This window comes from Loxodonta africana, chromosome X (genome assembly GCF_030014295.1).
Source record: "Loxodonta africana isolate mLoxAfr1 chromosome X, mLoxAfr1.hap2, whole genome shotgun sequence".
Taxonomy (NCBI): domain Eukaryota; kingdom Metazoa; phylum Chordata; class Mammalia; order Proboscidea; family Elephantidae; genus Loxodonta; species Loxodonta africana.
The window spans coordinates 33,309,864-33,381,952 of record NC_087369.1 but is presented as its reverse complement, the minus strand read 5'-3'; the positions used below and the strand labels follow the sequence as shown (position 1 = coordinate 33,381,952).

General features: G+C 45.9%; 1 protein-coding gene and 2 pseudogenes across 1 annotated transcript; all 3 read right to left on the bottom strand.

Moving 5' to 3' along the window:
- Positions 1–13,516: 13,516 nt before the first annotated feature.
- LOC100663500 (melanoma-associated antigen B2-like) lies at positions 13,517–14,549 on the bottom strand (annotated as a pseudogene).
- A 26,101-nt stretch (positions 14,550–40,650) lies between these two features.
- Positions 40,651–41,694, bottom strand: LOC111752220 (melanoma-associated antigen B17-like). The gene has a single exon (XM_023555127.2). The coding sequence runs from the start codon at positions 41,692–41,694 to the stop codon at positions 40,651–40,653; it is 1,044 nt and encodes a 347-aa protein (XP_023410895.1).
- A 9,044-nt stretch (positions 41,695–50,738) lies between these two features.
- LOC100670736 (melanoma-associated antigen B3-like) lies at positions 50,739–52,371 on the bottom strand (annotated as a pseudogene).
- Between the last annotated feature and the right edge of the window lie 19,718 nt (positions 52,372–72,089).

The window sequence follows — 72,089 nt, the reverse complement described above, 5'->3', positions numbered from 1 at the left end:
AGTGATTGTATTGTCACTGAATATTATGTTTTCCTTTTCCTTATTCATACGTCTCACCTATTTTAGTTTTCACATAGCTCTGGCTATACAGTCCAACTCAATGCTCTGGGCACAGCGTTATTCATTTTCTTACCTGAGAAACATTGTAGCAGAGAGAAGAACAGTGAAATAAGAGACACAGGGTGAGCCTCTGGCTGGGAGGAGTGGTGGAACAGTGTGGGCTCCAGACGGATTCAAACCAGGGGTCTAGTCTAGCATGTACTAGACTTACAAACTCAAACACATTACCAAACACTCTGAGCTCTAGGTTCTTCTTCTGGGAAGGGGGGTTGATAAGCCCTGTCTTCTAGGGAGGGTGCATTGTGCGCAAGGCATGAGAGAAGCACCTGGCAAAGTGACTGTGCATATTGGGTCATTAAGGAATGGCACTGATTACTAGGATTACTTTGACACCACAAAATACCACCCACCCACCTGAGAATTTCTGTTTTATTTTCTCCAGAGTTTGTAAGATTATGCAGCACTCTATCACAAAGAAAACCAAATGAGAAGAAATACTACTTAGAAAGAAGAACTAAGTAATATTTTTCAATAACTTCTTGCCGTCAAGTCAATTCCAACCAAATGCAACCCCATGTACAACTGCCCTATAGGGTTTCCTTGGCTATCAATTTTAAGGAAACAGATTGCCAGGTCTTTCTTCTGCAGTGCCACTGGGTGGGTTTGCACTGCCAATATTTATGTTACTAGTCAAGGTCAAAGGGTTTTATCACTCATTAAGGAGTGTCATAGTTCTCTAGTGCTGTTATAACAGATATACCACAAGGGGAAGGATTTAACAAATAGAAATTTTCTCACAGTTTAGGAGTCTAGAAATCTGAATTCAGGTATTGGCTCTAGAAGAAAGCTTTAACTCTTTGTTTGCTATGGGGTAAGTTCCTGGTCTTTCTTCAGCTTCTGTTTCTTCTTTCCTTGGAGGTCTCATGTGGCATGTTGTTAGGTGCTGTCGAGTCAGTTCTGACTCAGAGCGACCCTATGCACAACACAATGAAACACTGCTCGGTCCTGAGCCATCCTCACAATCATTGTTATGCTTGAGCTCGTTGTTGCAGCCACTATGTCAATCCACCTCGTTGAGGGTCTTCCTCTTTTCTGCTGACCCTGTACTCTGCCAAGCATGATGTCCTTCTCCAGGGACTGATCCCTCCTGACAACATGTCCAAAGTATGTAAGACGCAGTCTCGCCATCCTTGCCTCTAAGGAGCATTCTGGGAGCACTTCTTCCAAGACAAATTTGTTCGTTCTTTTGGTGGTCCATGGTATATTCAATATTCTTCGCCAACACCACAATTCAAAGGCTTCCACTCTCCTTTGGTCTTCCTTATTCATTGTACGCCTTTCACTTGCATATGATGTGACTGAAAATACCATGGCTTGGGTCAGGAGCACCTTAGTCTTCAGGGTGACATCTTTGCTCTTCAACACTTTGAAGAGATCCTTTGCAGCAGATGTGCCCAATGCAATGCGTCTTTTGATTTCTTGACTGCTGCTTCCATGGCTGTTGATTGTGGATCCAAGTAAAATGAAATCCTTGACAACTTCAATCTTTTCTCCATTTATCATGATGTTGCTTATTGGACCAGTTGTGAGGATTTTTGTTTTCTTTTGTTGACTTGTAATCCATACTGAAGGCTGTGGTCTTTGATCTTCATTAGTAAGTGCTTCAAGTCCTCTTCACTTTCAGCAAGCAAGGTTGTGTCATCTGCATACTGCAGGTTGTTAATGAGTCTTCCTCCAATCCTGATGCCCCGTTCTTCTTCATATAGCCCAGCTTCTCATATTATTTGTTCAGCATACAGATTAAATAGGTATGGTGAAAGAATACAACCCTGACGCACACCTTTCCTGACTTTCAACCACTCAGTATCCCCTTGTTCTGTCCGAACAACTGCCTCTTGATCCATGTAAAGATTCCTCAGGAGCACAATTAAAAAATATAAAATAAAATAAAAACAATTAAGTGTTCCTGAATTCCCATTCTTCCCAATGTTATCCATAATTTGTTATGATCCACACAGTCGAATGCCTTTGCATAGTCAATAAAACACAGGTAAACGTCCTTCTGGTATTCTCTGCTTTCAGCCAGGATCCATCTGACATCAGCAATGATATCCCTGGTTCCACGTCCTCTTCTGAAACCGGCCTCAATTTCTGGCAGTTCCCTGTCGATATACTGCTGCAGCCGTTTTTGAGTGATCTTCAGCAAAAATTTTGCTTGCGTGTGATATTAATGATATTGTTCTATGATTTCCACATTGGTTGGATCACCTTTCTTGGGAATAGGCATAAATATGGATCCCTTCTAGTCAGTTGGCCAGGAAGCTGTCTTCCATATTTCTTGGCATAGACGAGTGAGCAGCTCCAGCGCTGCATCTATTTGTTGAAACACCTCAATTGATATTCCATCAATTCCTGGAGCCTTGTTTTTCGCCAATGCCTTCAGAGCAGCTTGGACTTTTTCCTTCAGTACCATCAGTTCCTGATCATATGCCACCTCTTGAAATAGTTGAATATCGACTAATTCTTTTTGGTATAATGACTTTGTGTATTCCTTCCATCTTCTTTTGATGTTTCCTGCATGGTTTAATATTTTCCCCACGGAATCCTTCACTATTGCAACTTGAGGCTTAAATTTTTTCTTCATGTGGCATGGAAACTACCATTCCCCTCTTGTGATTAACCTGCTTGCTCAATCACCTCCTTTTTATTTCAAAAGTGATTGGATTTAAGACACCCCAGAGGAAAAAAAAAAAAAAAAAACCAAAAAGCACTGCTGTGCAGAAGATTCTGACTCACAGGGATGCAACAGGACACAGTAGAACTGCCCCATAGGGTTTCCAAGGCTCTAAATCTTTACAGAAACTGACTGCCACATCTTTCTCCCGAGGAGGTGTTGGCTTGACTCAATATGCTCCTTACAATCCTTCTCTTTAACATAAGAACTCATATTCCCAAATGGCATTATAACCATGGTTATTCGATCATTATTTACAGCACTTATTTCGGGGTGACATGGCATGTAAATTCAATCCATGTTAGGGGGTATATTTTTAATGTGCATGTGGGTAGACTGTCCCCGTTTAATGCAACACAAAGCTCCTAGAAGTGCTATGAAGGACCAACAATTTCCCCTCCCAACTGCTCGTCAATCTGTGTGACCCTAGTATTCATCACCACGGCCTAAAGTCCAGTCTTCACTTGGTGTTTGCCAAATGACACTCAAGACAACCTCATTCTACTGTCCTTTCAATGGCATGGCTTCTGTCTCCCCCAACCAAAGGCAAAAAGCTACTAACACTGGCTTCCTTACATGGAGTATCTCCCTATTTCTCAGAAACCCTGGAAATAAAGTGCATAACACACACAGTCAGCATTTGCGTTCAAGAGCACTGGACAAGAACACAGGACACCTTCCAGAGTGCTCCAGGGGGGCATTTCTCTCTGGTTTACCCCCAGTTCCAGAGGTAGTGTGAAGAGCTGGTTGCCATTCCAGGTGCAGCCATTCCACGCTGAGACACATGATGGGAGTGTCTGATCCTGCGCACCGATCCCACAGCCTCATCTGGACTTGCCCCGGCCCCCAGCCTCACCCCTACCTGCTCTTCTCACCACCTACCCTTCCCTACCCTATGTTCCTAACTTAAAATTCCCCCAGCGCACACTGAGAGATCAAGGTATCCCAAGGCCCCAAAATGCCCTCCCTCAGGACATTTACACTGGAGGGAATCCTAAAGTGCTCACTCCTTTTCTACTAGTCATGAGGTCTTAGAGAGTATAACCTCCTCCTTATTTCATTGCGGCTGTTAGACTCTAAAATCTATACACCGGCTGCCATACCTTTACTTAAAGGGCCCCAGTACTAGCATGGAGCCTTCCAAAGGGCAGACGCTTAATTACTGTTTGGGGAAAATAAGAGGCAGGGAACAAGAGGTCAAATCATCACAATTTATTTTCCCTCACATGCTTAATAAGCTAAACAAATCCAAGCACATGAATGTTCTACTTTTACCAAATGGAATAAGGGAAACCAAGAATTGACCAACTTTTGTGGTTTTCCACCTCTACCTTGTCATCCCTAACTAACTCTTGTGGATGTCTTTAATATTTCCAAGAACATTCCTATTCTGATACCACGTTAACTAGTTCTGGATTCATAAGAAACGATTCAAGGATTTTCAATTTGTTTTACACAATGCAAAACTCTTACCCTGAAACCTGAAAAACAACAATAAATGCATGAGGTGAATTTAGATTCTGAATCTTAACAAAGATTCAGAACAACACTTGAAAAATACAATAAAAAAAAAACAAAAAAAACAAACGAGCTAAATCTACATGTCACTCAAGTGTAACAGGAATACAAGAAGACATACATCTGCCCCCTCCAGCCCCATGTTGCCTCTACTACTTAGAAGGTTAACCAGCCATTTTCAATAACAATGTGAAGAATCTCCATCAGACTTCACCAGGGATGGGAGGACCAGCTAGACTCTCCCTGACACTAGCCCTGGCCCTGGCATGAGGACAAGCCCCGGCCCATTCTCTGCCTGTAGCTGTCTCTTACTCATCTCCCCAAGTTTCTTTATACAGGGGCTGTAAAGTACTGGAGTTGGTATCCTTGACCTTGGCCAAAAACTCCAGGACTTTTGTCTTGCTGGCTTCAGCTTGGGCTTCGGGACCCCACAGGAATTCGTAGCATGGAAGATCACTGTTGGGCACCTGCTGGTACTCCAGGTACTTTTCCTGCACCAAATCTTTGGTGATGAGCTTCTGGGGCTCCCCAAAGAGGAAGTGCGTCTTGCCATCGTACATCCCCACCATATTCAGGAATTCCCACATCTCCTTCTCGGTGGCATGGTTTCCATTCGTGTTGATCATGGCCAGGAGAGGCATCAGAAGCCCGTTCTTGGGAAACCCCCTGCCACCACTCAGATTCTCTTCCTCGGTGATCTCCAATTTGCTGACAACATTATACAATTGACTTTTGGAAAAGACGTCCTTCATGTTAAGACCAAAGACCAGCTCTATGTGTTCAGAGGCTGCCCTCAGGAACTCGGGGAAGTGCTCCTTGTATCTTTTGTTGATGATCTTCATCATTTTTCCCTTGGTAATGCGCTCTTGCATTTCATACTTGGACAGCAGGAACTGCAACAACATGGTCACCCTCCTGGTTAGAGTGTCTCTACGTGACCTCTCATTGGGTGCTTGTCCAGTAGAGGAACTTGGACGTCCCTCATCTTGATCCTCGGCCCCTCTAGGAGCTCTTCTGCCCGAAGCACCTGCAGCAGGAGTGGTGGTGGATGGGGCTCCCTGAGACCCCTGGGGAGTGCGACCAGCAGAGGAGCTCTGGGGAAATCCCCCAAAAGGAGGAGAGTAAGAGGACGGCGACCCTTCCTCCTCTGCTGCAGTAGCTTGAGCACTGCAGACACTGTGGGTGTCACCTTGGGTTTGGCGACGTTTCTCCCAGGTGCAGAGCTTTCTCTTATGACCACGAGGTATGATGACTCACTTCAAGGATAGCAGGCAGGAGAGCGAAATGAGCGCAGGTGATGCGGACCAACAGGAGGAAGGAGGCTGAGAGGGTGTGCACCCTGTAGCAGAGAGATGCCTCCTTGGCTTTTACAAATGACACCTCTGCAGGATTCTTGAGGACACTGCTATAGGACCTTACACAGCTCCTATTCTCCCGGTCAGGACCCTGTAGAGGAAATTAGAGGAAGGAATAGGTTGTAGATTGCCAGCCCTGCTTGGGGCTTACTGGGGTGACAGCAGGGGCTGACACTAGGGGTTCTCTGTAGTGGGTTATTGGGGATTCTTCTAATTTCACTCCTAGGGCCATCATATCATCCGTTGGCAGGGCCAGGGCACCTCCTCTCTACTACTCTGTCCTTGGAACCTCAACTCCCTCTGGGACCCACAAGTAGAAACTGAAGGAGCAGCTCAGCCACCACTCCTGGCAGGGTACCTCAGTGATGAATAAGGCTCTCTGTTACTCCAAGGACTTCATGTCCCTGAGACCATCTGTCCATAGGAACAAAGCAAGGGGCACCTCAGCCTGACACCTCTGACTGTGGATCCCCTGGGCCAACAGCAGTGGGAGGCTTTGCTGCATCCTCCTTTCTTCTTGGTGGAAGGGAGAAGAGGGCTTAATTCCCCAGTGCCTTCTAAAGGATTTTTACACCTTGACATCCACCAGTTTCTGGGATCCCTCTATCTCCTGAACTGGGGCTTCAACAAAGGCGCTCATCTCCCTCAGACACTCCAGGCGGAAGTCCAGAGTCACCTGAACTCGCCAGATTTCTCCTGGGCTTCCAGGGCTAATGGCGTTAGCAGAGCCCACTGCAGTCCTCCCCATTTTCGGTTGGGTGGTCCCAGGACCTCAGTCATGTCTTCCCTTCACTCTGCACCATTTCTGGGACCCCACCCTCTGCTGTCACGAGGCCACACCTCTCAGACCAAAAACCACACCTTCCTGAGACCTCAGAGCTGAAAGGCAGAGTGAGCCATATCCTTTGCAGGCTGTTTTGGGAATCCTAGGGCCACAGGCTTCTGTTCTTTTGGGGGCTCCCTAACACATCTATCCTAGGCCACATTCCACCAGAGATGCAAACACCTCCTTCAAGTTTGCATTATTTTAGAAGACTCCAAGCCTGGAAAGCATTTTAAAGTACATTGAACATATCAGGCACTAGAGAAGGTACTCTATGAGTAAGCCATCTTGCTGAATCTCCACAAATTCTAGATCATCTCAGTGTGACCCTGAGATCTATCCTAAACCAAACCAAACCTCTTTCTGTCAAGTTGATAACTACTCATGGCAGCCGCATGTGTGTCAGGGTAGAACTAGGCTCCAGAGGCTTTTCAGTGACCGAATTTTCTGGAAATGGATCACCAGGCCTTTCTTCTGAGGCACCTCTGCATTGACTCAAAACGCCAAAATCTTCACCCAATGAATAAACCACTCGTTGGGTTGACATCATGTGGAGATAGCCTTAGATCCAATTACCTTTTCCCAGTGTTCATTTTTAAAAGGATAATTATTCTAAAAAGATCATTATTTTAGTATTATCTTTTAGAATTGTGTTGAATTTCAAAAGATATTACATTCAAAATAGGTTTAAAATTTTGTCGAAAATTTTAATCCATGCACGTTGTACAAAAATTCAAAGAGTAAAAAACTATTTCAATGGAAAGAATATCCTCTTGCCGAACAACTACCGTTAGGAGTTTTGGTATCCTAGTGGTAACTTTGGTGAAGGGTAAGACAGTAGACAGTACTGGGGAAGCCAGCACAACTTACTCAAGGAAAGGTCATGGAAGCTCCATAGACACATCCAAACTCCCTGAGCGACCAGATTACTGGGCTGAGGGCTGAGGGGACCAAACTCTCTGAGGGACCAGATTACTGGGCTGAGGGCTGAGGGGACCACGGTCTCCGGGAGACTCCAGCTTAACTGGGATAAGAGAGTTTATAAAGAAATGTTCTATGTTATACTTTGGTGAATAGGATCTCGGGCCTTAAATGCCTGTGAGCAACCATCTAAGATACTCCACTGACCCCACCCTACCAGGAGCAAAGGAGAATGAAGGAAACCAAAGAGACAAGGGAAAGATTAGTCCAAAGAACTAATAACTACCACAGCCTCCACCAGACTGAGTCCAGTACAACTAGTTGGAGCCATCTACCACCCCTGACTGCTCTGACAGGAATCACAATAGCGGATCTTGGACACAGATGGACAAAGATGTAGAACAACATTCTAGCTCTTAAGAAAAAAAAAGGAAGACCAGACTTACTGTCTGATAAAAAAAAAAGAGTGGAAAATCATGAGAGAATGTTTCTGCACACCATTATACCGCAGTACTGATGTCACTCCTAAGGTTGTAGGCCCATAAAAAAATGAGTCTAAATAGGCACACCAGCCCAGGGGTGAGAATGAGAAGGCAGGAGAGGACAGGAATGCTGGTACAAAGGAACTCAAGTTCAAGAAGTCAAGTGTTTACATGTCCTGGGGTTGGCAACCAATGTCACAAAATAATACGTGTACTAATGTTTTAATAAGAAGCTAGTATGCTCTGTAAACCTTCATCTGAAGTACAATAAAAAAATGAAATAATAAAAATTTAGTTTCCTGATAGAGGAGGACAGATAATAATGGACAAGATATGAAGAAACGTGTAAGTGCCAAGGAACTGGACTCAGGTTAAAGGCTTTATTTTGGATCATAGTCAAAGGTAGCTAGACAGGCCCTTAAAGATCAAGAAAGAAGACTTGCATTCTCTTCACTGATGTAGAAGTTACCTTCAGAGATAAGAATAAATTCCTAGGGTTCTTTATATCTGTTTTTAAGTATAACGGTTCAGAGCACAAGCGCTGAAGAAAGATCTGATTTTCATCACTTACTCTGACTTAAAGCAAATAATGTTCTCTCGACCTCCATTTCTGCATCTGTGAAATGGGGTCAATAATAGGGTTGGCGTATGAACTAACGTATGCTAAAAGATTAACATGGTAGATGGTATCTAGAAAACACGCAATAAATTTTACTTAGCATTATGTTCTTTGTTCTATAAGGATAGTTTCCATGTCTATTACTGCTTATAGCTCTCATGATATTTTCACATATTCACTGCAAAGGGAAAGTTGCTGATGAACAAAGCAAGATAAACTTCTGAAAGGAAAGACTTCAAAGGACCAAGAATTTTCAGGAGCCAGAAGGGTTCCTGGACCTCTCTTCCTCTGAAACTCAAAGGAGAGATGAAGTGAAGGGTATAAGAGGGGGATGTGGCCCTTAACAGAAACTAAGGCAATTCACAACCTCACCAGTTATTGTTGCATTGATGCCAACTCATGGCAACCCCATGTGTGCTAAGAACAACTGTGCTCCATAGGCTTTCCAATGAGTGGTTTTTCAGAACTGGATTGCCAGGCCTTTCTTCTGAGGTGCCTCTGCTTGGACTGGAACATCCACCCTTTGGATTAGCAGCCCAATGTAAAGTGTTCCCTCATTCCTTATTCAGGGTCCTCACCTTGACACTTGACTTGTCATGGAACTCCATGCTCTATTGACCTGAGGCTGCTCCCCTCAGATCAAGCTGCCCGCTGACTTGGGTCCCCTGAGCTACATCCAGACAGGGCTGTTCTGGAGCTGCAAGGACTGATAGCCAGGGTGGAACTCTATGGGACCCCACTGTTCTGGCTGGGTCCTTCCATCATCCTCAGTTAGGACCATCACCTTGATGTCTATCAGAGACTGAGACTCCCGCATCTATGGACTTGAGGTGTCCTTCTCAGGCCAAGGCTCTCAAGTCCCTGAGAACTCTCGAAGATAAGTGATGGGATGCTCAGCCTGACTGTCCTACCTGGGGCTTTCTAGGTCAGAGCACATGATATGAATTGATATATGCCCCTCCTAAATTCTTTGTATCAATTTGGCTGGGCCGTGATTCCCAGTATTGTGTGGTTGCCCTCCATTTTGTGATTGTGATTTTATGTTAAGGAGGATTAGGGTGGGATTGTAACACCCTTACCCAGGTCACAGCCCTGATCCAATGTAGAGGGAGTTTCCCTGGGGTGTGGCCTACACCACCTTTTACCTCTCAAGAGATAAAATGGAAGGGGAAGCAAAAGAGAAGGGAGACCTCATAGCACCAGGAAAGCAGTGCTGGGAGCAGAATGTGTCCTTTGTACCTGGGGTCCCCGCGCCGAGAAGCTCATAGTCTGGGGGAAGATTGATGAGAAGGCTGACAGAGAAGGAAAGCGTTCCCCTGGCCTGAAACCCTGAATATGGACTTTTAGTCTACTTTACTGTGAAGAAATAAATTTCTCTTTGTTGACGCCATCCACTTGTGGTATTTCTGTTATAGCAACACTAGATGACTAAGTTAGAGCAGGTGTCAGTCAGTCTCTGGGTGACTCCTAAACTCTAGTGTGCTGGTTTCCCCAGTCTGCCTACATGGGGGTCTCTATTTTGGCTCCTGAATCTTGGATTAAAAACCTGAGCAGTTTTTAATCAAAGAATGGGTGCCTGTCCCAGGAGTCATGTGAGATGAGGAAGCTGCCGCACAAGGCAGGAGGCCCAGGACAGGTGGTCTATGCTGTCAGAGAAAAAAAAATCTCAGCTATTCCTTCTTTTCATCAGCCACATGTAGGGTGTCATGTAATCTTTGCTCTAATAGATATATTTTCTCCAGGCAGGGGCTCCCCAGGATGGTTTTGTGAGCCTCTCATCTTCTCAGGTCATCTGGCGTTGCATGTATAGATGTCACCAGATATTCTGTTTCTTTTCCTTATTACTGTTGTTCTGTTAGGGGCTGTCCAGTCGGTTTCTACTCACAGTGACCCCTGTGACAGAGAGAACTGCCCCACGGGCTGTAATCTGTATGAGGGCAGATCACCAGGTACTTGTCCTGTGGAGCCGCTGGATGGGTTTGAACCGCCAGCCTTTTGGTTAGCGGCTGAGGGCTTAACCACTGCTCCACCCCGGCTTTCTCCTTATCGTTACCTCTCATTTACTCTTACAACTCTGGCTGTGTAGTCCAACACAGTGCTTTGGGCACAAAGTTATTTGTTTTTCTTCCCTGAGATACATTTTGGAGCAGTGAGAAGAAAAGTGAATTTAGAGACACCAAGTCAGTCTTTGTCTTGGACGAGTGGAACAGTGTGGGCTCCAGACAAATCCGAACCAGCGGTCTAGTCCAGCCTGGTCGTGTACTAGAGGTGTGGACTCGCCCACATTACCAAACTCTCAGCGCCCCAGGTTCTTCGTCTGTGAAGTGGGTTTGATAAGCCCTGTCTCCTAGGGCCGGTGCATTCTGTGAAATGCATGTGAAGCACCTGGCAAATATTGGGTCTTTAAATAATATCAGCTATTACTTTATTCTGACACCACACAGTACCACCCTCCTCTCTGAGAATGTTCTGTTTTGATTTCTCCAGGAGAAGTTGGAGAATATACAGTGTTCTAGGAAAAAAAAAAAAAAAAACCAAGGGAATCAGAAAAAATAATTGCTTAGAAAGGAAAACTAAATTATATTTTATATTAAGTTCTTGCCGTTGAGTTGATTTTGGCTCAGTGCGGCTCCATGTGTTAGAGAGTAGAGCCGCCCCCATAGGGTTCTCTTGGTGGGAGTCTTTACAGAGACATTGCCTGGCCTTTCTTCTGAGGTGCCACTGGGTGGGTTCGCACTTCCAACTTTCAGGTTAGTAATCAAGGGCAAACCTTTTTGTCACCCATTAGGTAGTGTCCAATTTATCCAGTGCTGCTCTAAGAGAAATGGCACTAGTGGGTGGCTTTAACACACAAACTTATTTTCTCACAGTTTAGGAGGCTAGAAATCTGATTCCAGGGCACCTGCTCTAAGGGAAGGCTTGTTCTCTCTGTTGGCTCTGGGGGAAGGTTCTTGTCTTTGTTCAGCTTCTGTTTCTTGGTTCCTTCGAGATCTCAGGTGGTGTGGTACCAATCTTCCCCTATCTGTGCTTCCTTGGTTCACTAGTTGCTCAATCTGCTCTTTTATATCTCCATAGACGTTGCGTTAATAAAACCCCGACAAAAAATAAATAAAATCCCCAGAAAAACCCTAAACCCACTGCCATGGATTTGATTCCCTCCCTATAGGACAAAGCAGAAATGCCCCATAGGATTTCCAAAGCTGTAATCTCTATGGAGGAAGAGGGCCACACCTCTTTGCAGTGGAGCCACTGGTGGGTTGATTTAAGACAGGCCCTATACTAACACTGTAACATTAACATAACAAAGAAATCCAGGGCCCAGATGGGATTATATCCACAGGAATAGGGTTAGGAATCACAATAACTATTTGGGGAGGGTGAATTCAGTCCATCTTAGGCAGTATGATATTTAATGTGCGTGTGGAGCAGGCTGCCTCAGTTTAATGCAACACAAAACTCCTAGAATTATTGTTAAGGTCCAACAACTCACCCTTCCAGCTGCATTTCCAGCTAAGTCACCCCAAATTTTATTCACATTACCACTGCCAAGAGTCTAGTCCTCACCTGGGGTTTGCCAAATGACACTCGAGGTAACCTAATTCTAAAGTCCTTTCAATGGCATGGGCTCTGGCTCCCCCAGCTCAACACAAGACGCTTCTAACAGTGGCTTCCTGACCCGAAGGAGTAGCTCCCTATTTTTCAGGAACTCCGTGGACACACTGTGCGACCCATACCCAGTCAGTGCATGTGTTCAAGTGCACGGGGACAAGAATACAGAGCACCTTCCGGTCCTGACCCAGGAGGGAATTCCTCTCTGCTTTGTCCACAAACCCAGAGTAACTGGGAAGAGCTGGTTTCCATTCCAGGCTCAGCTTCTTCATGCTGGGGCATCATGGGAGTGTCTGGCCCTGCTCACCCCCCACCACAGCCTCATCTGGACTCCCCTCACCTCACCCAACCCACTTTACCCATCCCCTACCCTTGTCTACCCCATGCAGCCTAACGTGAAAATCTACTCCCCACCACTATCCCCCTACCCCCACCATGAGAGATCAAAGTGTCCCAAGGCCCAAAAATGACCTCCCTCAGGGCATTTATACCAGAAGGATCCCTGAAGTGCACACTCCTTTTGTACTAGTCCTTAGGTCTTGGAGAGTAGCCCTACCTCCTCATTTCATAGCTGCTCTTAGACTTTAAAATCTATGCACAGCGCCTGCGATGTCTTTGTCTAAATGTCCCCAGTACTAGCGTGAAGCCTTCCAAAGAGCCAAATTGAAAAACCATCGAGTCGATTTTGACTCACAGGGACCCTATAGGACAGAGTAGAACTGCCCAATAGAGTTTCCATGGAGCGCCTGGCGGATTTGAACTACCAAACCTTTGGTTAGCAGCTGTAGCACTTAACCACTATGCCACCAGGGTTTCCAAAGAGCAGACGCTCAGTTACTCTTTGGGGAAGAAAAGAACCAGTGAACAAGAGGTGGAAATCATCATGATTTATTTTTCCCATATCTTTGAATAACCTAAACGAATCCAGGCACATGTATATTTTACTTTACCAAAAGGAATAAGGGAAACCAAGAGTCGACCAACTTTTACATATGTCTACCTCTACCTTGTGAACTCAACTGCTCTTTGCAGACTCTTTAATATTTCCAAGGTTATCCCTATTCCGATCCCATGTTAACTGGCTCTAGATCACAAAAAAAGATTCAAGAATTTTCAATTTGTTTTAAACAATACAAAACTCTCACTCCTAAATCAAGCAACAAAACAGCAATAAATGCATGAGAATGAATTTAGATTCTGAATCTAAATAAACCTTCAATTAAAAAGAACAACATTTCAAAAATACAAAAAAACGAGCTAAATGTAGAAGTCACTCAAGTATAACAGGAACACAAGAAGACATACATGTGCTCCCTCCAGCCCCCCTTGCCTCTACTAATTAGAAGGTTAACGGCCATTTTCAACAACAAAGTGAAGAATCTCCATCAGACTTCACTAGAGGTGGGAGGACATGCTGGACTTCACCCTGAAAGGGGCCCTTGCCCTAGCATTAGGACTGGCCCCGGCGCATTCTCTGCCTGCGTCTCTCTCTTCTTCAATCTCCAAATTTCTTCATACACGGCTTGGAAGGCACCGGGGTCGGTAGCACTGATCTTGGCCAAAAACTCCAGGACTTTTTTCTTGTTGGCTTCAGTGTGGGCTCTGGGACCCCACAGGAATTCGTAGCGTGGAGGATCACTGTTGGGCACCTGCCGGTACTCCAGGTACTTTTCCTGCACCAGATCTTTGGTGATGAGCTTCCTGGGCTCCCCAAACATGAAGTGCCACTTCCCATCGTAGATCCCCAGCACATTCAGGAATGCCCACATCTCCTCCTCGGTGGCCCGGTCGCCATTCCTGTAGATCATGCCCAGGAGAGGCATCAGGAGCCCATTCTTGGGAAACCCCCTGCTACCAATAAAATTCTCTTCCTTGCTAATCTCCAAATGGCTGACAAGGGCATAGGATTCACCTTTGGAGTCGACTTCCTTCAGCTCAAGCCCAAAGACCACCTCCAGGTGCACAGAGGCTCTCCTCAGGATGTCAGGGAAGTGCTCCTTGTGCCTTTTGTTGATGATCTTCATCATTTCTGCCTTCGTAATGGGCTCTTTCATTTTATACTTGTACAGCAGGAACTGCAACAAAGTGCTCACCCTCCGGGTTACGGGGTCTCTTTGAGACCTCTCAGTGGGGGCTGGGGCCGCAGAGGAACTTGGACCTCCCTCATCTTGGCCCTCGGCCCCTCCAGCAGCTCTTGTGCCCGAAGCACCAGCAGCACCAGTGGTGATGGGCGGGATGCTCTGAGGCCTCTGGGGAATGCCAGCAGCAGGGGAGCTTGGGGGAGACGCCCCAAAAGGAGAAAAGGAAGAGGACGGGGACCCTCCTCCTCTGCTGCAATTGCCTGAGCACCATCGACACTGTGGGTGTCACCTTGGGTCTGGCGACGTTTCTCACGGGCATGGAGCTTACTCTTGTGACCACGAGGCATGACGACTCTGGTCAAGGAAAGCAGGGAGGAGTGTAAGGAGGGCAGGTGATGTGGGCCCACTGGAGGAGGGAGGCTGAGAGCTTGTGCACCCCTGCAGCAGAGAGATGCCTCCTTGGCTTTAACAAAGGCCGCCTTTGCAGAATACTTAGAGGGCACTGCTCTAGGACCCCACAAGGCCCCTAGTGTCCTGCTCAGGACCCTGTAGAGGAAATTAGAGAAAGGATTAGGTTGTAGATTGTCAGCCATGCTTGGGGCTTACGGGGGGTGACAGCAGGGCCCGGCACTACAGACTCTGTACTGGGTTATTTGGGGTTCACTCTTAGGGCCATCATTTCACCTGCTGGCAGGGCCAGGGCACATCCCCTATGCTACTCTACCATGACATCTCCCATCCCTCTGGGATTCACAAGCAGGAACTAAAGGAGCAGCTCAGCCACCACTCCTGGCAGGTTGTCTCACTGACGACAGCGCAGTGGAGCCCGTTCTGTCTGTGGCTCCTTGGAGGCCTCAGTCCTCCACCAGGTTCTCACCATGGCTGCCCCCTTTCACCAGGTCCCTCACCTCCGTGGGATGCCCTGGGAGTTAGTGAGTGCAACTCACTACGTCACCGTGCCCAGGTCCTCCAGGTCCAAAAGCAGGGCTGGGGCTCTGTGTTTCCCCCTCATTTCTGGAAAGAGTCTCCTCACCATAACTATGTATCCTGACCTTGACTCCTACTAGGGACCAAATCTCCTGCCTCTGCTGAATAAGCCTCTCCATTAGTCCAAGGACTTCATGTCCCTGAGACCACGTGTCCCTAGGAACAAACCAGGGGCCACCTCAGCCCGACACCTCTGACCATGGCTCTCCTGGGCCAACAGCAGTGGGAGGCTTTGCTGCATCCTCCTCTCTTCTTGGGGGACGGGAGAAAAAACCCAGTGCCGTGGAGTCGATTCCGACTCATAGCGACCCTATAGGACAGAGCAGAACTTCCCCATAGAGTTTCCCAGGAGTGCCCAGCGGATTCGGACTGCCAACCCTTTGGTTAGCAGCCGTAGCACTTAACCACCATGCCACCAGGGGAGGAGAGAAGAAGGGTTAATTCCCTAGTGCGTTCTAAAGGATTTTTACCTTAACTCCCACCAGTTTCTGGGGTCCCTCTATCTCCTGAATTGGGGCTTAAACAAAGTCGCATATCTCCCTCAGACACTCCAGGCAGGATTCTAGAGTCCATGGAACTTGCCAGATTTGACCTGGGCTTCCAGGGCTAATGCCGTTAGCAGAGCCCACTGTAATCTTCCCCATTTTGGGTTGAGTGGTCCCAGTACCTCAGTCATGTCTTCCCTTCACTCTGCACCATTCCTGGGACCCCACCCGCTGTTGTCATGAGGCCACATCCCTCAAAGAGCACACCTTCCTGAGAACTCACAGTTGGAAGTCAGAGTGACCCATATCTTTTGCAGGCTGTTTTGGGAATCCTAGGGCTGGCCAGGGATTGACCCCCGAGTTCTCAATTGGTGACCCTTCATTCCTCACTCAGGCTTCTGAACTTGCTTCCACGAAGGACCTGGGATTCCTCCCCCTAGTAACGGGAGTCCCCCTGAATCCACGGGTGGGATTTCTGATTCAGTCCAAGGCCCTCACCTCCCTAGAGGGAAGTCGGGGTGCTGCACACCTGGCTACTCGTGCCTGGGGGCTCCCAGAGCTGACAGTAAGGTTTGGCTATGGGCGGCCCCTCTTTTGCACAGAGGCCTCCTCATTAGCACTAAGGGTCCTCGCCTCACCGCCAGTTAGGGTCTAGCTCTCCTCCCTCTTGAGAACTGGGCTGCTTCCTTGGACCAAGGCCTACCCGTCCCCGAGACTCTCTAGGCCAACGTCGGCCTGGTGGCCTGGTGGCTGGCATTTGGGGGAGGTATATGGTGGTACCTCCTCTGTTCTAGGTTCAGTGGTCCCCTTAGCTCACACTCAGGGTCCTCACCTGGACTCCTGTCCAGTCCTGAGACTCCACCCTCCTCTGATAATAAGCCGCGCCCCTCAGATCAGGGGGCCGCAACTTTCCGGCACTTCCTGTGCGGAGACAGGACGCCAGGATTCGTCACATCCGGCCAAGGCTGGATGGGGCCCTCTAAGGGCCAAGGCTATTGGGGGACTTCCGAGGGCCGACAGCAAGGGCGGGACCCCTGAGACCCCACTGTACAGACCTGGGTGGTCCCTTTGTGCTCACTCATGGTCCTCACCTTGATACCTATCAGAGCCTAGGGATTCTGCCTTTACAAACCTGATTCACAGGGTGAGAACAAGAGTCAACCTTGCAGAGACCCTAGAGGGGGCAGTCAGGGCATGCTCCATGCTACCCCTGCCTGGGTCCTCACAAGAGCACAGGCTGGGTCAGCGCTCTGAGAAGACGCTCTTTTGGGGGTAGGTCGCCCCTTTCGCACTCAGGGTCCCCACCGTACTCCACTTAGGGACAAGGCTCCACCCTCTGCATAAAGGGGGCTGCCCCTTTGGACCAAGGCCTTCCCTTCCTGACACCCTTAGTGCTGAAATGAGGGGGCACTTCAGGCTGATAACTCTGCCTGGTGCTTTGCAGGATCAAAACAGGGCCTGAGCCCTATATCGGGGTCTTTCTCTTGATGCGGGTCCCCTCAAAACACACAGGGTCTTCACTTTGACTCCTGTTAGGTCCTAAGTCTATTCCCGCTCCAGAACCATGACTGTTCTCCCTTCCACCCCCCATTAGACCAAAGCCCTTGCCACAGAGAAACCCTACAGGAGGAAATAAACGGGCGCCTTAGACTGACATCTTTGCCGGGACCTCACAGTACTGTGAACAGGGGTGGGACTCTGTGAGGAGCCCTTTGTTTTGTGGATCCCTTGATAAGAGGAAGAATTCTTATCCTACTTCCTACTAGGGCCCAGGTGTCCTCCGTCTGCATAACTAGGGCCAATTGAAATGTACCAAGGACCTGAGACAATCTCTACATAGCCATTTCTGGAAAGTAAATGAGGGTAGTGCTTAGTCTGACAGCTCTCAGCTTTGCATCCCAACTGAGACAGCAGTGGGGGAAGCGACTTTGTGGGGCTTTCTCTGTTCTGGGGTTGATGGTTCCCTCATTCCTCAGTCAGAGTCCTCACCTTGACACCCGATCAGTTCTGACAATCTATCCTCTACTTACCTGAAGATCCTCTCTGATCAAGGTCCACACCTTCATGGCACCATGATTTGGAATCCAGGTGATGCATATCTGTCCACAGCTCTTCAGGACCTTAAAGGAGTGACAGCAGAGATGAGTCTCTATGGGACACCAGTATTCTGTCTGGGTCTTTCCATCATCCTCATTCAGGATCATCAGCTTGATATCTATCAGAGACTGAGACTCCTGCATCTACTGCCTTGAGGTGCCCTTCTTAGGCCCAGGCTCTGAAGTCCCTGAGAACTCTAAAGGATAAATGAGGGGATGGTCAGCCTGACAGCCGTGCCTGGGGCTTTCGAGGTTTGAGAGCAGGTGCCAGTCAGCCTCTGGGTGATCCCTATATTCTGGGGTGTTCATCTTCCTAGTCCTCACTCATGGATGTCCTCATCATTGATGTCCTGATCTTGGTTCCTGTGTCTTGGACTAAAGGCTTCCCGGGAAATGTCACATCCCTCCACGTCTTCAGTCATTTGCCTCCTGGAAACCTTGCAGAGAATGGGTCCCTGTCCGAGAGCGATGTGAGATAGGGACGCTTCAGCACAAGACAAGGGGCCCAGGATAGCGCTCTCAGCAAAAACCAAACCCACTGCCATGGAGTTAATTCCCACTCATAGTGACCCTCCAGGACAGAGTAGAACCGCCCCGTCAGGTTTCCAAGGAGTGGCTGGTGCATTTAAACCGCCAACCTTTTGGTTAGCAGCCAAGCTCAACCAGTACCAGGGCTTCTCCTCTTTGGCAGACTCCATAATGCACTATTCTGTTGTCCAACATGCAAAAGTGGCTGTTTAATAGAGCTTGTCCAGTTTTCTAGTTGTTTATAGCAGGAGGGCAAGCCTGTTACTAGTAAAAAAAAAAAATTAACTTCCTTAAATCTAGAAGCCTGTTGCTACTAATTTAGTAAAAACTCATTGCAACATACACAGCATTGAAACATTTTACACATTGGTTTCTTGCAGGGTTCTGGAAAGAACACAATTTTGTGTTTGGGGAAAGGACCTCAAGAAGAGCTGTTTGTTTTAGCCTAAGGGCATCCTTCCAGAGACTCTACGTTGTGTTTTGACACATCTGCTCAGATGACCCTTAAATCCTTGTCTTATCCATCTAGCACGGGGGTACTCAGAAGGTACAGAGAAGGTATTCAAAAAATAAGTCCCTGCTTCTTCATCTTTCCTTCTTCTCTCTTTTTTTTTTTTACCCTTTTGGGCCCATGAATAAGCATATGCCATTATACAACTTTTGCCACTTTTAAAAGTACATATTATTTATTTCATCCATTTCATTGTGTATCTCAATGTATATTTATTACAAAATGAATGTTATTTTCTGTTCAGATGCATAAAACTTGTTCAAGCCCTCCTGTAAGTTTGAAAGGTATGTTTCATTTTTTTTTAATCCTTTAAAACTTTAGTCACTGACTCTATTTACCTAGAGGACAAACAATGCAACTCCAGTATAGGGATATTTTTTAGGCTTAGAAAAGAAAGTATGAGTGGTAGAGCTCACGTTTTATGTTCATAATGTCATTTTGCCTGCATCTTATTTAAAAAAAAAATTTTTTTTTGGTACTGGTTTATTCCCTAAAATGCCATGACAAGGTTCAGTACTGAATTTTAGAGTATAGAACTCTATTGATGCTCTCTGAGGGTCTAACCAGTCTCCAAGTCCTGCCTAAACTGGCCTCTGGCTACTTCTGTAAACTCATCTCCCAAACCTCTCCTCTTCTTCACTTCAGTCAATGATATGCTCCTATGTGTTCTTTTTTTTTTTTTTTTTATGTGTTCCTTGGAGGCACAGAGCATGGTCCTATGTCAGGGTAGTTACATTTCACAATCCTTCTGAAATGCTCATTCCCTGGATATCCATATCGTTTTCTTTCTCATTTCTTTCAGGCTTCTGTTCAAATATCAATTCCCCATGGAGAGCTGCATGAGAATACAAAATGAACTCAAATAGCTTCAATGCTATTTAATTTGGCAAAAGAGAAGACGACGGTAATCTTCAAGAATTTAGTTTCCTGAATACATGGCATTAACAGGATGCAAACCATAAGTAGCAATACACAAACACCAGAAGATAAACAAGATAACTGGGCACTTCTAAAAATTAAACACTTGGGGGCCAATTGGCTGACTAGATAGAAGCTACCTCGGATCCCTCTTGCAACAAAGACTCAGAAAAACAAGTGAATCGATCACATACATGACAATCTACGAACCCTGACTATCAAACACAGATCTACAGAGTTGACCTGAGTGACAGGGGAGTGAAAAGCTGTGCCCTGAAGCAGTGACCGCCTCTGGAACCGGCATCCCGCTCCACAGTCTTGAGCTCTCGCGGTTCCCTAGTGCTGAGTGGTGGGGCTGATTGCAGCTTGCTGAGGCGGGGCAGGCATGGGACACAGCCCTAACCCATAGCCCCCTGGGGTAACCTCCGTAGAGACTCAGCCAGTGCAAGAAGGCTGCACAGTGACGCGGCTAACGAGAGAACGAGCAACCACGGGGAAGAAGCGATGGTTTTTGGAGCCTGAAGCCAGTGTCCCGGTCAGAAAACCTTGGCACCGGGCTTTGGACTGGGTACAGGGGAGCTGAGCACAGCTTCCTGAGGTGGCGCAAACATGGGATGCAGCCCTAGCCCCCTCAAGTGACCTCGGGAGAAGCCCAGCCTGTGCATGGAGGCAGCGCAGCAACCCAGCTGACAGGAGGAAAAGTCACCGGGAGGCAGTGACTGGTTTTGGAGCCTGAAGTGCGGCGTCCCAGCTGGGAAACCTTGGCACTGGACTTTGGATTGGGAGCTGAGGAGCTGACCACAGCTTCTGAGACAGCACAAGCTTGGGACAGGGGCCTGACCCTCTGGGGCAATCTCGACCCAGCCAGTGCACACAGGCTATGGGCCCCTAGGGAATCTCAGATAAAACAGTCATCACCAAGCAAGATATGTAACTTTGTCTATATTGCTGGGTGCTACTCTCTCCTATCTATCTGATCCCTCCCCTCCCTGCCCCAGGAGGCTTCATTAACATTGGAATTTCCTGGGCCAGGGAGTGAAGTGCTTTGTGGGTTTTTTCTTTTTGTCTTTTCCTATCCCATTCTCCTAGCCTGAGAGAGGCAGCTACTAAAAACCCAGGGACCAAAAATCTTTCCCTGACTTCCCTAAATTGGAATAACAATACAGAACCAGCTCCAGCCAAGCATATGAGATCCACTGTCTTGGGCTTTCATCCCTACAGGGAACAAGGTGGCTATTATAATGCAAAGGCAATTCTGATAGAGATCTGACTGTAATTGTTTTAGCGGATCACTGGAAAAACAAGTTTTCCAGGTCTGATATCTCTACCTATTAAACAGAGCTCTCACTGATCCACAACAGGTAACTGAGGGCTGAAGCTGAACCTAAACCACCTAGCCACCTGCCAAAGGGGTCTGAGGATATTGACACCTACCAATCTTTAGAGGTACATGCACTGGGTGCCTAAGGTACAGCTGCAGAGCCCACCCACCAAAGTGCTTTAGGAATAGAGACACACCTACCTCACTGGCACTTGGGGGAAGCCTGTCAGCATCCTGGCCCCCCTGGAGTGTGACCCCCTGCTGCTACTAGAATCTGGTGCACACAACTATCACCACGACTCCTCTAAGTTAATAGGTGACCGTCTACACCACACACTTGGTGACCCAAAATTATATTCTATTCAAGAATAGTGAATGGACTCTTAGGCTTATGTATCTGGTAACAGCCCAAACCAGCTGGTAATAGGACATAAGAGATTCAAAGGCTACAACAATCAAGACACTGCAATCTAGTAGCCCATCTGGGTATACTGAAACAAAACAAAACAAGACTCAGTGAGCAAATATAAAATAAATCACTACAATATCTTGTAGATAGCTTGGAGACAGCAGTCAATATCAAATCACATAAAGAAGCAGTCCATGATTGCTTCTACAACTCCCCAAATTAAAGAATTAAAATCTTTCCCAAATGAAGATACAATCCTGGAATTGCCAGATGCAGAATATAAAAAACTAATTTACAGAATGCTTCAAGACATCAGGGATGACCTCAGAAATGAAATAAGGCAATCTACAGAAAAAGCTAAGGAACACACTGATAAAGCAGTTGAAGAAATCAAAAAGATCATTCAAGAACATAGTGGAAAAATTAACAAGCTGTAAGAATGCACAGAGAGACAGCATTCAGAAATCCAAAAGATTAACAGTAAAATTACAGAATTAGACAACTCAATAGGAAGTCTGAGGAGCAGAATCTAGCAATTGGAATGCACAGTTGGGGAGCTGGAGGATAAGGCAATTGACACCAATACAGTTGAAGAAAAATCAGATAAAAGAATTTAAAAAATTGAAGAAACCCTAAGAATCATGTGGGACTCTATCAAGAAGAATAACTTGCATGTGACTGGAGTCCCAGAACCGGGAGGGAAAGCAGAAAATACAGAGAGAATAGTTGAAGATCTGTTGGCAGAAAACTTCCCTGGCATCATGAAAGACGAAAGGATATCTATCCAAGATGCTCATCGAACCCCATATAAGATTGATCCTAAAAGAAAATCACCAAGGCATATTATCATCAAACTTGCCAAAACGAAAGATAAAGAGAAAATTTTAAAAGCAGCCAGGGAGAAAAGAAAAGTCTCCTACAAAGGAGAATCAATAAGAACAAGTTCAGACTACTCAGCAGAAACCATGCAGTCAAGAAGGCAATGGGATGACATACATAGAGCACTGAAGGAGAAAAACTGCCAGCCAAGGATCATATATCCAGCAAAACTCTCTCTCAAATATAAAGGTGAAATTAAAACATGTACAGATAAACACAAGCTTAGAGAATTTGCAAAAACCAAACCAAAGCTACAAGAATTACTAAAGGTAATTGTTTGGTCAGAAAATCAATAATATCAGATACTAATACAATACAAGGTCACCGACCAGAACATCCTGATATCAACTCAAATAGAGAAATCACAAGAACAAATTAAGATTAATTTTAAAAAGAAAAAAATGCTCAAAACAGGGAATCATTGAAGTCATTATGTAAAAGATCACAATAATCAAAAAGAGGGACTAAATACAGGAGGCATAGATCTTCCGTATGGAGAGGAAAACAAGGTGATACAGGATGATACAAGTTAGGTTTTTACTTAGAAAAATAGGGGTAAATATTAAGATAACCACAAAAAAAAAAGAGGTCTAACAATTCCATAATTCAAAATAAAAACCAAGAAAAACATAACGACTCAGGAAACATAAATTCAACTACTATGAAAATGAGGAACACACAATTTACAAAGAAAAAGGTCTCAGCACAAAAAAGTAAGTGGAAAAATGAAATCGTCAACAACACACACATAAAGGCATCAAAATGAGAGCACTAAACTCATACTTATGTATAATTACGCTGAATGTAAACGGACTAAATGCACCAATAAAGAGACAGAGAGTCTCAGACTGGATAAAGAAAAACAATCCGTCTATATGCTGCCTAGAAGAGACACAGCTTAGACTTAGAGACACAAACAAAGTAAAACTCAAGGATGGAAAAAAATATATCAAGGAAACAACAATCAAAAAAGAGCAGGAGTGGCAATATTAATTTCTGACAAAATAGACTTTAAAGTTAAATCCACCACAAAGGATAAAGAAGGACACTACATAATGATTAAAGGGACACTCGACCAGGAAGATATAACCATATTAAGTATTTATGCACCCAATGACAGGGCTGCAAGATACATAAAACCAACTTTAACAGAACTGAAAAGTGAGATAGACACGTCCACAATTATAGTAGGAGACTTCAACACACCACTTTCCCAGAAGGATAGGACTTCCAGTAAGAAGCTCAATAGAGACACGGAAGACCTAATTGCTACAATCAACCAATTTGACGTCATAGACTTATATAGAACACTCCACCCAACAACTGCAAAGTACAGTTTTTTTTTTTGTAGTGCACATGTAACATTCTCTAGATCACATATTAGGTCATAAAACAAACCTTTGCGGAATCCAAAACATCAAAATATTACAAAGCATCTTCTCAGACCACAAGGCCATAAAAGTAGAAATCAATAACAGAAAAATCAGGGAAAAGAAATCAAATACTTGGAAACTGAACAATACCCTGCTGAAAAAAGACTGGGTTATAGAAGACATCAAGGAGGGAATAAAGAAATTCATAGAATGCAACGAGAATGAAAACACTTCCTATCAAAACCTCTGGGACACAGCAAAAGCAGTGCTCTGAGGTCAATTTATATCGATAAATGCACACATACATAAAGAAGAAAGAGCCAAAATCAGAGAACTGTCCCTACAACTTGAACAAATAGAAAGTGAGCAACAAAAGAATCCATCAGGCACCAGAAGAAAACAAATAATAAAAATGAGAGCTGAACTAAATGAATTAGAGAACAGAAAAACAACTGAAAGAATTAACAAAGCCAAAAGCTGGTTCTTCGAAAAAATTAACAAAATTGATTAGCCATTGGCCAGACTGACTAAAGAAATACAGGAAAGGAAACAAATAACCTGAATAAGAAATGAGATGGGCCATATCACAACAGACCCAACTGAAATTAAAAGAATCATATCAGATTATTATAAAAAATTGTACTCTAACAAATTTGCAAACCTAGAAGAAATGGATGAATTCCTAGAAAAACACTACCTACCTAAACTAACACATTCAGAAGTAGAATAACTAAATAGACCCATAACAAAGAAAGAGACTGAAAAGGTAATCAAAAAACTCCCATCAAAAAAAAAAATCCTGGCCCGGACGGCTGCACTGCAGAGTTCTACCAAACTTTCAGAGAAGAGTTAACAACACTACTACTAAAGGTATTTAAAGCAAAGAAAATGATGGAATACTACGTAATTCATTCCATGAAGCCAGCATATCCCTGATACCAAAACCAGGTAAAGGCACCACAAAAAAAGAAAACTCCAGACCTATATCCCTCATGAACAAAGATGCAAAAATTCTCAACAAAATTCTAGCCAATAGAATTCAACAACATATCAAAAAAATAATCCACCACGACCAAGTGGGATTTATACCAGGTATACATGGTTTTGGATTTTTTTTTTTATGCAAGGTTGGTTCAATATTAGAAAAACCATTAATGTAATCCACCATATAAATAAAACAAAAGACAAAAACCACATGATCTTATCAATTGATGCAGGAAAGGCATTGGACAAAGTCCAACACCCATTCATGATAAAAAGTCTCAGCAAAATAGGAATTGCAGGGAAATTCCTCAACATAATAAAGGGCATCTATACAAAGCCAACAGCCAACATCACTCTAAAAGGACTAATGGACCACAGCTACCATGGCCTCCACCAGACTGAGTCCAGCACAAATAGATGGTGCCTGGCTACCATCACTGACTGCCTTAACAGAGATAATATTAGAGGGTCCCGGACAGAGCTAGAGAAAAATGTAGAACAAAATTCTAACTCAGAAAGAAAGTCCAGACTCTACTTGTGTCATGTCTGATATTAACCCATTGAGCAAAGCAAAGCAAGCACTATGGCCAAGCCCAGAGTCAGTATGGGAAGAAACAAGGCTTGAACAACAGGGAGGGTAATCAGTGTGGCCATTTATGCACAGGTAAAAAAAAAAAATGCACCAGATAGATCTCATGATATTTGAGCACAGTTACTGCAAAGTGGAAGTTGCTGATGAAGAAAGCAACATAAACTTCTGAAATGATACACAAATTCACAGGACCAGGAAGTTTCAGGAGCCTGAAGTGTTCCTGTACATCTCTTCCTCTGAACTAAAAGCAGAGGTGAAGTGATGGGTATAAAAGGGGGATGCGGCTGCTAAGAGAAACTAAGGCATTTCAGAGCCTCACCAATTACTGTTGATTCCAACTCAAGGTGTACCTGTGTGTGCCGAGAACAACTGTGCTCCACAGGGTTTCCAGTGGCTGATTTTTCAGACATGGATTGCCAGACCTTTGTCCTGAGGTGCCTCTGGCTGGACTGGAACCTCCAAACTTTTGATTAGCAGCCCAATGTAAAGTGTTAACCATTTGCACCACCCGTTTCTTCTTTTGGGTGCTCCCTGAGACATCTATTCTAGACCACATTCCACCAGAGATGCAAACATCTCCTTCATGTCTGTATGATTTTAGAAGACTCCAAGCCTGGAAAGCATTTTAAAATACATTTAAAATACATCAAACATAACAGGCACTAGAAGAGGTATTTTTTGAGTAAGCCTTCTTGCTGATTCTCCACAAATTCTGATCATCCCAGGTTGACTCTGTGGTCTATCCAAAACCAAACCAAACCTCTTTCTGTCAACTTGATAACTACTCACGGCAGCCCCATGTGTGTCAGGGTAGGAGTGTGCTCCACAGGGTTTTCAAGGGCTGATTTTTTTGGGAAATAGACAGCCAGGCCTTTCTTCTGAGGCACCTCTGGATTGACTTGAACAAGGAAAACTTTTCTCCCAGTAAATAAACTGCTCATTGGGTTGACATCATTTTGAGATAGACTTAGACCCAATAACCTTTTCCCAGGGTTCATTTTTAAAGGATAGTTATTATAAGAAAATCAGTTATTTTAATAATATCTTTTAATATTGTGTTGAATTTCAAAATATATTACTTTCAAATTAGCTTTAAAACTTTGTTACAAAAGTAATACATGTACATGGTGCAAGAAATGGAAAGAATGTCCTCTTCCCCCAAAACAACTAGTGTTACGAGTTTTTATATCTTAGCGGTGAATTTGGTGAAGGGTCAGACAGTACACAATACTGGGGAAGCCAGAACAACTCATACGAGGCAAGGTCATGGTAGCTCCATAGACACATCCTAACTCCCTGAGGGATGAAATTACTGGGCTGAGGGCTGTGGGGTCCATGGTCTCTGGGAACATCTAGATCAAGTGGTATAACATAGTTTATAAAGAAAAGTGTTCTACATTCTACTGTGGTGAGTAGTATCTACACTCTAAGCCTGTAAGCTGCCATCAAAGATACTCCACTGGTCCTACGCCATCTGGAGCAAGAGAGAATGATGGAAACCAAAGACACAAGGGAAAGATTAGTCCAAATGACTAATGGACCACAATTACCACAGCCTCCACCAGACTGAGTCCAGCACAACTAGATGGCGCCCGGCTACCACCACTGACTGCTCTGACAGGGATCACAACAGAGGGTCATGTACAGAGCTGCAGAAAAACGTAGAACAATATTTGAACCCACACACACACAAATAAAAAAGACTAGACTTACTATCTCATAGAGACTGCAGAAACCCCAGAGAATGGCCCCCGGACCCTTATAGCTCAGAACTGAAGTCACTACTGAGGTACAACGTTCAACCAGAAATTAAACAGCCCATTAAATGAGTCTAAATGGGCACACCAGCCTAGGGGTGAGGACGAGAAGGCAGCAGGGGCCAGGAAAGCTGGTAACAGACAACTCAAGGTCGAGAAGTGGAGACTGTTGACATGTCATAGGGTTGGCAACTGATATCACAAAATAATATGTGTATTGTTTAATAAGAAACTACTTTGCTCTATAAACCTTCATCTAACGTACAATAAAAAAATAAAATAAAAATATTAGTTTCCTGATAGAGGAGGACAGATACTAATGAACAAAATATTCAGCACAGTCTAAAGGGCAAGGAACTGGACTCAGGTTAAAGAGTTTTATTTTGGATCATAGTAAAAAGGTAGCTAGAGAGACCCTTAAACATAAAGAAAGGAGACCAGCATTCTCTTCACTGACGCAGAACTAACTGACACAGCTAAGATTCAATTCCTAGGTTTCTTTATATTTGTTCTTAAACTAAAGTATAACGGTTCAGAGCACAAGTGCCGGAAAAAGATCTGAATTCCATCAGTTACTGTGACTTAAAGCAAATCCATCAACATTCTCTGAACCTCCATTTCTGCATCTGTAAAATGGGGTCAATAGTAGGGTTAGTGTATGAACTAATGTATGCTAAAAGATTAACATGGTAGGTGGTACCTAGAAAACAGTCAATGAATTTTAGCTATCATCATTTTCTTTGTTCCATAAAGGTAGCTCCTATGTCTGTTATTGCTTTCTATTCTATGCGTTATTGGTTAGCACAGTCCCTATCACATAGTTAGATACATAATTATGTGTTAGGTAAGTGAGTATTTGATAGGAAATAAAATATTTGGCAATGAATGGAAGAAAATAATTAAAGCAGTAGCTAGAAAGGCTATATAGTTAAGTAAAGATTTATGTTATATAACAAACCATGTGAAAATTTAGTGGCTCAAGACAACAGCCGTTTATTTGTTCACGAGTCTGTGGTTTCAGTTGGGATGGCACATCTCTGCACCATGTAGTGTTGTCTGGGGTCACTCCTGAGTTTGTGGCCAGCTGATGGTCCATGGCCTCACTCACATGGCTCTTACTTGGCTGTCTGTCTTTCTGATGGCAGGGGCAAAGGAGGTATCTAGGGCATTTAGCGCTCACCATCCAGCAGGTAGCCTGCATTTGTTCACATGGGGGTGGTGGTCACAACTTCTCTCTTTTCAAGTCTCTACTTTTGTCATGTTTGCTGTTATCCCACTGAGTAAAGCAAGCACTATGGCCAAGCCCAGGGTCAGTATGGGATGGGACGTCCCAAGGCTTGGACAATAGGGAGGGTAATCAGTGTGGCCATTTATGCACAGGTGAAACAAATGTACAAGATAGGCCTCATGATATTTGAGCATATTTACTGAAAAGGGAAAGTTGCAAATGAGGCAAGAAACTTCCGAAAGGAATGTCGAGTTCATAGGACCAAGAATTCTCAAGAGTCAGGATGGTTCCTGGACTACTCTTCTTCGGAAACTAAAACGAGAGATGAAGTGATGGGTGTAAAGGGGAGATGTGGCTGCTAAGAGAAACTAGGGCACTTCAGCACCTTACCAGTTACTGCTGAGTTGATCCCAACCCATGGCAACCCCATGTGAGCCAGACAACAACTGTCCTCCACAGGGTTTACAGTGGCTGAATTTTGAGAAATGGATTGTCAGGCCTATCTTTCGAGGTTGCTCTGATTGGACTGGAACCTCCAACCTTTTGATTATCAGCCCAATGTAAAGTGTTAAACATTTGCACCACCCAGGGACTCCCAGTTCACAACAAAGTCCCTTATTAAATGAAGACTTACGTCTTGGTCATCTTGCTAGTTTCCTTTTAGCTTCTGTCTACTCTTTTGGGTGCTCCCTAAGACATCTATCCTAGGCCACATTCCACCAGAGATGCATACATCTCCTTTTCGTTTGCATTATTTTAGAAGACTTCAGGTGTGGAAAGCAGTTTAAAATACATTAAACATAACAGGCACGAGAAGGGGTATTTTTTACGTAAGCCTTCTTGTGGATTCTCCACAAATTCGAGATCATCTCAGTTTGACCCTAAGGTCTATCGAAAACCAAACCAAACCTCCCTCTGTCAAGTTGATTACAACTCATAGTAACCCCATGTGTCTCAGGGTACAACTGTGCTCCACAGGATTTTCAATAAGTGATTTTTTGGAAATAGATTGCCAGGCCTTTTTTCTGAGGCACCTCTGGATGGACTCGAACCATGAAAACGTTTCACCCAATGAAAAAACTGCTTGTTGGGCTGTCGTCATGTAGAGATAGCCTTAGATCCAATTACCTTTTCCCAGTGTTCATTTTTAAAAGGATAGTTATTACCAAAAAAAATCATTTATTTTAATATGTTTTAAAAGTTTTTTGAATTTCAAAATAGATTACATTCAAATTAGGTTTAAAATTTTGTTACAAAAGTAATACATTCACATGGAACAAAAATTCGAATAGTAAAAAATTGTTTAAATGGAAAGAATGTCCTCTTCCCCAACAACAACTACTGTTAACAGTATTTGTATCCTAGTGGTAACCTGGAAATCCTGGTGCTGTAGTGGTTAAGTGCTATGGCTCCTGACCCAAAGGTTAGCAGTTCAAATTACAGTAATAACTGAAAAACTCAGGCTTCAGAGGATTTAAAGTGATATAGACAATTGTCCCAGTTGACTGTCATCCCCTGGCAATTGTGCAGGTTGTTATTCATGACTCTTCTCAAGTTTGCCAAAAGTATGCGGCCTTATATCCTGCTTGTTTATTTCCTGTGTCTTCTTAGAAGAAAAACGGGGTCCCCAGAAGGGCAGGATAATTATCTCAGAAACACCTCAAATGCTATCCACTTAAAAGATCACTGGCTTCACTTCAACCCCCGCTACCAGAACTAAAGACAATGTAGAGGCGGTCCCTGTCCAGGTGCCCCCACCTACTAACAACACCACTAGATTCCCCATGCGATGGGTGTCCCCGAGGCCCATCTTCCATTAATCACAATAGGGACTTTGTCCAACAGACTATCCAGGGTCTCACTGACTCCACTGCTAAAACCCCAGGCAACTGGAATGAGACAGCTTATCTCCACACTAATCTGACCAACCAAGTGTGTTACATGGAGATACCTAATGAGAGAAGAGAATCAGGAATTTCCTAAGAACTTCTTATTTGCTCCTTGACTTTTGCTTGCCCAACCACATGGGGCCTACACCCCAGACACACTCATTTACAATGCCACAAGAAAAAAATACCAAAGCCCCGAGAGCTTAGTGTGCCAACCTGGTCTTTGAGCTCCTCTGGCACAGAGCTTGTGGAGCTGCAGTTGGCTGGAATGAGCTGCTGCCACCCTCGGCGGCTGTGCCATCGCTGAATCTTTGTGTGCCCCCGGTGAATGTGTCTGAGTGTGTGGGTCTGCCTGGTGCCTGGGTGACCGCAGCCCGGCTTGTCATTGTCCTGGCTGTGGATGGACAGCTTCTTACATCAGCCCTGTCACAACCACCGGTCAGTGTTCCCTAGGACTTTCGTTTCTCTCAGGCACCAGTGTCTGCATGTACTGGGCCTCCAGGTGAGCCTCAGGTTGTACACTAAAGAGGGCACTCGGTTTAATCCTAACCGGGGCAGGTGCAGTAATAGGGCTCCTGGCCCCTTTTTGAGGACTCGAGTCTCTCCAAAATAAATGGCTACACAAGTTCAACCAGGGACCAATTTCACAAACTATCTGAGATATCGTAAGGGTGGTAATCCCGAACTTTACACGGTGTCTTCCTCTTCTAAGATCCTTGGCCATGGTCGCCTTGCTACTTGTATTCAGGCCTTGTTTGTTTAACCTTTTAGTAAAGCTTGTGTCTTCCAGGCTTCAAAAGTTCCACCTGCAAATGATGCTACCACGGGGATATCACCCCATCTCCCCCGAGTAGGTTCCAGCGTCCCTAGGCAGCAGAAAGAAGCTACAGAAGATGAGGCCTTCAGCCCTAAGCCCCTTATACGATTAAAAGGAACCCATTAGACGGGGGATTGAAGCCTCTATCGAGACATCCCTCCACTCCGCCGCGGTCCCCCCACCCCCCGCAGCCCTCCAAGCCACAGCTTCTAACTGCAGTTTGGCTGGACCACGCTGTGACCCTACACAGTTTGAATTTGGATCAGAATCCTGTATATGCACGAACCAATATTTTGGCACTATGATGGGGTATCACCCCATCTCCCCCGAGCAGGTTCCAGCTAGAGCCCTGTTCTATGCCAGTGCCCCTATCCAGCAGAAAGAAGCTACAGAAGATGAGACCTTCAGCCCTAAACCCCTTATAAGATTAAAAGGAACCTGTTAAAGGGGGGATTGAAGCCTTTGCCAAGACATCCCAACACTCCAACGTGGTTCCCCACCTCCCCCTCGCAGCCCGCCAAGCCACAGCTTCTAACTGCAGTTTGGCCAGACCACCTGCGGCCCTAACGACAGTTTGAATTTGGCGGCATAATCCTGTACATGTGCAAAACCACGATTTTGGTGCATGTGCAGGACCTGAAGAGCCGTGTCAATCTCTGCTTGGACCTGAACATCACTGACATGATTCAACATCCGGGGCTCCAAATGTGGACATGGGAGGGCTAAGGGCGGAGAATTCAGGACACTAACTCCAACACACAGACGCCACTGGAAATAAACTCCCCAAGACCCTCAGACAGCAAGCACCTTGCCTTATGGTTGCTAGACTCTGCATTTCTCCTTGTCTGTGCAGACAATAAATTTCCACTTTCTGTTTCCCTTGCAACTGGTGGTGTGGGGTCCATCTTATTGGGATTGGCTAATAGGAGTGGACAAGAACACTCATTTGGTTTCGAGGTCGTGAAAGCTCCACAGACACATCTGAAGTCTATGAGGGACTAAATTACTGGGCTCAGGGTTATGGGGCCACGGTATTGGGGAACATCTAGCTCAGTTGGCATAACATACTTTATAAAGATAATATTCTACACTCTAATACACTGAGTAGCATCTGGGGTCTTAAAAATTGTGAGTGGCCAGCTAAGATACTCCACTGCTCCCAACCCAACTGGAGCAAGGGAAAATGAAGAAAACCAAAGACACAAGGGAAAGATTAGTCCAAAGTACTAATCGACCACAGGTACCACAGCCTCTATCAACTGAGTCCAGCACAACTAGATGGAGCCTGGCTACCACCACAGAGTGCTCTGACAGGGATCACAATAGAGGGTCCTGGACAGAAATGGAGAAAAATGTAGAACAAAATTTTAACTGTCGATTAAAAAAAAAAACAAAACAGACTTAGTGTCTGATGGAGGCTGGAGAAACCCCGAGAGTATGGCACCTAGACACCCTTACAGCTCAGTGCTAAAGTCACATCTTCATAGGTGAGAGTAGCTTCATTAAGGGTGTCCAAAGGGGAGTGGGCCACGCAGTTGTCAGCCATACCGAGGTCCTCGATGCAAACGCCAAAGATTAGGCAGGCCCATAATACAAAACAAATCTAAATGGGCACACCGGCCCAGTGGCGAGGACGAGAAGGAAGGAGAGGACAGGAAAGCTGGTAATAGGGAAACCAAAGTCGAGAAGGGGAAAGTGTTAATATACCGTGGAGTTGGCAACCAATGTCAGAAAACAATATATGTATTAATTGTTTAATAAGAAACTTGTTTGCACTGTAAACCTTCATCTAAAGTACAATTAAAAAAAAAAAAGAATTGAGTTTCCCCATAGTGGGGGACAGATACTAACGAACAAGATACGAAGCAAAGTGTAAGTGCAAAGGCACTGGACTCGGTTAAAGACTTTTTATTTTGAATCTTGGTAAAAGGGAAAATAGACAGAGCCTTAAAGATAATGAAAGCAGACTTGCATTCTCTTCATTGACTCAGAAGTTACTGTCTAATTGAGCTAAGACTCAATTCCTAGGTTTCTGTATATCTGTTCTTAAAGTGAAACGGTTCAGAGCACAAGTGCTGGAGAAAGATCTGAATTCCTTCACTGTGACTTAAAGCAAATATCATTCTCTCAACCTCCATTTCTGTATCTGTAAAATGAGGTCAATAATAAAATTTGTGTATGAACTAATGTATGCTAACAGATTAACACGGTAGATGGTACATAGAAAACAGTAAATTTTAGCTTTCATCATTTTCTTTGTTCCATAAAGATAGTTCCCTGTCTGTTATTGCTTCCTATTCTATACATTATTGGTTAGCACAGTCCCTATCACATACTATGCTTGTAGAATTATGTGTTCATTAAGTGAGTATTTGATAGGAAATATACGATTTGGCAATGAATAGAAAAAAAAATTAAAGCCATAGATGGAAAGGTGATATAATTAAGAGAAGATTTATGTCATATAACAAACCATGCCAAAATTTAGTGGATAAAAACAATACCCTTTTATATGTTCATGAGTCTGTGGTTTCAGTTGGGATGGCACATCTCTGCACCATGTAGTGTTGTTTGAGTTCACTCCTGAGTTTGTGGTCAGGTGGTCCATGGCCTCATTCACATGTCTCTTGCCTGGCTGCCTGTCTTTCTGTTGGAAAGGGCAAAGGAGGTATCTAGGCCATTTACTCTCACCATGCAGCAGGCTAGCCTGCGTTTGTTCATATGGTAGTGGTCACAAGGTATCCCTTTTTAACTCTCTGTGTCATGTTTGTTATTATCCCATCAAAGAAAGCAAGCACTATGGCCAATCCCAGGGTAAGTATTGGAAGGGACTTCCCATGGCTTGGAAAATAGGGAGGGTAATCAGTGTGGCCATTTATGCACAGGTGAAAAAAATGCACCAAATAGATCTCATGATATTTGAGCATATTTACTGCAAAGGGAAAGTTGCTAATGAAGAAAGCAACATAAACTTCTGAAACAAAGACAAGTTCATAGGACCAAGATATTTCAGGAGCCAGAAGGGTTCCTGGACGTCTCTTTCTCTGAAACTAAAAGGAGAGATGAAGTGATGGGTGTAAAGGGGAGATGTGGCTGCTAAGAGAAACTAAGGCAGTTCTCAAACTTACCAGTTTCTGTTGCATTGATTCCAACTCATGGAGACCCCATGTGTGTCAGAGAACTGTGCTCCACAGGGTTTCCAATGGCTGATTTTTCAGAAGTGGTGGAGAGGGTGCACACCCCTGCAGCAGAGATACCTCCTTGGCTTTAACAAAGGCCGCCTTTACAGGATTCTTCGAGGGCACTGCTCTAGGACCCCACAAGGCCCCTACTGTCCTGGTCAGGACCCTGTAGAGCAAATCAGAGGAAGGATTAGGTTATACATTGCCAGTCCTGCTTGGGTCTTCCTGGGGTGACAGTAGGGGCTGGCTCTAAGGACTCTGCACTGGGTTAGCTGGAGTTTTGCTCAGTTCATGTCAGGGTCATCATATCGACTGCTGGCAGGGCCAGGGCCACTCCCCTCTGCTACACTGAACTTGATACCTCAAATTCCTCTGGGACCCACAGGGAGGAACTGAAGGAGTAGTTCAGCCACCACTCCTGGCAGGGTGTCTCAGTGATGACAGCACAGTGGGGCTCGTTCTGTCTCGGGTTCCTTGGAGGGCTCACCCTTCCACAAGGGTCCTCACCTTGGGTGCCCACTTTGACCAGATCCCTCAACTCCCTGAGATGCCCTGGAAAAAGTAACTGCAACTCACTAAGTCAGCATGCCAGGTCCCCAGGTTTCAAAGCAGGGGTGGGGCTTTATGGTTCCCCCTTACTACAGAGAGGAGTCACCTCATAATAATTCGGTGTCCTCACCTTGATTCCTCTTAGGGACCCAGTCTCCTGCCTCTGCTGAGTAGGCCTCCCCATTAGCCCAAGGACTTCATGGCATTGATATGGTCCACCCTCAGGAGAAAAGAAGGGGGCACCTCAGTGTGATATCTCTGACCTTGGCTTCCCAGGTCCAAAAGTAGAGGGGGGACGTTGTACAGCCTCCTCTCTTCTTGTTTGGTGGGAGTTAATTCCATCTTTCTTCTTGAAGGATTTTTACCTTGACATCCACCAGGTCCTGGGATTCCTCTCTCTGCTCAATTGGGGCTTAATCTTAGGCCCTCATTTCCCTTACACCCTCCAGGCAGAAGTCAAGGGTCACCTGAGCTCGTCAGATTTGTCCTGGGCTCCCAGGGCTCATGGCATTAGCAGGGTTCAGTATGGCCATCCCCATCTTGGGTCGAGTGATCCCTAGTACTTCAATCATGTCTTTCCCTTGACTCTGCACCATTCGCGGGACCCTATCCTCTGCTGACCTGAGGCCACAGCTCTCAGACCAAAAACCACACCTTCCTGAGACATGGACAGTTAGAAGTCAGAGTGAGCCACATCCTTTGAAGGCTGTTTTGGGAATCCTAGGGCTGGCTAGGGTGGCAGCGGTCACCTGACCGCAGATTTCTCAATTTGGTGACCCCTTCATTGCTCACTCAGGCTTATGACCTTGCTTCCAGGTAGGAACTGGTATTTCTCCATCTACTAATTTGAGTCCACTTGAAAGCAGCGGTGGGATTGGTGGCTCAGACCAAGGCCCTCACCTCCTTAGAGGGGAGTCAGGGTGCTTCACATCTGGCTACCCCTGCCTGGAGGCTCTCAGAGCTGAGACCAAGGATGGGATGCGGGCAGCGCCTCTTTTAAGGAGAAGCCTCCTAATTCGCACTAAGGGTCCTCGCCTCGCCTGCAGTTCGGGTCTAGGTCTCCTCCCTCTTCGGAACTCGGGTGCTTTCTTGGACCAAGGCCCGCCCATCCTTAGACTTTACAGGCAGAAGTCAGCCTGCTGGCCTTGAGGCTGGTGGTAGGGGCGGGACTTTGTGGGACCTCCTCTGTTCTGCGTTAGGTGTCCCCTTAGTCCACATTCAGGTTCCTCACCTGGACTCCTGACCAGTCCCGAAACTCCACCCTCCTCCAATGATGAAAGTCTCAACCCGGTCAGACCAGAGGCCTCGCCTTCCCGGCCCTTCCTGGATGGAAGTCGGCGCATGCCCGCCCGTCACTTCCGGCCAAGGCTATTGGCGGGGATGGGGGGGGGGTTTCGAGGGCCAAGGTCCTTAGAGGGGGGACTCCGAGGGCCAACAGCAGGGGTGGCGCTCTTAGGACTCCGCTTTTCCCTGGTTAATTGCTCACCACAGTCCACATTCAGGGTCCTCACCTTTACCCCTGATCAGTCCTGAGACTCCACTCTCTTCGGCTGAGGAGAGCTCACAGCCCCCCAAACCAGAAGCTGCACCTTCCCAGCACTTCTTAGATGGAAGCCAGGACATGTCACATCTGTAGAAGGCTGTAGGGAGGGTCTCCAAGATTAAAGACATTCGTGGTAGGGGCCGGGGACCCCGAGGGCCGACCGCAAGGGCAGGATTCTTGGGACTCCAGTGTTCTGGAGTGAGAAGTCCCTTAGTGCTCACACTGGGCTCTCGCCTTAATACCTATCAGAGCCTGGGAGTCCCGTGTATGAAGACCTGACTCACAGGCTCAGAAGAAGAGTCACATCAAGCTGAGACCCTAGAGGGGCAGATAAGGGTTTGCCACACCATACACTTGCGTGGGGCCTCACAGGAGTGCAGGCTGTTTCACTTCTCCTGGAAGATCATTTTTAGGCAGTAGGATGCCTCATAAACACTCAGGGTCCACACTTAACTACAATTAGGTACAAAACTCCTCCCTCTGCAGAAGTGGGGCCGCCTCTTTAGACCAAACCTTTCTACCCTGAGACCATTCAGGAAGAAACGATGGGCACCTCTGTTAGAGAACTCTCTCAGAGGCTTCCCAGGACTAAGAACAGAGGCAATGCTCCCTTCTACTCCTTCTGTTGATAGGGTTCCCACTCATAACACTCAGGATCCTCACCTTGCCTCCTTTGATGGCCTGAGTCTCCTCCCTCTATGGGCCTGGGGTATGCCCACAAGACCTGGTACCCTCCAGGCAGAAATGAGGGGACTCCTCATCCTAACATCTCTGCCCTGGGACTCCCAGGGCCAACAGCAGGGGGCATTTTGTGTGGCCTCCTCTGTCTGGGGTGGGTGGTTCCCTCCTTCCTCATTCACAGTCTTCATCTTGAACCTGACCAGTCCTGGAAATCCACTCCCTGCTCAATCCCAGGTTGCTCCCCTCATATCAAGGTCTTCACTGACCTGGGACCACTGATTTGGAAGTCAGGATAAGGCATATCCAGCCAGGACTGTCTGAAATCTCTCAGGGCCAACTGCAAGGCCAGACGCTAGGGGCCGTCACTCTTCTTGAGGGGCCGCCCATCATCTTCATTCAGGGTCATCACTTAGATATCTATCAGAGGCTGAGTGTCCTTGCTTTACTGACTTGGAGGGTGTCCTTAGGCCACTGTCTCAGGTCCCTGAGAAACCTGAAAAACAAGTGAGGGCACTACCTGGGGCTCTCTAGGTCTCAGAGCAAGCCCTGTGGTTCTTTGTGTGATCCCTAAATTCTGGTGTGTTTTTCCTCTGTGTTCTCATCCACTGGGATCTTCTTCCTGGCTCCTCTTTGATTAAAGGCTTCCTGAGAAATGCAACATCCTTGCAAACTTGAGCAAATTTGCTGTTGGAAATCTTGCAGCGATTGGTTCCCTGCCCAAGAGTGAGGAGTGGCATAAATGAGGAAGCTGCAGCCAAAGACAAGAAGCCCAGCACAGGTGGTGGACTGTCAGAAAACCAGGCTGATCTCATCCTTCTCTCCTTCAGCCACACACAGAGGCTCATGTAACATTAGTTCTGATAGATCTACTTTCTACAGGCAGGGGCTCTCCAGGATGAGTTTATGAGCCCCAAATCTTTTCAGGTTATCTAGCCTTCTATATGTCAATGATTGTATTGTCATTGAATATTGTCTTTTCCTTTTCCTTATTCACACATCTCATTTATTTTAGTATTCACATAGCTCGGGCTATACAGTCCAACTCAATGCTCTGGGCACAGCAGTATTCATTTTCTTACCTGAGAAACATCTTGTACTGAAGAGAATAGTGAATTAAGAGACACAGGGTGAGCCTCTGGCTGGTAGGAGTGGTCGAACAGTGTGAGTTCCAGAGGGATTCACGCCAGGGGTCTAATCTAGCTCGCTCATGTACTAGACTTGCAAACTCAAACACATTACCAAACACTCTGAGCTCCGGGTTCTTCTTCTGTGAAGGGGGATTGATAAGCCCTGGCTTCTAGGGCTGGTGCATTGTGCACGAGGCATGAGAAGCACCTGGCAAAGTGATTGTGCGTAGCGGGTCTTTAAAGAATGGCACTTATTACTATGATTATTTTGAAACCACACAATACCAACAGCCATCTGAGAATTTTTTGTTTTGTTTTCTCCAGGTTTTGTAAGAATACGCAGTGCTCTAGGACAAAGACAACCAAATGAAAAGAAATACTACTTAGAAAGAAAAACTAAGTAATATTTTACAATACCTCCTTGTCCTTGAGTCAATTCCAACTAAAACCAACCCCATGTAGAACCGCCATATAGGGTTTCCTCGGCTATAAATTTTAAAGAAACACATTGCCAGGTCTTTCTTCTGCAGTGCCACTGGATGGGTTTACACTGCCAACATTTATGTTAGTACTCAAGGTCAAAGCATTTTATCACTCATTAGAGTGTGTCGTAGTTATCTAGTGCTGTTATAACCGAAATACCACAAATGGGAGGCTTCAGCAAATAGAAAATTATTTTCTCACAATTTAGGAGGCTAGAAATCTAAATTCAGGTGCTGGTTCTACGGGATAACTTTAACTCTTTGTTTGCTGTGGGGGAAGGTCCTTGTCTTTCTTCAGCTTCTGTTTCATCTTTCCTTGGAGATCTCACCTAGCATAGCAACTATCATTCCTCACTTGTGATTACTTGCTTGCTGAATCACCTCCTTTCTCTCTCAGAAGAGATTGGACTTAAGACAACCCTCGGACAAAAAACAAAACAAAACACTGCTGTCCAGAAGATTCTGACTCACAGGGATGCAACAGGACACGACAGAATTGCCCTATAGAGTTTCCAAGGCTATAAATTCTTACGGGAGCTGCGTGCAACATCTTTTTCCTCTTGAGAAGGTGTTAGGTTGTCTCAAGACAGGCCTTACAATCCACTCTTTACATAAAAACACATATTCCCAAATAGCATTATAACCATGGTACTGTGTCATTATGGACAGGACCTGTTTTTGTGGGACACGGTGCATAAATTCAATCCATGCTAGGGAGTATATTTTTTAATACACATGTGGGTAGACTGTCCCAGTTTAATGCAACACAAAGCTCCTAGAAGTGCTATGAAGGACAATTTTCCCTCCCAACTGCCCTTCCATCTAAGCCTCCCCAGTTTTCATCAACATGGCCAGAAGTCCAGTCTTCACTTGGCGTTTGCCAAATGACACTCAAGACAACCTCATTCTACTGTCCTTTCAATGGCATGGCCTCTGGATCCCCCAACCAAAGACAAAAAGCTACTAACTGGCTTCCTTACATGGAGTATCTCCCTATTTCTCAGAAACCCTGGAAATGATGTGCATAACACACACAGTCAGCATTTGCGTTCAAGAGCACTGGGACAAGAACACAGGACACCTTCCAGAGCGCTCCAGGGGGCATTTCTCTCTGCTTTACCCCCAGTTCCAGAGGCAGTGTGAAGAGCTGGTTGCCATTCCAGGCGCAGCCATTCCACGCTGAGACACATGATGGGAGTGTCTGATCCTGCCCACCGCTCCCATAGCCTCATCTGGACTTGCCCCAGCCCCCAGCCTCACCCCTACCAGCTCTTCTCGCCACCTACCCTTCCTTACCCTATGTTCCTAACTTAAAATTCCCCCACCACACACTGAGAGATCAAAGTATCCCAAGGCCCCAAAATGCCCTCCCTCAGGACATTTACACTAGAGGGAATCCTGAAGTGCTCACTCCTTTTCTACTAGTCCTGAGGTCTTAGAGAGTATAACCTCCTCCTTATTTCATTGCTGCTCTTAGACTCTAAAATGTATACACGGGCTGCCACACCTTTACTTAAAGGGCCCCAGTACCAGCATGAAGCTTCCAAAGGGCAGATGCTCAATTACTGTTTGGGGAAAATAAGAGCCAGGGAACAAGAGATCAAATCATCACAATTTATTTTCTCCCACATGCTTAATAAGCTAAACAAATCCAAGCACATGAATGTTCTACTTTTACCAAATGGAATAAGGGAAACCAAGAATTGACCAAATTTTATGGTTTTCCGCCTCTACCTTGTTATCTGAACTAACTCTTGTGGATATCTTTAATATTTCCAAGAACATTCCTATTCCAGTACCACGTTAACTAGCTCTGAATTCATAAGAAACGTTTCAAGGATTTTCAATTGGTTTTACACAATACAAAACTCTTACCCTGAAATCTGAAAAACGACAATAAATACATGAGATGAATTTAGATTCTGAATCTTAACAATCCTTCAATTAAAAAGAACAACATTTGAAAAATCAAAAAACGAGCTAAATCTACAAGTCACTCAACTACAACAGGAATATAAGAAGACATACATGTACCCCCTCCAGCCCCATGTTGCCTCTATTTCTTAGAAAGTTAACCAGCCATTTTCAACAACAAAGTGAAGGACCTGCATCAGAGTTCACCAGGGATGGGAGGACCAGCTAGACTCTCCCTGACACTAGCCCTGGCCCTGGCATGAGGACAAGCCCCAGCCCATTCTCTGCCTGAGGCTGTCTCTTCCTCATCTCCCCATGTTTCTTTATACAGGGCTTGTAAGGCACTGGAATTGGTATCCTTGACCTTGGCCAAAAACTCCAGGACTTTTGTCTTGCTGGCTTCAGCTTGGGCTTCAGGACCCCACAGGAATTCGTAGCGTGGAGGATCACTGTTGGGCACCTGCCGGTATTCCAGGTACTTTGCCTGCACCAAATCTTTGGTGATGAGCTTCCGGGGCTCCCCAAAGATGAAGTGCGTCTTCCCATCGTACATCCCAAACACATTCAGGAATTCCCACATCTTCTCCTCGGTGGCCCGGTTGCCATTCTTGTAGATCATGGACAGGAGAGGCATCAGAATCCCGGTCTTAGGAATCCCCCTGCCACCACTCAGTTTCTCCTCCTCGGTGATCTCTAACTTGCTGACAATGGTATACGATTGACCTTTGGAATCGACTTCCTTCACGTCAAGGCCAAAGACCAGCTCTATGCACTTAGAGGCTCTCCTCAGGATCTCAGGGAAGTGCTCCTTGTACCTTTTGTTTATGATCTTCAACATTTTTCCCTTGGTAATGTGCTCTCGCATTTCATACTTGGACAGCAGGAACTGCAGCAACATGGTCACCCTCCTGGTTAGGGGGTCTCTATGTGACCTCTCATTGGGGTATGGGGTAGAAGAGGAGCTTGGAGGTTCCTCATCTTGGCCATTGGCCCCTCTAGGAGCTCTTCTGCCTGAAGCACCTACAGTAGCAGTGGTGGTGGATGGCGCTCTCTGAGACCCCTGGGGAGTGCGAGAAGCAGGGGAGCTCTGCGGAGGCCCCCCAACAGGAGGAGCAGAAGAGGACGGGTACCCTTCCTCCTCTGCTGCAGTGGCCTGAGCACCCTGGACACTGTGGATGTCACCTTGGGCCTGGCGACGTTTCTCGCGGGCGCGGAGCTTACTCTTATGACCACGAGGCATGATGACTCTGCTCAAGGACAGTAGGCAGGAATGGGGAAAGAGGGCAGGCGGTGCAGGCCCACAGGAGGATGAAGACTAAGACGATGTGCGCCCCTGTAGCAGAGAGATGCCTCCTTGGCTTTCACAACCGACGCCTCCGCAGGATTTTTGAGGACACAGCTCTAGAACCTCACAAAGCTCCGGTTGTCCTGGTCAGGATCCTGTAGAGAAAATTAAAGAATTAGGTTGTAAATTGTCAGCCCTGCTTGGGGCTTACTGGGGTGATAGCAGGGGCTGACACTAGGGAATCTTTGTACTGGGTTATTGGGGATTCTTCTATTTTCATTTGTAGGTCCATAATATCAACTGCCGGCAGGGCCAGGGCACCACCCCTCTACTAATCTGACCCTGAAACCTCAACTCCCTCTGGGACCCACAAGCAGAAACTGAAGGAACAGATCAGCCACCACTCTTGGCACGGTGTCTCAGTGATGACAGCACACTGGGGCCCATTCTGTCTGGGGTTCCCTGGAGGCCTCAGTCCTCCACCAGGGTCCTCACCATGGTTACCCTCTTTTACCAGGTCCCTCACCTCCCCAAAATGCCCTGAGAGTTAGTGAGTGCAACTCACTAAGTCACCATACCCAGTTCCTCCAGGTCTGAACGTAGTGTTGGGGCTCTATGTTTTCCCCCTTTTTTCTGGGAGGAGTCACCTCATCAGAACTCAGTATCCTCACCTTGACTCCTACTAGAGACCACGTCTCCTGCCTCTGCAGAACACCACGTTGGTACCCCTTACTGTCAGGTCGATTCCCAGTCAATGTGACCCTATAGTACAGAGAAGAACTACTCCATGGAGTTTCCAAGAAGTGCCCGGTGGATTTGAACCGCTCATCTTTTGGTTAGCTGCCATAGTACTTAACCATTATGCAACCAGGATTTCTTCTCCTGAATAAGCCTCTCCATTAGTCCAAGACTTCATGTCCCAGAGACCATCTCTCCGTAGGAACAAACCAGGGGGTGCCTCAACCTGACACCTCTGACCGTGGCTCCCCTGGGCCAACAGCAGTAGGAGGCTTTTCTGCATCCTCCTCTCTTCTTGGGGGAGGTGTGAAGTGGGGTTAACTCCCTATTGCCTTCTAAGGGGTTTTTATCTTGACTGCCACCAGTATCTCAGATTCCTCTATCTCCTGAATTGGGGCTTAAACCAAGGTGCTCAGCTCCCTCTGACACTCCAGGCAAAAGTCCAGAGTCCCCTGAACTTGCCAGATTTGTCCTGGGCTTCCAGGGCTACTGGCATTAGCAGATCCCACTGCAATCCTCCCCATTTTGCGTTGAGTGGTTCCAGTACCTCAATCATATCTTCTCTTAACTCTGTACCATTCCTGGAACCCCACTCTCTGCTGTCATGAGGCCACATCCCTCAGACCAAGGCCACACCTTCCTGAGACCTCACAGTGAGTAAGCCATATCCTTTGCAGGCTGTTTTGGGAATCCCAGGGCTGGTCAGGGCGGCGGGGGTTACGTGACCCCAGTGTTCTCAATTGGTGACCCCTTTTCAAGCCTCACTCAGGCTTCTGAACTTGTTCCTCTGTAGGGACCCTCCCTCTACTAACTTGAGTCTGCCCGAAAGCAGGGCTAGGACTGATGGCTCAGGCTAAGGCCCTCACCTCCCTAGAGGGAAGTCGGGGTGCTAAACATCTGGCTACCACTGCCTGGGGGCTCCCAGAGCTGACATCAAGGGTGAGCTGTGGGCGGCCCCTCTTTTAAGGGGAAGCATCTTCGTTAGCAGTAAGGGTCCTCGCCTAGACTAAGGGTCAAGCACAACTAGATGGAGCCCGGGTACCACCACTGACTGCTCTGACAGGGGTCACAGTAGAGGATCCTGGACAGAGATGGAGAAAAATGTAGAACAAAATTCTAGCTCACACACACAAAAAAATGGTGAGATTTAGTGTCCAACAGAGACTGGAGAAATCCTGAGTGTATGGTCCATCTTTCCTTTTGAAGGATTTTTACCTTGACTTCCACCAGGTTCTGGGATTCCTCTCTCTGCTGAATTGGGGCTTGAACATAGGCCCTCATTTCCCTTAGACCTTCCAGGCAGGAGTCAAGGGTCACCTGAGCTTGTAGGATTTGTCCTGGGTTCCCAGGGCACATGGCATTAGCAGGATTCAGTGTAGCCCTCCCCATTTTTGGTCGATTGGCCCCTAGTATCTCAATCATGTCTTCCCCTTGACTCTGCACCATTCTTGTGACCCCACCCTCTGCTGACCTAAGACTACGCCACTCAGACCAAAGGAAACACCTTCCTGAGACCTCAGAGTTGGAAGTCAGAATGACACGTATCATTTGCTGGGTGTTTCGGGAATCTTAGGGCTCGCCAGCGTGGCGGGGTCACCTGCCCCGAGAGTTCTCAACTGGTGACCCCCTCATTCCTCGCTCAGGCTTATGACCTTGCTTCCGGGTAGGACCTGGTATTTCTCCCTCTACCAATTGAGTCCACCTGAAAGTAGGGGTGGCATTTATGGCTCAGACCAAGGCCCTCACCTCCCTAGAGGGTAGTCAGGGTGCTATACATCCGTCTACCTCTGCCCGGGGGCTCCCAGAGCTGACAGCAAGTTTTAGCTGTGGGCCGCCCCTGTTTTGAAGGGAGCCCTCCTCATTAGCACTAACGGTCCTCGCCTGGCCTCCAGTTAGGGTCTGGGTCTCCTCCCTCAACGGAACTGGCGCGCTTCCTTGGACCAAGGCCCGCCCATCCTGAGACTTTACAGGCAGAAGTCAGCCTGGTGGCCTTGAGGCTGGCGGTAGGGGCAGGACTTGGTGGGATCTCCTGTGTTCTGGGTTGGATGTTCCCTTAGTCCACATTCAGGGTCCTCACCTCGACTTCTGATCAATACTGAAACTGCACCCTCCTTGATGATGAAAGTCTCAACCCAGTCAGACCAGAGGCCTCGCCTTCCCGGCACTTCCTGGATGGAAGTCGGCGCATGCCCGCCCGTCACTTCCGGCCAAGGCTATGGTGGGCCTCCAAGGGCCAAGGCCGTTGGGGGGACTCCGAGGGCCAACAGTAGGGTTGGTGTTCTTAGGACCCCGCTTTTCTGGGATTAATTTGTCAGCACTGTCCACATTCAGGGTCCTCACCTTGACTTGTGATCAGTCCTGAAACGCTGCCCTCCTCTGCTGAGGAGAGCTCACAGCCCCCCAAACCAGAAGCTGCACCTTCCCAGCGCTTCCTAGATGGAAGCCAGGACAGGTCAGATCCGTACAAGCCTGTACCGAGGGGCTCCAAGGATCAAGGCCCTAATACAGGGGCAGGGGGGCCTCCGAGGGCCAACAGCAAGGGCAGGAAACTTGAGACCCCATTTTTCTGTAGTGAGTGGTCCTTTAGTGCTCACGCAAGGTCCTCACCTTGATACCTATTAGAGGCTGAGGAGTCCCGCGTATGGAGACCTGACTCACAGGCTCATAAGATTCTCACCACACCGAGACCCTATAGGGACAGATCAGGGTGTGCCGCACCATACACTTTCCTGGGGCCTCACAGGATTGCGGGCTATTTAACTGCACCTGGCAGATCATTTTTAGCGGGCAGGTCGCCCCATAAACACTCAGGGCTCACACCTAACTCCAGTTAGGGACAAGACTCCTCCCCTTGCAGAGCTGGGGCTGCCACTTTAGACCAGACCCACCCTCCCTGAGACCACTCAGGAAGAAACGATGGGCACCTCTGTCAAAGAGCTCTCCCAGAGGCTTCCCAGGACTAAGAACAGAGGCAATGCTCTCTTCTGCTCCTTCTGTTGATGGGGTTCCCACTCATAATACTCAGGGTCTTCACCTTGCCTCCATTGAGGGTCTGAGTCTCTTCCCTCTATGGAACTGGGGTATGCCCACAAGACCTGATACCCTCCAGGCAGAAATGAGGGGATTCCTCATCCTGACAATTCTGACCTGGGACTCCCAGGGCCAACAGCAGGAAGGATTTTGTGTGCCCTCCTCTGTCTGGGGTGGGTGGTTCCCTCTTTCCTCATTCACAGTCTTCATCTTGAAAATGAGCAGTCCTGGAAATCGACGCCCTGCTCAATCAAAGGCTAGTCCCCTTATATCAAGGTCTGCACTGACCTGGGACCTCTGATTTGGATATCAGGATGAGTCATATCCAGCCAGGACTGTCTGAGATCTCTCAGGGGAAATTGCAAGGCCAGGACACTTGGGGACCACACTCTTATTGAGGGGGCCACCCAACATCTTCATTCAGAGTCATCTCTTAGGTTATCTATCAGAGGCTGAGTGTCCTCGCTTTACTGGCTTGGAGAGTGTACTTTGGCCAATGTTTCAGGTCCCTGAGAAATCTGAAGAATAAGTGAGGGCACTACCTAGGGCTCTGTACCTCTGAGAGCAAGCCCTGTAGTTACTTTGTGTAATCCATAAATTCTGGTGTGTTTTTCTTCTCTGTTTTCATTCACTGGGGTCCTCTTCTTGGCTCCTCTTTGATTAAAGGCTTCCTGAGAAATGCAACATCCTTGCAAACTTTAGCAATTTTGCTATTGCAAATCTTGCAGAGATTGGTTCCCTGTCTCACAGTGAGAAGTGGCACGAGATGGGGAAGCTGCAGCCAAAGATAGGAAGCCCAACACAGGTGGTGGGCTGTTGGAAAAACAAGCTGATCTAATCCTTCTCTCCTTCAGCCACACCTGGAGGTGCATGTAACCTTGGTTCTAATAGATCTACTCTCTACAGGCAGGGGCTATCTCGGATGATTTTATGAGCCCCAGAACTTTTCAGGTTATCTGGCCTTGTATTCGTCAATAATTACATTATCGCTGAATATTTTCTTACCTTTTCCTTATTCATAAAAAAATAAATTTTTTTTTCCTTATTCATACCTCTCACTTATTTTAGTATTCACAGAGCACCGGCTATACATTCCAAATCAATGCTCTGGGCACAACGTTATTCATTTTCTTACCTGAGAAACTTTTTGTAGTGGAGAGAAAAAACCCAGAAACCCAGTGCCTTCGAGTTGATTCCGACTCATAGCAATGAATTAAGAGACACACGGTAAGCCTCTGGCTGGGAGGAGTGGAACAAGCTAGGCTCCAGAAGGATTCAGACCAGGGGTCTAATCAAGTTCGGTCATATACTAGACTTGCAAAACATTACAAACTCTCTGAGCTTCGGGTTCTTCTTCTGTGAAGTGGCATTGATAAGCCCTGTCTTTTAGGGCAGGTACATTGTGTGCAAGGCATGAAACCAAACAGAAAACCAAACCCAGTTCCATCGAGTCGATTCCGATTCATAGCGACCCTATAGGACAGAGTAGAACTGCTCCATAGAGTTTCCAAGGAGTGCCTATTGGATTCAAACTGCCAACCCTTTGTTTAGCAGTCGTAGCACTTAAGCACTATGCCACCAGGGTTTCAAAGGTATGAAAAGCACCTGGCAAAGTGACTGTGCATATCTGGTCTTTAAAGAATGGCACTTGTTACCGTGATTATTTTCACACTACACAATACCACCCTTCTCTTGTGGATTTTTGGTTTTGTTTACTCCACGATCTGTGAGAATATGCAGCACTCTAGGACAAAGAAAACAAAATCAGAAAAAAGGCTGATTCAGAAGAAAAATGAAGTAATATTTTACATTAACTCGTTGCCATCGAGTCAATTCCACCTAAATACAGAACTGTGTAGAACTGCCCTATAGGGTTTCCTTGGCTATAAACTTTAAAGAAAGAGATTGCCAGCTCTTTCTTCTGGGGTACCACTGGATGAATTTACACAGCCAACATATATGTTAGTAGTCAAGGTCAAAGCATTTTATCACTGATTAGAGAGTCTCATAGTTATCTAGTGCTGTTATAACAGAAATACCACAAGTGGATGGCTTTAACAAATAGAGATTTATTTTCTCACACTTTAAAAAGGAGCCTAGAAATCTGAATTCAGGTTCTGGCTGTAGGGGAAAGCTTTAACTCTTTGATTACTGTAGGGGAAGGTCCTTGTCTTTCTTCAGCTTCTATTCTTTCCTTGCAGATCCCATGTGGCGTGGCAACTCTCATTCCCACTTCTGATTACTTGCTTGCTGAATCACCTCCTTTATATCTCAAAAGCGATTGGACTTAAGACACCCCCGGGGGAAAAAAGAAAGAAAATCAGTGCTGTCCAGAAGATTCTGACTAACAGGGATGCAACAGGACAGAGTAGAACTGCCCCATAGGATTTCCGAGGCTGGGAATCTTTACAGACGCTGACTGCCACATCTTTCTCCCTTGGAGTTGCTGGTGGGTAGACTCAAGACACACCTTACAATCCAGTCTCTTTAACATAACAGCACACATTCCCCAATGGCATTATAACCATAGGTATAGGGTTAGAATTTACAACACCCGTTTTTGGGGGCAGGGTTTGTAAATTCAATCCGTATTAGTGAGTATAGTCTCTCATGTGGGTGTGGGTAGACTGTTCAATGCAACACTTAGCCCCTAGAAGTGCTGTCAAGGACCAACAATTTCTCCTCCAAGATGCCCTTCCATGTATGTCACTGCAATGTTCATTCACATCACCACGGCCAAAAGTGTAGTCTTCACTTGCCAAATGACACTCAGGACAACCTCATTCTACAGTCCTTTCAATGGCATGGCCTCTGGCTCCCCCAGCACAATGCAAAAGATTACTCTCAGTGGCTTCCTGACACCAAGGGAGGAGCACCCTATTTCTCAGGAACTTCATGGCTTCCCAGGGCTGACAATAGGGAGGAATTCTGTGGGGCTTCACTGATATGCTGTGGATGGTCCCAATACATGTCAGGGACCTCACCTTGACTCCTGACATAATCTGGAAATCCACTGTCTTCTGACCTGAGTCTGCCAGCGTCTGACTGCGGTCTTCACATTCCTAGGACCTCTGAAGTAGAGGTTGGGTTGAACCTAATCTAGCCATGGCTGTTTGGGGCCTCTGAGGGCTGGCAGCAAGGGCAGGATCTTATGGCCCTCACTGGGTAGGTGCTTCCATCATTCCTCATTCACTCTCCTCACTTTCTGTTAGAGGCTGGGACTGCTCACACTTCTAATCTGAGGTCATCCTCTTTAGGCCAAGACTCACAAGTCGCTGAGAAGTCTGAAGTGTAAGCGAAGGGCTGCTCAGCCTGATAGCCCTGTCTGGCATGTTGGGGTGCCCAGTCCTCACTTATGACTGTCATCTTGACTCCTGTTTTTAGATTAACATTTTCCTGGGAAATGCCACATCCCTGCAAACTCTTGAGCAGTTTCCCTACTGTACACCTTGCAGTGAATGGGCCCCTGTCCCAGAGCGATGTGAGATGGGGACGCTGCAGCACAAGACAAGGGGCCCAGGACAGGTGGTGGGCTGCCAGAGAAAACACACACTGATCTAGTCCATGACTTCATCAGCCAGACCTGGCATCTGTTTCGACTTCTGTCCCAAAAGTTTTACTTTCTAAAGGAAAGGGGCTGTCCAAGACGACAGTGCATATGTAGGTGATCATAATGTCCCCATACATTATCTTCTTTTCTTGACTCATTTGTTTTTTTATGCTTATTACTGTGGCTGTGTATTCCAACCCAATACACTGGGCACACAATTTCTTTCTTTATACCTTGAGATACATTTTGGAGTAGTGAGCTGTGAAGTGATTTAAGAGACATAGATCTGCCTCAGGCTGGAGTCGTGGAAGACTCTGGGCTGCAGAGGGATTCCAACCAGGGGTCTACTGCAGCCCTGTCACTGACCACCGTGTGAAAATGAGAAAAGAGCCAGTTCTCCGTCGACAACTAAGGCTGAGAAGCTGTAGCCTGTAAAACCATCGGGATGCGTGTCATGCATGGAAAGCACCTGGTACGGGGCCTGGCATGTTCTGGGTCTTTAAAGAATGGCAGTTATTACTAGGATTATTTGCACCCCAGATGATACCACCCATCTCTCTGGGATTTTTTTCTTGTTTAAATCCAGGATGTGTCAGTGAATACGCAGTGCCCTAGGAAAACGAAAACCAAATCAGCCAAAATGCTACTTAGGAAGGAAAACTAGGCAATATTGTTCATTAGGGAATATGTTATTTAATGCGGGTGTGGGCTAGACTTCCCCAGCTGGATGGAACATAAAGCTCCTGGAATCATTGTCAAGGATAACCGTTTACTCTCCCAGGTGCCCTTCCAAGTCACCTGTTTTCACTGATATCACCACCACCAAAAATCTAGTTTTCACTTCGAGTTTCCCAGAGGTACTCAGGATAACCTCATTCAAATGTCTGTTGAATGGAGTGGGCTCTGGTCCCCCCAGCCTAAGACAAAGTGCCAGAACAGTGGCTTCTTGACATCTCACCTCAAGGGAGTATCACCCTCCTTCTTAAATCCTTCCTGGAAGTAATGTGCGTAACACACCCAGTCAGTGTACATGTTCAAGTGCACCAGGACAAGAGCACAGGACACCTTTCAGTCCTGCCCCTGGTGGGGATTTCTCTCTGGTTTACCCATAATACCAGGGTAACTGTGAAGAGCTGGTTTCCATTCCAGGCTCAGCCTCTGGGCACTGAGATATATCATGGGTTAGTCTGGCTCTGCGCACCCCTGAAGAAAGCTCATTTTACTCCACTCTCCATCCCCTCAACTCCCCCACTGCATGCAACCTAACTTAACACCACCTCCACTGAGTGATCAAAGTGTCCCAAAGCTGCAAACTGCCCTGTTTCAGGGCATTTACACTAGATGGCTCTCATCCCAAACCACGCCCCTTCTGACTCTTTTTACCTGCTGGTGGATTCGAACTGCCAGTCTATTGTTAGCAGCTGATCTTTTAACCACTGCGCCACCGGGGCTCCTGATTTGTTAATTTAATCTCTACTACATTATTAAATTATCTAAGCAAATATAGGAAACCCTGGTGGCATAGTGGTTAAGTGCTACGGCTGCTAAGCAAAGGGTCAGCAGCTCAAATCCGCCAGGCGCTCCTTGGAAACTCTATGGGGCAGTTCTACTCTGTCCTATATGGTCGCTATGAGTTGGAATCCACTCAGATGGCCTTGTGTTTGGTTTGGTAAGCAAATATAGTTGTGCATCTTTCTATTTTACTTAACAGCAAACTAAAAGAGAATCAAAAATCAAACCAAATCCATTGCTTTCGAGTCAATTCCTACACATAGCAATCTTACAGGACCTTGTAGAGATTAACCAAAAAAAACCCAATCTCATTGCCTTCGAGTTAAAAGCTAAATATTGACTATCGTACTTTTTTCTCTATTTCTTGTATTTTTTTTTACTGCTGTGTTCTTTACATTTCAAAGAATGCCTGTTCAAATGTCATGTTACCTTGCTTCAGATCACTAAAATGGAGGGTTCCCCCCTCTTTTTTTACAAAAATAACAAAGCTTTTAACTTAAACCTGAGAAACATTGTTAAATGTCTTATCCATGTCATTAATGAACTTAGATTAGAATGATAAAAACAGCCTTCACTTGAAAGGGTTAACATTTGAAAAATAAAGAATGAACGTACAGTTAAATAAATCCCTAAGTGACCTCCGTAGAGCAGAAACAGAAAGGTATGAGACACTGTGTTCCCTCCTGTCCCACCCAGCCCTCCACTACTTGGAACGATGACTGCCCTCGTCAACCACAAAGTGAAGAATCTGCCTCACGCTTCACTAGGCCTGGGAGGAGCTGCTGCACCTGGCACGGAAGCACGCACTACACTGTCCATAGCAGTAGGATCAGCCCGGTCTGGAACTGTGGCTCTGGCTCTCTCTTCCTCATCTCTCAAGGCCTCTTCACACAAGGATGGGAGAGCACTTGGCACGGTATCATTGATCTTGGCCAAAAACTCCAGGGTTTTCATCTTGCTTGTTTCAGCATGGGCTCTGGGACCCCAGAGAAATTCATAGCTTGGAGGATCACTGTTGGGCACCTGCCGGTACTCCAGGTACTTTAGCTTCACAAAATCCTGGGTGATGAGTTTCCTAGGCTCCCCAAAGATGAAGTGCCTCTTCCCTGCAAAAATTCTCATCTTATTCAGGAATTCCCAGATTTTCTCCTCACTGGCGCAGTTGCCCTTCATGAAGATCACGCCCAGGAGAATCATCAGGACACCAGTTTTTGGCAACCCCCTGCCACGACTCAGCCTCCCATCGTTAGGGAGGTCCATTTTGCTGACGAGGGCGTAGGACGGCTTGACGGAGTCGATTTCCTTTAAGTCAATGCCAAAGACCACCTCCGTGCTGAAAGAAGCTCTCCTGAGGATCTCATGAAAGCGGCTCTTGTACTTTTTGTTGACAATCTTTAGCATGTCTTCCTTAATAACGAGCTTTTTCAGTTTATACGTTTGCAACACGAGCTGCACCAGTGTATCTACCTCCTTGGTTAGAGGGTCTCTGCGGGACCTCTAAGTGGATGGTTCGTCCTGGGAGGAGCTTTGCCTTTTCTCATCTTTCTTCTTGCATAAGATCTTGTGCGTGAAGCCCCTGGAGTAGTGGGGGTGAATAGGACTCTCTGAGGCCCCTGCAGAGTGCTACATGACTTAGTACCAGGCTATCTCTGGGTAGTGCACCCAAAAGGAGGAGTAGAAGAGGAGGGGAACTCTTCTTTTGTTGTTGCCATGGCCTGAGCACCCCTGGGATCCCTGGTCTCACCTTGTTTCTGCTGGCGTTTCTCACGAACACAGAGATTACTCTTCTGACTGGGAGGCATGACTGGTTAGGGACACAGGCAGGAGGAGTATGAGCAGGACAACAGGTGAAGTAGGCCCCCTGGAAGAGGGAGGAGAGACAGTGTTAGCACCATAACCAGGGAGATACTATTTAGGCTTTAAGAAGACAACCGCTGCAGGTTTACTTGGAAGGCAGTAACCTAGAAACTTATAGGGCTCCTGTACTCCTGGTCAGCCTGTCCCCTGAGAACCCTGGGGGAGAAATTAGAGTGTGCCTGGGGCTGCATCCTGCCAGCCTTGCCTGGGGCTTACTGGAGCTGAGAGCAGGAATTGGCTGGTCTAGACTCTGTGGGAACTCCTCTGTTCTGGGGTAGATGGCCCACTCACTTCACATTCAAGACCACTGTGTCAACTGTTGGCAGGGCCTTCACCATTGTCCCCCTCCCTCAGTGATACTCTAAATTTGACGCATTGAACCAATGTCCCCATCTCCCTGGGACCACCTAAGGTTAAGTGAAGTAGCACCATGTCAGGGGACACTGAGTGCTGATTGCTCCATTGGGCCCTTTCTGTCTTGGGTTCCTTGGAGACCTCAATAGTCATTCAGAGTCCTTACCCTGGATCTAAGGAGGGCCTGAGAGCCCACCTTTGTCTATAGTTAAGGCCTGGGACACCTGCCTCTGCTGATCTGAGGCCCCTCCCCTCAAATCAAGGCTCTTACCAACCTGACAGCAGCGAAAAGAAAGTAGGGTTCACACACACCTCCAAGGTCTGCAAGCAGAAACTGTCTGCCGCTTCCACTTTTCTGTGGTGAGTGATACCATCAGTCCTCATACAGGGTCCTCACTGTAACTCCTTTTAGGTCCCCTCCCTCTGCAGAATTGGGGCTGCTCTGTTACACAAAGGTCCATACCTCCTTAGCCCCCTCCAGGAGGATATAAAGGGGCACCTCAGGCTGACACTGATTCGAGAGTTTCCCACCGCTGAGAAAAGAGTGCATACTCAGTTATGGGGTGCCTGGTTCCCTCAGACCTCTTATTGGATTTTTACACTGACTCCTGTCAAGGACTAGGTGAACTCCCATTGCAGAATCAGGCAGCCCCCATTAGACTTAGGTCCTCATATCTCTGAGACCTTTCAAGCAGAAGTCTGGCTGAAACTGCATGGAGCCTCCCAGGGCCAACATTAGGGGTGGGACTTTGTGGCGCTCCTTGTTTGCATCTCATTTGTCCTCACAGTCTTCACCGTGACTCTCGTTAAGCCCAAGACTCCTCCCTCTGCAGACCTGGAACCCACTTCCAAAGACCTGACCCTCAAATCCCTGTGACTTTCCAGGCTGAACTTAGCCAGCTAGCCCTGGTGGCATCTCCCAAGGCCAAGAGCAGAAGAGGGGACCTTGAGGGAGGGGGTGGGGTGGACGCTTTGTTCTGGGGTTGGTGATCATCTCAGTCCCTACTCAGAGTCCATCCTCACCTTGACTCCTGACCAATCCTGGACCTACTCCCTCTGGGGTCATAAGCCTAGACCCTTAGACAAAGGAACTAACCTTCTTGGACTTCTGGCGCAGAAGGCAGGCTGTCAAAAGATGCCAGATACGGCCAAGGCTGTTCAGGAGCCTCCAAGGGCCAAGGCTGTTGGGGAACCTTCGACTGGACAGCAAAGATGGGGCCCTATCAGACTACACTGTTGTGGAGTGGAGTCCCTTGGTGCTTACTCAGGGTCCTCATCTTGATACCTATCAGAGCCTGGGATTCTTGCCTGCAAACCTGCGTCACAGGCTGAGAACAAGAACCTCACCTCGAGGAGACCCTAAAGGGGTGCTCAGAGAATGTCTCACGCTACCCCTACCTGGGGCCTCAGAGGAGTGCTGGCTGGGTCGGCACTCTGGGCAGACCCCCTTTTGGGGGTAGGTTGCCCCATTAGTACACAGCTCCTATACCCTATTCCAGTTAGGGACAAGATTCCTCCCTCTGCAGAAATGGAGCCGCCCCCTTTGGACCAAGGCTGTCCCTCCCTGACACCCTTAGTGCTGAAAAGAGGGGGCACATCAGGCTGAATACTGCCTGGTGCCTCCATGTCCTCAAAACAGGGGCTGAGTTCTGTGAGGTCCTGCTCTACTTACTATTGGTGATCTCTTCCTTATATTCAGGGTCTCACCTTGACTCCTGTTAGTGTTTTTCTTGCTCTTCTGCCTCTGAAGACCTGGGGCAGTCTCCCCTACACCAAGGTCCTCCCTTCTCTCCAGGAGGAAATAAGTGGGCTCCTTAACCTGGTAATTCTGTCATTGTCCCTCAGGGCTGAAGGTGTAGGGATTGGTGGAGATTTCGGGAGCTTCTTCTCTTCTGTCCTAGGTGGTTGTTTCATTCCTTATTCAGTCCTCAGCTTGATACCTGACTTGTCATGAGACTCCATTCTCTGTTGACCTGAGGCTGCTCCCCTCAGATCAGGGTCCTCGCTGAGTTGGGGCCCCCGAGCTACATTCAGATAGGAGTTTCTGGAGTTGCAAGGACTGACATCCAGGGCGGAACTCTATGGGAGCCCACTGTTTTGGCCCGGTCCTTCCATCATCCTCAGTCAAGACCATCACCTTGATGTCTATCAGAGGCTCAGACTTCTGCATCTACTGACTTGAGGTGCCCTTTTTAGGCCAAGGCTCTCAGGACCCTGAGAACTCTCAAGGATAAGTGAGGGGATGCTCAGCCTGACAGCTGAGACTGGGGCTTTCAAGGTTAGAAAGCATGGTATGGATTGAATTATGTCCCCCCCCAAATTCCATTTAGGAATTTGGCTGGTCCATGATTCGCAGTATAGTGTGATTGTACTCCATTTTGTGATTGTAATTTCATGTTCAGGAGGATTTGGTTGGGATTGTAACACCCTTACCCAGGTCATAGCCCTGATCCAATATAAAGGGAATTTTCCTGGAGTGTGGCCTGCACCACCTTTTCTTTCTCAAGAGATAAAAAGAAAATGAACTAGAGAATAGAAAAACAATCAAAAGAATTAACAAAGCCAAAAGCTAGTTCGTTGAAAAAGTTAACAAAATTGATAACCCATTGGCCAGACTGACAAAAGAAATACAGGAAAGGAAACAAATAACCTGAATAAGAAATGAGATGGGCCATATCACAACAGACCCAACTGAAATTAAAAGAATCATATCAGATTATTACAAAAAATTGTACTCTAACAAATTTGCACACCTAGAAGAAATGGATGAACTCCTAGAAAAACACTACCTACCTAAACTAACACAATCAGAAGTAGAACAACTAAATAGACCCATAACAAAAAAAGAGATTGAAAAGGTAATCAAAGAACTCCCAACAAAAAAAAAGCCCTGACCCGGATGGCTTCGCTGCAGAGTTCTATCAAACTTTCCGAGAAGAGTTAACACCACTACTACTAAAGGTATTTCAAAGCAAAGAAAATGATGGAATACTACCTAATTCATTCCATGAAGCCAGCATATCCCTGATACCAAAACCAGGTAAAGACACCCCCAAAAAAGAAAACTACAGACCTATATCCCTCATGAACATAGATGCAAAAATCCTCAACAAAATTCTAGCCAATAGAATTCAACAACATATCAAAAAAATAATCCACCATGACCAAGTCGGATTTATACCAGGTATGCAAGGCTGGTTTAATATTAGAAAAACCATTAATGTAATCCACCATATAAATAAAACAAAAGACAAAAACCACATGATCTTATCAATTGATGCAGAAAAGGCATTTGACAAAGTCCAACACCCATTCATGATAAAAAACTCTCAGCAAAACTGGAATTGAAGGAAAATTCCTCAGCGTAATAAAGGGCATCTATACAAAGCCAACAGCCAACATCATTCTAAATGGAGAGAGCCTGAAAGCATTTCCCTTGAGAACGAGAACCAGACAAGGATGCCCTTTATCACCGCTCTTATTCAACATTGTGCTAGAGGTCCTAGCCAGAGCAATTAGGCTAGACAAAGAAATAACGGGCATCCAGATTGGCGAGGAAGAAGTCAAATTATCTCTATTTGCAGATGACATGATCTTATACCCAGAAAACTCTAAGGAATCCTCCAGAAAACTACTGAAACTAATAGAAGAGTTCGGCACAGTCTCAGGTTACAAGATAAACATACAAAAATCACTTGGATTCCTCTACATCAACAAAAAGAACATCGAAGAGGAAATCACTAAATCAATACCATTCACAGTAGCCCCCAAGAAGAGAAAATACTTATGAATAAATCTTACCAAAGATGAAAAGTCTTATACAAAGAAAACTACAAAGTACTAGTGCAAGAAACTAAAAGGGACCTACATAAGTGGAAAAACATACCTCGCTCATGGATAGGAAGACTTAACATAGTAAAAATATCTATTCTACCAAAAGCCATCTATACATACGATGCACTTCCGATCCAAATTCCAACGACATTTTTTAAAGTGTTAGAGAAACAAATCACCAACTTCACATGGAAGGGAAAGAAGCCCCGGGGAAGTAAAGCATTACTGAAAAAGAAGAAGAAAATGGGAGGCCTCACTCTACCTGATTTTAGAAACTATTATACAGCCACAGTAGTCAAAACAGCCTGGTGCTGGTACAACAACAGGCACATAGACCAATGGAACAGAATTGAGAACCCAGATATAAATCCATCCATATATGAGCAGCTGATATTTGACAAAGGCCCAGTGTCAGTTAATTGGGGAAAAGATAGTCTTTTTAACAAATGGTGCTGGTATAACTGGATATTCATTTGCAAAAAAATGAAACAGGACCCATACCTCACACCATGCACAAAAACTAACTCCAAGTGGATCAAAGACCTAAACATAAAGACTAAAACGATAAAGATCATGGAAGAAAAAATAGGGACAACCTTAGGAGCCCTAATACAAGGCATAAACAGAATACAAAACATTACTAAAAATGACGAAGAGAAACCAGATAACTGGGAGCTCCTAAAAATCAAACACCTATGCTCATCTAAAGACTTCACCAAAAGAGTAAAAAGACCACCTACAAATTGGGAAAAAATTTTCAGCTATGCCATCTCCGACCAGAGCCTGATATCTAAAATGTATATGATTCTGTTAAAACTCAACCACAAAAAGACAAACAACCCAATCAAAAAGTGGGCAAAGGATACGAACACGCACTTCACAAAAGAAGATATTCAGGCAGCTAACAGATACATGAGAAAATGCTCTCGATCATTAGCTATTAGAGAAATACAAATTAAAACTACGATGAGATTCCATCTCACTCCAACAAGGCTGGCATTAATCCAAAAAACACAAAATAATAAATGTCAGAGAGGCTGCGGAGAGACTGGAACTCTTATATACTGCTGGTGGGTATGTAAAATGGTATAACCACTTTGGAAATCTGTCTGGCGTTTTCTTAAAAAGTTAGAAATAGAACTACCATACAACCCAGAAATCCCACTCCTCGGAATATACCCTAGAAAAATAAGAGCCTTTACATGAACAGATATATGCACACCCATGTTTATTGCAGCACTGTTTACAATAGCAAAAAGCTGGAAACAACCAAGGTGTCTATCAACAGATGAATGGTTAAATAAACTATGGTACATTCACACAATGGAATACTACGCATCGATAAAGAACAGTGAGGAATCTGTGAAGCATTTCATAACATGGAGGAACCTGGAAGGCATTATGCTGAGTGAAATTAGTCAGATGTAATTATTTATTTTTTAAAAGGACAAATATTGTATAAGACCACTATTATAAGATCTTGAGAAATAGTATAAACTGAGAAGAACACATTCTTTTGTGGTTACGAGAAGGGGGGGAGGGAGGGTGGGAGAGGGTTATTTACTGATTAGTTAGTAGATAGGAACTACTTTAGGTAAAGGGAAGGACAATACTCAATACAGGGAAGGTCAGCTCAACTGTACTGGACCAAAAGCAAAGAAGTTTCTGGGATAAACTGAATACTTCAAAGGTCAGCGGAGCAAGGGCGGGGGTTTGGGGACTATGGCTTCAAGGGACTTCTAAGTCAATTGGCAAAATAAATTCTATTATGAAAACATTCTGCTTCCCTCTTTGAAGTGTGGCGTCTGGGGTCTTAAAAGCTAAGAAGCGGCCATCTAAGATGCATCAATTGGTCTCAACCCACCTGGATCAAAGGAGAATGAAGAACACCAAGGTCACACGATGCCTATGAGCCCAAGAGACAGAAAGGGCCACATGAACTAGAGACTTACATCATCCTGAGGCCAGAAGAACTAGATGGTGCCTGGCCACAACTGATGACTTCCCTGACAGGGAGCACAACAGAGAACCCATGAGGAAGCAGGAGAACAGTGGGATGCAGACCCCAAATTCTCATAAAAAGACCAGACTTAATGGTCTGACTGAGACTAGAAGAATCCCGGTGGTCAGGGTCCCCAAACCTTCTGTTGGCCCAGGAGAGGAACCATTCCCGAAGACAACTCATCAGACATGGAAGGGACTGGACAATGGGTTGGAGAGAGATGCTGATGAAGAGTGAGCTACTTGTATCAGGTGGACACTTGAGACTGTGTTGGCATCTCCTGTCTGGAGGGGAGATGGGAGGGTAGAGAGGGTTAGAAACTGGCAAAACGGTCAGGAAAGGAGAGACTGGAGGGAGGGAGCGGGTTGACTCAGTAGGGGGAGAGTAAATGGGAGTATGCAGTAAGGTGTACATAGGCTTATGTGTGACAGACTAACTTGATTTGTAAACTTTCACTTAAAGCACAGTAAAAATTATTAAAAAAAAAAAGAGAGATAAAAAGGAAAGGAAAGCAAACAGAGAGGGGAGACCTCATACCACCCAGAAAGCAGTGTTGGGAGCAGAATGTGTCCTTTGGACCCGGGGTCACTGCATGGAGAAACTCCTAGTGTGGGGGAAGATTGATGAGAAGGCTGACAGAGAAGGAAAGCCTTCCCCTGGAGCTGACACCCTCAATTTGGACTTTTAGCCTACTTTACTGTGAAGAAATAAATTTCTTTTTTCTTGAAGTCATCCACTTGTGGTATTTCATTATAGCAACACTAGATGACTAAGTTAGAGCAGGTGTCAGTCAGTCTCTGGGTGACTCCTAAACTCTAGTGTGTTGGTTTCCCCAGTCTTCCTGCATGTGGGTCTCTATTTTGGCTCCTGCAACTTTGATTAAAAGCCTGAGCAGTTTTTAATCAAAGATTGGGTGCCTGTCCCAGGAGTCATGTGAGATGAGGAAGCTGCAGCACAAGGCAGGAGGACCAGGAGAAGTGGTATATGGTGTCAGAGAAAAAAAAAAATCTCAGCTATCCCTTCTTTTCATCAGCCACACATAGAGTGTCATGTGATTTGTGTTCTAATAGATATATTTTCTCCAGGCAGGGGCTCCCCAGGATGGTTTTGTGAGCCCCTCATCTTCTCAGGTCATCTGGCATTGCATGTATAGAGGTTGCCAGATATTATCTTTCTTTTCCTTATTACTGTTGTTCTTGTTAGGCGCTGTCCAGTCGGTTCCTACTCACAGTGACCCCTGTGACAGAGCAGAACTGCCCCATGGGCTGTAATCTGTATGAGGGCAGATCACCAGGTCCTTGTCCTGTGGAGCCACTGGATGGGTTTGAACTGCCAGCCTTTTGGTTAGCGGCTGAGTGCTTAACCACTGCTCCAACAGGGCTTTCTCCTTATCATAACCTCTCATTTACTCTTACAACTGTGGCTGTATAGTCCAACCCAGTGCTTTGGGCACAAAGTGATTGTTTTTCTTTCCTGAGATACATTTTGGAGCAGTGAGAACAAAAGTGAATTTAGAGACACCAAGTCAGTCTTTGTCTTGGAGGAGCGGAACAGTGTGGGCTCCAGAAAATTCCAACCAGCAGTCTAGTCCAGCTTGGTCATGTACTAGAGTACTGGACTCACACACATTGCTAAACTCTCAGAGTTCCAGGTTCTTCCTCTGTGAAGTAGGTTTGATAAGCCCTGTCTTCTAGGGGTGGTGTATTCTGTGAAATGCATGTAAAGCACCTGGCAAAGTACCGGGCAAATACTGGGTCTTTAAATAATCCCAGCTATTACTTTATTTTGACACAACACAGTACCACCTTCCTCTCTGAGAATGTTTTGTTTTCTCCAGGAAATATCGGAGAATATGCAGTGCTCTAGGACAAAGAAAAAAAAAACCGGAAATCGGAAAAAATCATTGCTTAGAAAGAAAAACCAAATTATATTTTATATTAAGTCCTTCCCGTTGAGTTGATCTTGGCTCAAGGCGACTCCATATGTTATAGAGTAGAACTGCACCCGTAGGGATTTCTTGGTGGGAGTCTTTACAGAAACATATTGCTTGCCTTTCTTCTTTGGTGCCCCTGGGTGGGTTCGCACTTCCAACCTTCAGGTTAGTAGTCAAAGACAAACCTTTCTGTCACCCATCAGGTAGTATCTAGCTTATCTAGCGCTGCTATAAGAAAAATGGCACCAGTGGGTGGCTTTAACAGACAAATTTATTTTCTCACAGTTTAGGAGGCTAGAAGTCTGATTCCAGGGCACCTGCTCTAGGGGAAGGTTTTCTCTCTCTGTTGGCTCTGGGGGAAGGTTCTTGTCTTTGTTCAGCTTCTGTTCCTTGGTTCCTTGTGGATCCCAGGTGGCGTGGTACCAATCTTCCCCTATCTGTGCTTACTTGCTTCGCTGCTTGATCAATCTGCTCTTTTATATCTTCACAGAGATTGACTTAATAAACCCCGCCAAAAAAAATAAGTAAATAAAAGCCCTCCAAAAACACTAAACTCATGGCCACTGGTTTGATTCTGACCCTAAAGGATGAAGTAGAACTGCCCGAAAGAATTTCCAAGGCTGCAATCTTTATGGAGGAAGAGGGCCACATCTCTTTGCAGTGGAGCCACTGGTGGGTTGACTTAAGACACTCCCTACACTAATACTGTGCCTGTAACATAACAAAGAAAGGCAATTCCCAAATGGTATCATAACGACAGGAACTGGGTTAGCAATTACAACAACTTTTTGGGGTGGGGGGAAGGACAATTCAATCCATATTAGGCAGCATGATATTTAATGTGTGCGTGGAGCAGACTGCCTCAGTTTTATGGAACAGAAAACTCCTAGAATTATTGTGAAGGACCAACAACTCACTCTCCCAAGAAAGGTTGAGAAGGGGAGAGTGTTGACATGTTGTGGGGTGGGCAACCAATATCACAAAACAATATGTGTATTCATTGTTTAATAAGAAACTAGTTTACTCTGAAAATCTTCATCTAACATACAATAAAAAAATAAAATAAAATTTGTTTCCTGATACATTAGCACAGATACTAATGGACAAGATATTAAGCAAAGTGTAAGTGGCAAGGAAGGGGAATAAGGTTAAGGACTTTTTGTTTTGGATCATAGTAAAGAGAGGCCTGCCAAGATGGACGAGTAGTCAGATGCTTCCGGTGATCTCTCTCGCAAAAAAGACCCAAAAAACAAGTGAAATGATTATATTTATAACAAGTTTGGAGCCCTGAACATCAAAGGCAAAGTTAGAAAATGAACTGAGAAGCAGGGGGAAGAAGATACGGTTCAGAAGCGGAGAGGAGTTACCGGGCCTGAATTGCCGGAAGCCCTCAGGCACCATTCCTGGAAGCGGCTGCAGCAGGCTCGTACTAGCGTTTGGCCGCTGTTTCTGCAGGGAGAAGCAGCCAGCCTTCTCGGACCTAGGGAACCAAAGAAGAATGAAGCTCTGGGGAAAACATAAATACATCCATATATCTTACCACGCCCCCACCCCCAAGCCGGCTTCAGCAGCTGTCGATTACCCCGGGCCTGAGATAGGTCCTGTTCAGCACCTAGGGCCATTTTTCTGGCTAAGGAGAAGGAATAAATTCACAGTTGGGGAAAAAGATAATTTGCCAGCTCCACTAATCTGGGGAGCTCAGGACAGAACCGGCTCCTGTCCAGGCATAAATGATCCATGGACTTTGAGTACCTTTCCCTCCTGCATGGACCTGTGTGGGCCTATTTCCAGAGAACAGGCCCTTGTTGGCACACTACAACTGTTTTGGCTGTGCCGTGAAGAGGTGGGTGGTTGATGGTTGACACTGCTTTTCCTATTAAACACGGTCCTCACCTTCCCACATCAGGGGCCTAAGGACTGGTGGCTCCACTCAGGTCACCCAGCCTCCTGCGACAGGGGTCCAAGGATAACTGGAACCTCCTCGTCCTTACAACCATAAACTTTGGGTACCCATGGTCTGTCTGCAGAACCCACTCACCTGTACTCTATAGAGAAGAGGGACACACTTTCATCAGACACACTTGGGAGATGATTCTCAGCCCTCTGCCTTGTACAGAGCACGCCCTGCTGCTGCAATGAGATACCGGTCCCTACACCAGTCACCCCTGCCCCTCTAAGACTCTAGGACAGAGCCTGTATCACACACTTAACTACCTGGACACCTGAGCCGAATTCATACAAGAAAAGTGAATGGACTCCTAGACTGATATACATGATAACAGCTCTAGCCATCTGGGGACAGGACGTCAGAGCTTCAAAGGTGAAAACAATCAAGGTAGCTCACTCAAGCAACCCATGTGGTTCTATGAAAACAAAAGAAAACAAGAAGTTAGGATACAGTAAGCAAACAAAATAAACTAATAAAATAACTTATAGATGTCTCGGAGACAATGGTCAATATCAAATCACATAAAGAAAAAGACCATGATCACCTCCATAAGCTCTCGAAACTATGAATCCAGGGATCTTCTAGATGAAAGTGCCTTCCTGGAATTACCAGAGGCAGAATACAAAAGATTAATATACAGAACCCTTCAAGACATCAGGAAGGAAATGAGGCAATGTGCAGAACAAGCCAAGGAACACACAGATAAAGCAACTGAAGAAATTAGAAAGATTATTCAGGAACATAACAAAAAGTTTAATAAGCTAGAAAAATCCATAGACAGACAGCAATCAGAAATTCAGAAGATTAACAACAAAATACAGAACTAGACAACTCAATAGAAAGTCAGAGGAGCAGAATTGAGCAAGTAGAGGCTAGAATTTGTGAAATCAAAGATAAATCACTTGGCACTAATATATTTGAAGAACAATTTGATAAAAGAATTAAAAAAAATGAAGAAACCTTAAGAATCATGTGGGACTCTATCAAGAGAAATAATGTATGAATGATTGCAGTACCAGAACACGGAGGGATAACAGAGAATACAGAGAGAATTGTTGAAGATTTGTTGGCAAAAAACTTCCCTGATATTGTGAATGATGAGAAGGTATCTATGCAAGTTGCTCATCAAACTCCACATGACGTTGATTTTAAAAGAAAGCCACCAAGATATAATCAAACTTGCCAAAATGAAAGATAAAGAGAGAATTTTAAGAGCAGCTAGGGATAAAGGAAGAGTCACCTACTAAAAAAAAAAAAAAAAAACACCTACAAAGGAGAGTTAATAAGAATAAGCTCAGACTACTCGGCAGAAACCATGCAGGCAAGAAGGCAATGGGATGACTTATATAAAGCATTGAAGGAAAATAAGAGCCAGCCAAGAATCATATATCTGGCAAAGCTGTCTCTCACATACGAAGACAAACTTAGAACATTTCCAAATAAACACATGTTTAGGGAATTCATAAAACTCACACTGAAACTACAAGAAACAGTAAAGAGAATTCTCTGGTTAGAAAATCAATAATATCAGATATCAACCCAAGACCAGAACACAGGACAGAGCAACCGGATTTCAACCCAGATGGGGAAATCACAAAAATAAATCAAGACAAAAGAACGCTCAAAACAGGGAAACAGCAATGTCATTATGTAAAAGAAGACAACATTAAACCAATCAAGAAGGACTAAGAAATGTAGTCATAGATCTTTCATATGGAGAGGAAGACAAAGCGATATAAAGAAATAAAAGTTAGGTTTAAACTTAGAAAAATAGAGGTAAATATTAAGGTAACCTCAAGGGAGACTAACAACGCTACTCATCAAAATAAAAGACAAGAAAAAAGAAGATTCAGCGGAAAAAAAATCAACGACAACAAATAAGAAAAGCCAATATATAAACTAAAAAGAAAAAAACACTACTCAGCAGAAAAAATTAAGTGGGAAAAAGAAACTGTCAACAACACACACAAAAAAGACAACAAAATGATAAAACTAAACTCATACCAATCTGTAATTACTCTGAATATAAATGGACTAAATGCACCAATAAAGAGATAGAGAGTGGCAGCATGGATTAAAAAAACACAATCCATCTATATACTGCCTATAAGAGACACACCTTAGACTTAGAGACACAAACAAAAACTCAAGAGATGGAAAAAAATATACCAAGCAAATAACAATAAAAAAAAAAAGCAGGAGTGGCAATATTTATTTCTGACAATATACACTTTAAAGTTAAATCCACAACAAAGGATAAGGAAGGACACTATATAATGATTAAAGGGACAATATACCAGTAGAATATAACCATATTAAATATTTATGTACCCAATGACAGGGCTGCAAGATATATAAAACAAAATTTATCAGCATTGAAAAGTGAGATAGACAATTCCACATTAATAGTAGGAGACTTCAATACACCACTTTCAGTGAAGGACAGGACATTCAGATAGAAGCCCAATAATGACATGCAAAATCTAAATGCCACAATCAACCAACTTGAAGTGATAGACATATACAGAACACTCCACCCAACAGCAGCCAAGTATACTTGGTTTTCTAACGGATGTGGATAACAGTAAAAGGGTGGTCAGACAGACTTTTAAAGGAGATTAGCATTCGCTACACTGACTGAGAACCTACTTTCAGAGCAAAGACTAAATTCCTAGGTTTCTTTTTACCTGTTCTTAAACTTTAAACATTTAGCTCTCACCATTCAGCCCGCTAGCCTGAGTTTGTTCCCATGGTGGTGGTCACAAGGTATCGCTTTTCAAGTCTCTACTTCTGTTATGTTTGCTATTATCCGACTGAGCAAAGCAAGCACTATGGCCAAGCCCAGGGTCAGTATTGGAAGGGACTTCCCATGGCTTGGACAACAGAGAGGGTAATCAGTGTGGCCATTTATGCACAGGTGGAAAAAATGCACCAGACAGATCTCATGATATTTGAGCATATTACTGCAAAGGGAAAGCTGCTGATGAAGAAAGCAACATAAACTTCTGAAAGGATAGACAAGTTCATAAGACCAAGAAATTTCAGGAGCCAGAAATGCTCCTGGTTGTCTCTTCCTCTGAAACTAAAAGGAGAGATGAAGTGATGGGTATAAGAGCGGGATGTGGCCCTTAACAGAAACAAAGGCAGTTCACAACCTTACCAGTTACTGTTGAGTTGATTCCTATTCATGGAGACCCCATGTGTGCCAGAAAACAACTGTGCTCCACAGGGTTCCCAATGGCTGATTTTTCAGAAGTGGTGGAGAGGGTGTGTGCCCCTGAAGCAGAGAGATACCTCCTTGGCTTTAACAAAGGCCGCCTTTACAGGATTCCTGGAGGGAACTGCTCTAGGACCCCACAAGGCCCCTACTATCCTGGTCAGGACCGTGTAAAGGAAATTAGAGGAAGGATTAGGTTGTAGATTGCCAGCCCTGCTTGGGGTTCAATGCGGTGAGAGCAGGAGCTGATGCTAAGGACTCTGTACTGGGTTATTTGGGGTTCTTCCAAGTTCATGCTTAGGGCCATCATTTCACTTGCTGGCAGTGCCAGGGCCACTCCCCTCTGCTACTCTGAACTTGACACCTCAAATCCCTGTGGAACCCACAAGGAGGAACTGAAGGAATAGAATAGCTCAGCCACCACTCCTGGCATGGTATCCCAGTGATGACAGCACAGTAGGGCCTGTTCTTTCTGGGGTTCCTTACAGGTCGCAGTCCTCTACCAGGGTCCGCAAACTGGGTGACCAGATCCCCCACCTCCCTGAGATGCCCTGGACAAAGTAACTGCAACTCACTATGTCAACATGTCAGGTCCCCAGGTTTGAAAGCAGGGGTGGGGCTTTATGGTTCCCCTTATTTCTGGGAGGAGTCATCTCATCTTAACTTGGTGTACTCACCTTGATTCCTCTTAGGGACACAATCTCCTGCCTCTGCTGAGTGAGTAGGCCTCCCCATTAGTCCAAGGACTTCATGGCATTGAGATGACCCACCCTCAGGAGAAAACGAGGTGGCACCTCAGTGTGGTATCTCTGAACTTGGCGTCCCAGGTCCAATAGGAGAGGGGGGACATTGTACACCCTCCTCTCTTCTTGTTTGGTAGGGGGTTAATTTCATCTTTCCTCTTGAAGGATTTTTATTTACCTTGATGTCCACCAAGTTCTGGGATTCCTCTACTGCTGAATTGGGGCTTGAACATAAGCCCTCATTTCCCTGAAACCCTCCAGGCGGGAGTCAAGCATCACCTGAGCTTTTCGGATTTGTCCTCAGGTCCCAGGGCTCATGACATTAGCAGTGTTTAGCGTAGCCCTCCCCATTTTTGGACGATTGGTCCCTAGTACCTCAATAATGTCTTCCCCTTGACTCTGCACCATTCTTGTGACTCCACCCTCTGCTGACCTGAGGACACACCTCTCAGACCAAAGACTTCCTGAGACCTCAAAGTTGGAAGTCAGAGTGACCCGCATCCTCTGCAGGCTCTCTTGGGAATCCTAGGCCTGGCCAGGGCGGCAGAGTCACCTACCCTCAGAGTTCTCAATTGGTGATCCCTTTAATCCTCACTCAGGCTTCTGACCTTGCTTCTGGGTAGGACCTGGTATTTCTCCCTCCACTAACTTGCGTCCACCTGAAGGCAGGGGTGGGATTTATGGCTCAGACTAAGGCCCTCACCCCCCTAGAGGGTAGTCAGGGTGCTACACATCAGGCTACCCATGCCCAGGGGCTCCCAGAGCTTACACAGTGGTTCAGTCATGGGGCGCCCCTGTTTTAAAGGGAAGCTCCTCATTAGTACCAAGCGTCCTCGCCTGGCCTGCAGTTACAGTCTAAGTCTTCTCCTTCGTGGGAACCAGGGTACTTTCTTCCGGCCAAGGGTACAGGGGGGCCTCCAAGGGCCAACACCATTGGGGGGGGGGGTCTTTGAGGGCCAAAAGCAGGGGCAGGGCTCTTAGGACTCTGCTTTTTTTGGGTCAATTGTTCACCACAGTCCACATTCAGGTTTTTTACCTTGACTCCTGATCAGTCCTCAGACTCCACCCTCCTCTGCTGAGGAGAGCTTACAGGCCCCCGAACCAGAATCTGCACCTTCCCAGCACTTCATAGATGGAAGCCAGGACATGTCACATCTCTACAAGGCTGTAGGGAGGGCCTCCAAGATTCAAGACATTTGCGGTGGGGGCCGGGGGCCCCGAGGGTTGACAGCAAGTTCAGGATCCTTCGGACTCCAGTGTTCTGGAGTGAGTGGTCCGTTACTGCTCACGCAGGGTTCCCACCTTGATACGTGTCAGAGCCTGGGAGTCCCGGGTATGAAGACCTGACTACAGGCTCAGAACAAGATTCTCACCACGCCGAGACCCTAGAGGGACCGGTCAGGTTGTGCCTCACGACACAGATTCCAGAGGCCTCACAGGATTGCAGGCTGTTTCACTAATACTGGGAGATCCTTTTTAAGCAGTAAGTTGCCCCATAAACACTCACGGTCCAAACCTAGCTCCAGTTAGGGACAAGACTCCTCCCTCTGCAGAACTGGGGCCCCCCCTTTAGACCGGACCCTCCCCCCTCCCCGAGACTACTCAGGAAGAAACGACAGGCACCTCTGTCAGAGAGCCCTCCCAGAGGCTTCCCAGGACTAAGAACAGAGGCAATGCTCTCTTCTGCTCCTTCTGTTGATGGGGTTCCCACTCATAACACTCAGGATCCTCACCTTGGCTCCTTTGAGGGCCTGAGTCTCCTCCCTCTATGGACCTGGGGTATGCCCACAAGACCTGATACCCTCCAGGCAGAACTGAGGAGACTCCTCATCCTGACAACTCTCCCAGGGCTGACAGAGGGGGCATTTTGTGTGAACTCCTCCATCTAGGTTGGGTGGTTTCCTCCTTCCCCTTTCACAGTCTTCATCTTGAACCTGACCAGTCCTGATACCCACGCCCTGCTGAATCCAAGGCTGCTCCCCTTATATTAAGGTCTTCACTTACCTGGGACCTCTGATTTGGACATCAGGATGAGTCATATCCAGCCAGGAGTTTCCAAGATCTCTCAGGGCCAACTGCAACTCCAGGACACTAGGGGGATGTCACTCTTCTCAAGGGCCCGCCCATTATCTTCATTTAGGGTCATTACATAGATATCTGTCAGAGGCTGAGTGTCCTTCCTTTACTGACTTAGAGGGTGTCCTTAGGCCAATGTCTAAGGTCCCTGAGAAACCAGAATAAGTGAGGGCACTACCTGGGGCTCTCCTAGTCTCACAGCAAGCCCTGCAGTTCTTTGTGTAATCCCTAAATTCTGGGATTCCTCTCTGTTTTCATTCACTGGGGTCCTCTTCTTGGCTCCTCTTTGATTAAAGGCTTCCTGAGAAATGCCACACCCTTGCAAACTCGAGCAAATTTGCTATTGGAAATCTTGCAGAGATTGGTGCCCTGTCCAAGAATGAGGAGTGGCATGAATGGGGAAGCTGCAGCCAAAGACAAGAAGCCCAACACAGGTGGTGGGCTGTCAGAAAACCAGGCTGATCTCATCCTTCTCTCCTTCAGCCACACACAGAGGCTCATGTAACATTGGTTCTGATAGATCTACTTTCTACAGCCAGGGGCTCTCCAGGATGATTTTCTGAGCCTCAAATCTTTCAGGTTATCTGGCCTTGTATATGTCAGTGATTGTATTGTCACTGAATATTATCTTTTCCTTTTCCTTATTCATACGTCTCACTTATTTTAGTTTTCACATAGCTCTGGCTATACAGTCCAACTCAATGCTCTGGGCACAGCGTTATTCATTTTCTTACCTGAGAAACATTGTAGCAGAGAGAAGAACAGTGAAATAAGAGACACAGGGTGAGCCTCTGGCTGGGAGGAGTGGTGGAACAGTGTGGGCTCCAGACGGATTCAAACCAGGGGTCTAGTCTAGCATGTACTAGACTTACAAACTCAAACACATTACCAAACACTCTGAGCTCCAGGTTCTTCTTCTGGGAAGTGGGGTTGATAAGCCCTGTCTTCTAGGGAGGGTGCATTGTGTGCAAGGCATGAGAGAAGCACCTGGCAAAGTGACTGCACATACTGGGTCGTTAAAAAATGGCACTGATTTCTAAGATTATTCTGGCACCACAAAATACCACCCACCCACCTGAGAATTTTTTATTTTTATTTTGTTTCTCCAAATGAGAAGAAATACTACTTAGAAAGAAGAACTAAGTAATATTTTTCAATAACTTCTTGCCGTCAAGTCAATTCCAACCAAATGCAACCCCATGTACAACTGCCCTATAGGGTTTCCTTGGCTATCAATTTTAAGGAAACAGATTGCCAGGTCTTTCTTCTGCAGTGCCACTGGGTGGGTTTGCACTCCCAACATTTATGTTAGTAGTCAAGGTCAAAGCATTTTATCACTCATTAGGGAGTGTTATAGTTCTCCAGTGCTGTTATAACAGATAGACCACAAGGGGAAGGCTTTAACAAATAGAATTTTCTCACAGTTTAGAAGCCTAGAAATCTGAATTCAGGTTTTGGCTCTAGGGGAAAGCTTTAACTCTTTGTTTGCTATGGGGTAAGGTCCTTGTCTTTCTTCAACTTTTTTTCCTTGTTTCCTTGGAGGTCTCACGTGGCATGGAAACTATCATTCCCCACTTGTGATAAACCTGCTTGCTCAATCACCTCCTATATATTTCAAAAGTGATTGGACTTAAGACACCCCCCCTCAAAACAAACAAAAAGCACTACTGTCCAGAAGATTCTGACTTACTGTGACTTAAAGCAAATAACGTTCTCTCAACCTCCATTTCTGCATCTGTAAAATGGGGTCAATAACAGGGTTGGCGTATGAACTAACGTAAGCTAAAAGATTAACATGGTAGATGGTATCTATAAAACACCCAATAAATTTAACTTATCATTATATTCTTTGTTCTATAAGGATAGTTTCCATGTCTATTACTGCTTATACCTCTCATGATATTTTCACATATTCACTGCAAAGGGAAAGTTGCTGATGAACAAAGCAAGATAAACTTCTGAAAGGACAGATGAGTTCAAAGGACCAAGAATTTTCAGGAGCCAGAAGGGTTCCTGGACGTCTCTTCCTCTGAAACTCAAAGGAGAGATGAAGTGAAGGGTATAAGAGGGGGATGTGGCCCTTAACAGAAACTAAGGCAGTTCACAACCTTACCAGTTATTGTTGCATTGATGCCAACTCATGGCAACCCCATGTGTGCCAAGAACAACTGTGCTCCATGGGCTTTCCAATGACTGATTTTTCAGAACTGGATTGCCAGGCCTTTCTTCTGAGGTGCCTCTGCTTGGACTGGAACATCCACCCTTTGGATTAGCAGCCCAATGTAAAGTGTTCCCTCATTCCTTATTCAGGGTCCTCACCTTGACACTTGACTTGTCATGGGACTCCATGCTCTGTTGACCTGAGGCTGCTCCCCTCAGATCAAGCTCCCTGCTGACTTGGGTCCCCTGAGCTACATCCAGATAGGGCTGTTCTGGAGCTGCAAGGACTGATAGCCAGGGTAGAACTCTATGGGACCCCACTGTTCTGGCTGGGTCCTTCCATCATCCTCAGTCAGGACCATCACCTTGTTGTCTATCAGAGGCGGAGACTCCTGCATCTACTGACTTGAGGTGCCCTTCTTAGGCCAAGGCTTTCAAGTCCCTTAGAACTCTCAAAGATAAGTGATGGGATGCTCAGCCTCACTGTCCTGCCTGGGGCTTTCTAGGTCAGAGCACATGGTATGAATTGAATTATGTCCCCTCCAAATTCTGTGTATCAATTTGGCTGGGCCATGATTCCCAGTGTTGTGTGGTTGCCCTCCATTTTGTGATTGTAATTTTACGTTAGGGAGGATTAGGGTAGGATTGTAACACCCTTAACAGGACACAGCCCTGATCCAATGTAGAGGGAGTTTCCCTGGGGTGTGGCCTACACCACCTTTTACCTCTGAAGAGATAAAATGGAAGGGGAAGCAAACAGAAAGGGGAGACCTCATAGCACCACGAAAGCAATACTGGGAGCAGATTGTGTCCTTTGGACCCGGGGTCCCTGCACGGAGAAGCTCCTAGTCCTGGGGAAGATTGATGAGAAGGCTGACAGAGAAGGAAAGCCTTCCCCTGGCCTGACACCCTGAATATGGACTTTTAGCCTACACTGCTGTGAAGAAATAAATTTCTCTTTGTTGAAGCCATCCACTTGTGGTATTTCTGTTACAGCAACACTAGATGACTAAGTTAGAGCAGGTGCCAGTCAGTCTCTGGGTGACTCCTAAACTCTAGTGTGTTGGTTTCCCCAGTCTTCCTACATGGGGGTCTCTATTTTAGCTCCTGAATCTTGGATTAAAAACCTGAGCAGTTTTTAATCAAAGAATGGGTGCCTGTCCCAGCTGCAGCACAAGGCAGGAGGCCCAGGACAGGTGGTCTATGCTGTCAGAGAAAAAAAAATTTCAGCTATCCCTTCTTTTCATCAGCCACATGTAGGGTGTCATGTAATTTGTGCTCTAATAGATATATTTTCTCCAGGCAGGGGCTCCCCAGGATGGTTTTGTGAGCCCCTCATCTTCTCAGGTCATCTGGCGTTGCATGTATAGATGTCGCCAGATATTATCTTTCTTTT

What these genes read in the sequence shown, in the direction of transcription:
- LOC111752220 (XM_023555127.2), bottom strand. Translation starts at nt 41,694, where the DNA reads ATGCCTCGTGGTCATAAGAGTAAGCTCCGCGCCCGCGAGAAACGTCGC.